Here is a 72,089-nt window from a genome sequence, read left to right on the forward strand (position 1 = left end):
TCCTCAAAAATGATGGAAAACGGCATGCTATAGTATGCCGTTCATGACCATGGGCTATAGCCCATGGTCTCGGAGCGATTTTGATGAAAAACGAGCATTTGAAAAAAAGACGAAATCACTCCGAGACCATGGACTATAGCCCATCGTCTCGGAGTCATTTTCGTCTTTTTTTTTAATCCTCAACAATTATGGAAAACGGCATGCTATAGTATGCCGTTCATGACCAAGGGCTATAGCCCATGGTCTCTGAGCGATTTTGATGAAAAACGAGCATTTGAAAAAAAGACGAAATCACTCCGAGACCATGGCTATAGCCCATCGTCTCGGAGTCATTTTTGTCTTTTTTTTTAATCCTCAACAATTATGGAAAACGGCATGCTATAGTATGCCGTTCATGACCATGGGCTATAGCCCAAGGTCTCTGAGCGATTTTGATGAAAAACGAGCATTTGAAAAAAAGACGAAATCACTCCGAGACCATGGGCTATAGCCCATCGTCTCGGAGTCATTTTTGTCTTTTTTAAAAATCCTCAAAAATGATGGAAAACGGCATGCTATAGTATGCCGTTCATGACCATGGGCTATAGCCCATGGTCTCGGAGCGATTTTGATGAAAAACGAGCATTTGAAAAAAAGACGAAATCACTCCGAGACCATGGGCTATAGCCCATCGTCTCGGAGTCATTTTCGTCTTTTTTTTAAATCCTCAACAATTATGGAAAACGGCATGCTATAGTATGCCGTTCATGACCATGGGCTATAGCCCAAGGTCTCTGAGCGATTTTGATGAAAAACGAGCATTTGAAAAAAAGACGAAATCACTCCGAGACCATGGGCTATAGCCCATCGTCTCGGAGTCATTTTTGTCTTTTTTTAAAATCCTCAAAAATGATGGAAAACGGCATGCTATAGTATGCCGTTCATGACCATGGGCTATAGCCCATGGTCTCGGAGCGATTTTGATGAAAAACGAGCATTTAAAAAAAAGACGAAATCACTCCGAGACCATGGGCTATTGCCCATCGTCTCGGAGTCATTTTCGTCTTTTTTTAAAATCCTCAAAAATTATGGAAAACGGCATGCTATAGTATGCCGTTCATGACCATGGGCTATAGCCCATGGTCTCGGAGCGATTTTGATAAAAAACAAGCATTTGAAAAAAAAGACGAAATCACTCCGAGACCATGGGCTATAGCCCATCGTCTCGGAGTCATTTTTGTCTTTCTTTAAAATCCTCAAAAATGATGGAAAACGGCATGCTATAGTATGCCGTTCATGACCATGGGCTATAGCCCATGGTCTCGGAGCGATTTTGATGAAAAACGAGCATTTGAAAAAAAGACGAAATCACTCCGAGACCATGGACTATAGCCCATCGTCTCGGAGTCATTTTCGTCTTTTTTTTTAATCCTCAACAATTATGGAAAACGGCATGCTATAGTATGCCGTTCATGACCATGGGCTATAGCCCATGGTCTCTGAGCGATTTTGATGAAAAACGAGCATTTGAAAAAAAGACGAAATCACTCCGAGACCATGGGCTATAGCCCATCGTCTCGGAGTCATTTTTGTCTTTTTTTAAAATCCTCAAAAATGATGGAAAACGGCATGCTATAGTATGCCGTTCATGACCATGGGCTATAGCCCATGGTCTCGGAGCGATTTTGATGAAAAACGAGCATTTAAAAAAAAGACGAAATCACTCCGAGACCATGGGCTATTGCCCATCGTCTCGGAGTCATTTTTGTCTTTTTTTAAAATCCTCAAAAATGATGGAAAACGGCATGCTATAGTATGCCGTTCATGACCATGGGCTATAGCCCATGGTCTCGGAGCGATTTTGATGAAAAACGAGCATTTTAAAAAAAGACGAAATCACTCCGAGACCATGGGCTATTGCCCATCGTCTCGGAGTCATTTTCGTCTTTTTTTAAAATCCTCAAAAATGATGGAAAACGGCATGCTATAGTATGCCGTTCGAGACCATGGGCTATAGCCCATGGTCTCGGAGCGATTTTGATGAAAAACGAGCATTTGAAAAAAAGACGAAATCACTCCGAGACCATGGGCTATAGCCCATCGTCTCGGAGTCATTTTCGTCTTTTTTTTTAATCCTCAAAAATGATGGAAAACGGCATGCTATAGTATGCCGTTAATGACCATGGGCTATAGCCCATGGTCTCGGAGCGATTTTGATGAAAAACTAGCATTTGAAAAAAAAGACGAAATCACTCCGAGACCATGGGCTATAGCCCATCGTCTCGGAGTCATTTTCGTCTTTTTTTTTAATCCTCAAAAATTATGGAAAACGGCATGCTATAGTATGCCGTTCATGACCATGGGCTATAGCCCATGGTCTCGGAGCGATTTTGATGAAAAACGAGCATTTAAAAAAAAGACGAAATCACTCCGAGACCATGGGCTATTGCCCATCGTCTCGGAGTCATTTTTGTCTTTTTTTAAAATCCTCAAAAATGATGGAAAACGGCATGCTATAGTATGCCGTTCATGACCATGGGCTATAGCCCATGGTCTCGGAGCGATTTTGATGAAAAACGAGCATTTTAAAAAAAGACGAAATCACTCCGAGACCATGGGCTATTGCCCATCGTCTCGGAGTCATTTTCGTCTTTTTTTAAAATCCTCAAAAATGATGGAAAACGGCATGCTATAGTATGCCGTTCGAGACCATGGGCTATAGCCCATGGTCTCGGAGCGATTTTGATGAAAAACGAGCATTTGAAAAAAAGACGAAATCACTCCGAGACCATGGGCTATAGCCCATCGTCTCGGAGTCATTTTCGTCTTTTTTTTTAATCCTCAAAAATTATGGAAAACGGCATGCTATAGTATGCCGTTCATGACCATGGGCTATAGCCCATGGTCTCGGAGCGATTTTGATGAAAAACGAGCATTTAAAAAAAAGACGAAATCACTCCGAGACCATGGGCTATTGCCCATCGTCTCGGAGTCATTTTTGTCTTTTTTTAAAATCCTCAAAAATGATGGAAAACGGCATGCTATAGTATGCCGTTCATGACCATGGGCTATAGCCCATGGTCTCGGAGCGATTTTGATGAAAAACGAGCATTTTAAAAAAAGACGAAATCACTCCGAGACCATGGGCTATTGCCCATCGTCTCGGAGTCATTTTCGTCTTTTTTTAAAATCCTCAAAAATGATGGAAAACGGCATGCTATAGTATGCCGTTCGAGACCATGGGCTATAGCCCATGGTCTCGGAGCGATTTTGATGAAAAACGAGCATTTGAAAAAAATACGAAATCACTCCGAGACCATGGGCTATAGCCCATCGTCTCGGAGTCATTTTCGTATTTTTTTTTAATCCTCAAAAATGATGGAAAACGGCATGCTATAGTATGCCGTTAATGACCATGGGCTATAGCCCATGGTCTCGGAGCGATTTTGATGAAAAACTAGCATTTGAAAAAAAAGACGAAATCACTCCGAGACCATCGGCTATAGCCCATCGTCTCAGAGTCATTTTCGTCTTTTTTTTTAATCCTCAAAAATTATGGAAAACGGCATGCTATAGTATGCCGTTCATGACCATGGGCTATAGCCCATGGTCTCGGAGCGATTTTGATGAAAAACTAGCATTTGAAAAAAAGACGAAATCACTCCGAGACCATGGGCTATAGCCCATCGTCTCGGAGTCATTTTCGTCTTTTTTTTTAATCCTCAAAAATGATGGAAAACGGCATGCTATAGTATGCCGTTAATGACCATGGGCTATAGCCCATGGTCTCGGAGCGATTTTGATGAAAAACTAGCATTTGAAAAAAAAGACGAAATCACTCCGAGACCATGGGCTATAGCCCATCGTCTCGGAGTCATTTTCGTCTTTTTTTTTAATCCTCAAAAATTATGGAAAACGGCATGCTATAGTATGCCGTTCGAGACCATGGGCTATAGCCCATGGTCTCGGAGCGATTTTGATGAAAAACGAGCATTTGAAAAAAAGACGAAATCACTCCGAGACCATGGGCTATAGCCCATTGTCTCGGAGTCATTTTTGTCTTTTTTTAAAATCCTCAAAAATTATGGAAAACGGCATGCTATAGTATGCCGTTCATGACCATGGGCTATAGCCCATGGTCTCGGACCGATTTTGATGAAAAACGAGCATTTGAAAAAAAGACGAAATCACTCCGAGACCATGGGCTATAGCCCATTGTCTCGGAGTCATTTTTGTCTTTTTTTAAAATCCTCAAAAATTATGGAAAACGGCATGCTATAGTATGCCGTTCATGACCATGGGCTATAGCCCATGGTCTCGGACCGATTTTGATGAAAAACGAGCATTTGAAAAAAAGACGAAATCACTCCGAGACCATGGACTATAGCCCATCGTCTCGGAGTCATTTTCGTCTTTTTTTCAAATCCTCAAAAATTATGGAAAACGGCATGCTATAGTATGCCGTTCGAGACCATGGGCTATAGCCCATGGTCTCGGAGCGATTTTGATGAAAAACGAGCATTTGAAAAAAAGACAAAATCACTCCGAGACCATGGGCTATAGCCCATCGTCTCGGAGTCATTTTCGTCTTTTTTTTTAATCCTCAAAAATTATGGAAAACGGCATGCTATAGTATGCCGTTCGAGACCATGGGCTATAGCCCATGGTCTCGGGGCGATTTTGATGAAAAACAAGCATTTGAAAAAAAAGACGAAATCACTCCGAGACCATGGACTATAGCCCATCGTCTCGGAGTCATTTTCGTCTTTTTTTTTAATCCTCAACAATTATGGAAAACGGCATGCTATAGTATGCCGTTCATGACCATGGGCTATAGCCCAAGGTCTCTGAGCGATTTTGATGAAAAACGAGCATTTGAAAAAAAGACGAAATCACTCCGAGACCATGGGCTATAGCCCATCGTCTCGGAGTCATTTTTGTCTTTTTTTTAAATCCTCAAAAATGATGGAAAACGGCATGCTATAGTATGCCGTTCATGACCATGGGCTATAGCCCATGGTCTCGGAGCGATTTTGATGAAAAACGAGCATTTGAAAAAAAGACGAAATCACTCCGAGACCATGGGCTATTGCCCATCGTCTCGGAGTCATTTTCGTCTTTTTTTAAAATCCTCAAAAATTATGGAAAACGGCATGCTATAGTATGCCGTTCATGACCATGGGCTATAGCCCATGGTCTCGGAGCGATTTTGATGAAAAACAAGCATTTGAAAAAAAAGACGAAATCACTCCGAGACCATGGGCTATAGCCCATCGTCTCGGAGTCATTTTTGTCTTTCTTTAAAATCCTCAAAAATGATGGAAAACGGCATGCTATAGTATGCCGTTCATGACCATGGGCTATAGCCCATGGTCTCGGAGCGATTTTGATGAAAAACGAGCATTTGAAAAAAAGACGAAATCACTCCGAGACCATGGACTATAGCCCATCGTCTCGGAGTCATTTTCGTCTTTTTTTTTAATCCTCAACAATTATGGAAAACGGCATGCTATAGTATGCCGTTCATGACCATGGGCTATAGCCCATGGTCTCTGAGCGATTTTGATGAAAAACGAGCATTTGAAAAAAAGACGAAATCACTCCGAGACCATGGCTATAGCCCATCGTCTCGGAGTCATTTTTGTCTTTTTTTTAAATCTTCAAAAATGATGGAAAACGGCATGCTATAGTATGCCGTTCATGACCATGGGCTATAGCCCATGGTCTCGGAGCGATTTTGATGAAAAACTAGCATTTGAAAAAAAGACGAAATCACTCCGAGACCATGGGCTATAGCCCATCGTCTCGGAGTCATTTTTGTCTTTTTTAAAAATCCTCAAAAATGATGGAAAACGGCATGCTATAGTATGCCGTTCATGACCATGGGCTATAGCCCATGGTCTCGGAGCGATTTTGATGAAAAACGAGCATTTGAAAAAAAGACGAAATCACTCCGAGACCATGGGCTATAGCCCATCGTCTCGGAGTCATTTTCGTCTTTTTTTTTAATCCTCAACAATTATGGAAAACGGCATGCTATAGTATGCCGTTCATGACCATGGGCTATAGCCCAAGGTCTCTGAGCGATTTTGATGAAAAACGAGCATTTGAAAAAAAGACGAAATCACTCCGAGACCATGGGCTATAGCCCATCGTCTCGGAGTCATTTTCGTCTTTTTTTTAAATCCTCAACAATTATGGAAAACGGCATGCTATAGTATGCCGTTCATGACCATGGGCTATAGCCCAAGGTCTCTGAGCGATTTTGATGAAAAACGAGCATTTGAAAAAAAGACGAAATCACTCCGAGACCATGGGCTATAGCCCATCGTCTCGGAGTCATTTTTGTCTTTTTTTAAAATCCTCAAAAATGATGGAAAACGGCATGCTATAGTATGCCGTTCATGACCATGGGCTATAGCCCATGGTCTCGGAGCGATTTTGATGAAAAACGAGCATTTAAAAAAAAGACGAAATCACTCCGAGACCATGGGCTATTGCCCATCGTCTCGGAGTCATTTTTGTCTTTTTTTAAAATCCTCAAAAATTATGGAAAACGGCATGCTATAGTATGCCGTTCATGACCATGGGCTATAGCCCATGGTCTCGGAGCGATTTTGATGAAAAACAAGCATTTGAAAAAAAAGACGAAATCACTCCGAGACCATGGGCTATTGCCCATCGTCTCGGAGTCATTTTTGTCTTTCTTTAAAATCCTCAAAAATGATGGAAAACGGCATGCTATAGTATGCCGTTCATGACCATGGGCTATAGCCCATGGTCTCGGAGCGATTTTGATGAAAAACGAGCATTTTAAAAAAAGACGAAATCACTCCGAGACCATGGACTATAGCCCATCGTCTCGGAGTCATTTTCGTCTTTTTTTAAAATCCTCAAAAATGATGGAAAACGGCATGCTATAGTATGCCGTTCGAGACCATGGGCTATAGCCCATGGTCTCGGAGCGATTTTGATGAAAAACGAGCATTTGAAAAAAAGACGAAATCACTCCGAGACCATGGGCTATAGCCCATCGTCTCGGAGTCATTTTCGTCTTTTTTTTTAATCCTCAAAAATGATGGAAAACGGCATGCTATAGTATGCCGTTAATGACCATGGGCTATAGCCCATGGTCTCGGAGCGATTTTGATGAAAAACTAGCATTTGAAAAAAAAGACGAAATCACTCCGAGACCATGGGCTATAGCCCATCGTCTCGGAGTAATTTTCGTCTTTTTTTTTAATCCTCAAAAATTATGGAAAACGGCATGCTATAGTATGCCGTTCATGACCATGGGCTATAGCCCATGGTCTCGGAGCGATTTTGATGAAAAACGAGCATTTAAAAAAAAGACGAAATCACTCCGAGACCATGGGCTATTGCCCATCGTCTCGGAGTCATTTTTGTCTTTTTTTAAAATCCTCAAAAATGATGGAAAACGGCATGCTATAGTATGCCGTTCATGACCATGGGCTATAGCCCATGGTCTCGGAGCGATTTTGATGAAAAACGAGCATTTTAAAAAAAGACGAAATCACTCCGAGACCATGGGCTATTGCCCATCGTCTCGGAGTCATTTTTGTCTTTCTTTAAAATCCTCAAAAATGATGGAAAACGGCATGCTATAGTATGCCGTTCATGACCATGGGCTATAGCCCATGGTCTCGGAGCGATTTTGATGAAAAACGAGCATTTTAAAAAAAGACGAAATCACTCCGAGACCATGGACTATAGCCCATCGTCTCGGAGTCATTTTCGTCTTTTTTTAAAATCCTCAAAAATGATGGAAAACGGCATGCTATAGTATGCCGTTCGAGACCATGGGCTATAGCCCATGGTCTCGGAGCGATTTTGATGAAAAACGAGCATTTGAAAAAAAGACGAAATCACTCCGAGACCATGGGCTATAGCCCATCGTCTCGGAGTCATTTTCGTCTTTTTTTTTAATCCTCAAAAATGATGGAAAACGGCATGCTATAGTATGCCGTTAATGACCATGGGCTATAGCCCATGGTCTCGGAGCGATTTTGATGAAAAACTAGCATTTGAAAAAAAAGACGAAATCACTCCGAGACCATGGGCTATAGCCCATCGTCTCGGAGTAATTTTCGTCTTTTTTTTTAATCCTCAAAAATTATGGAAAACGGCATGCTATAGTATGCCGTTCATGACCATGGGCTATAGCCCATGGTCTCGGAGCGATTTTGATGAAAAACGAGCATTTAAAAAAAAGACGAAATCACTCCGAGACCATGGGCTATTGCCCATCGTCTCGGAGTCATTTTTGTCTTTTTTTAAAATCCTCAAAAATGATGGAAAACGGCATGCTATAGTATGCCGTTCATGACCATGGGCTATAGCCCATGGTCTCGGAGCGATTTTGATGAAAAACGAGCATTTTAAAAAAAGACGAAATCACTCCGAGACCATGGGCTATTGCCCATCGTCTCGGAGTCATTTTCGTCTTTTTTTAAAATCCTCAAAAATGATGGAAAACGGCATGCTATAGTATGCCGTTCGAGACCATGGGCTATAGCCCATGGTCTCGGAGCGATTTTGATGAAAAACGAGCATTTGAAAAAAAGACGAAATCACTCCGAGACCATGGGCTATAGCCCATCGTCTCGGAGTCATTTTCGTATTTTTTTTTAATCCTCAAAAATGATGGAAAACGGCATGCTATAGTATGCCGTTAATGACCATGGGCTATAGCCCATGGTCTCGGAGCGATTTTGATGAAAAACTAGCATTTGAAAAAAAAGACGAAATCACTCCGAGACCATGGGCTATAGCCCATCGTCTCAGAGTCATTTTCGTCTTTTTTTTTAATCCTCAAAAATTATGGAAAACGGCATGCTATAGTATGCCGTTCATGACCATGGGCTATAGCCCATGGTCTCGGAGCGATTTTGATGAAAAACTAGCATTTGAAAAAAAGACGAAATCACTCCGAGACCATGGGCTATAGCCCATCGTCTCGGAGTCATTTTCGTCTTTTTTTTTAATCCTCAAAAATGATGGAAAACGGCATGCTATAGTATGCCGTTAATGACCATGGGCTATAGCCCATGGTCTCGGAGCGATTTTGATGAAAAACTAGCATTTGAAAAAAAAGACGAAATCACTCCGAGACCATGGGCTATAGCCCATCGTCTCGGAGTCATTTTCGTCTTTTTTTTTAATCCTCAAAAATGATGGAAAACGGCATGCTATAGTATGCCGTTCATGACCATGGGCTATAGCCCATGGTCTCGGAGCGATTTTGATGAAAAACGAGCATTTGAAAAAAAGACGAAATCACTCCGAGACCATGGGCTTTAGCCCATGGTCTCGGAGTCATTTTCGTCTTTTTTTAAAATCCTCAAAAATGATGGAAAACGGCATGCTATAGTATGCCGTTCGAGACCATGGGCTATAGCCCATGGTCTCGGAGCGATTTTGATGAAAAACGAGCATTTGAAAAAAAGACGAAATCACTCCGAGACCATGGGCTATAGCCCATCGTCTCGGAGTCATTTTCGTCTTTTTTTTTAATCCTCAAAAATGATGGAAAACGGCATGCTATAGTATGCCGTTCGAGACCATGGGCTATAGCCCATGGTCTCGGAGCGATTTTGATGAAAAACAAGCATTTGAAAAAAAAGACGAAATCACTCCGAGACCATGGACTATAGCCCATCGTCTCGGAGTCATTTTCGTCTTCTTTTTTTATCCTCAAAAATGATGGAAAACGGCATGCTATAGTATGCCGTTCGGAGCGATTTTGATGAAAAACAAGCATTTGAAAAAAAAGACGAAATCACTCCGAGACCATGGGCTATAGCCCATCGTCTCGGAGTCATTTTTGTCTTTCTTTAAAATCCTCAAAAATGATGGAAAACGGCATGCTATAGTATGCCGTTCATGACCATGGGCTATAGCCCATGGTCTCGGAGCGATTTTGATGAAAAACGAGCATTTGAAAAAAAGACGAAATCACTCCGAGACCATGGACTATAGCCCATCGTCTCGGAGTCATTTTCGTCTTTTTTTTAAATCCTCAACAATTATGGAAAACGGCATGCTATAGTATGCCGTTCATGACCATGGGCTATAGCCCATGGTCTCTGAGCGATTTTGATGAAAAACGAGCATTTGAAAAAAAGACGAAATCACTCCGAGACCATGGGCTATAGCCCATCGTCTCGGAGTCATTTTTGTCTTTTTTTTTAATCCTCAAAAATGATGGAAAACGGCATGCTATAGTATGCCGTTCATGACCATGGGCTATAGCCCATGGTCTCGGAGCGATTTTGATGAAAAACGAGCATTTGAAAAAAAGACGAAATCACTCCGAGACCATGGGCTATAGCCCATCGTCTCGGAGTCATTTTCGTCTTTTTTTTTAAATCCTCAAAAATTATGGAAAACGGCATGCTATAGTATGCCGTTCATGACCATGGGCTATAGCCCATGGTCTCGGAGCGATTTTGATGAAAAACTAGCATTTGAAAAAAAAGACGAAATCACTCCGAGACCATGGGCTATAGCCCATCGTCTCGGAGTCATTTTCGTCTTTTTTTTTAATCCTCAAAAATGATGGAAAACGGCATGCTATAGTATGCCGTTCATGACCATGGGCTATAGCCCATGGTCTCGGAGCGATTTTGATGAAAAACGAGCATTTGAAAAAAAGACGAAATCACTCCGAGACCATGGGCTATTGCCCATCGTCTCGGAGTCATTTTCGTCTTTTTTTAAAATCCTCAAAAATGATGGAAAACGGCATGCTATAGTATGCCGTTCGAGACCATGGGCTATAGCCCATGGTCTCGGAGCGATTTTGATGAAAAACGAGCATTTGAAAAAAAGACGAAATCACTCCGAGACCATGGGCTATAGCCCATCGTCTCGGAGTCATTTTCGTCTTTTTTTTTAATCCTAAAAAATTATGGAAAACGGCATGCTATAGTATGCCGTTCGAGACCATGGGCTATAGCCCATGGTCTCGGAGCGATTTTGATGAAAAACAAGCATTTGAAAAAAAAGACGAAATCACTCCGAGACCATGGACTATAGCCCATCGTCTCGGAGTCATTTTCGTCTTTTTTTTTTATCGTCAAAAATGATGGAAAACGGCATGCTATAGTATGCCGTTCATGACCATGGGCTATAGCCCATGGTCTCGGAGCGATTTTGATGAAAAACAAGCATTTGAAAAAAAAGACGAAATCACTCCGAGACCATGGGCTATAGCCCATCGTCTCGGAGTCATTTTTGTCTTTCTTTAAAATCCTCAAAAATGATGGAAAACGGCATGCTATAGTATGCCGTTCATGACCATGGGCTATAGCCCATGGTCTCTGAGCGATTTTGATGAAAAACGAGCATTTGAAAAAAAGACGAAATCACTCCGAGACCATGGGCTATAGCCCATCGTCTCGGAGTCATTTTTGTCTTTTTTTAAAATCCTCAAAAATGATGGAAAACGGCATGCTATAGTATGCCGTTCATGACCATGGGCTATAGCCCATGGTCTCGGAGCGATTTTGATGAAAAACGAGCATTTGAAAAAAAGACGAAATCACTCCGAGACCATGGGCTATTGCACATCGTCTCGGAGTCATTTTCGTCTTTTTTTAAAATCCTCAAAAATGATGGAAAACGGCATGCTATAGTATGCCGTTCGAGACCATGGGCTATAGCCCATGGTCTCGGAGCGATTTTGATGAAAAACAAGCATTTGAAAAAAAAGACGAAATCACTCCGAGACCATGGACTATAGCCCATCGTCTCGGAGTCATTTTCGTCTTTTTTTTTTATCCTCAAAAATGATGGAAAACGGCATGCTATAGTATGCCGTTCGAGACCATGGGCTATAGCCCATGGTCTCGGAGCGATTTTGATGAAAAACAAGCATTTGAAAAAAAAGACGAAATCACTCCGAGACCATGGACTATAGCCCATCGTCTCGGAGTCATTTTCGTCTTTTTTTTTTATCCTCAAAAATGATGGAAAACGGCATGCTATAGTATGCCGTTCATGACCATGGGCTATAGCCCATGGTCTCGGAGCGATTTTGATGAAAAACAAGCATTTGAAAAAAAAGACGAAATCACTCCGAGACCATGGGCTATAGCCCATCGTCTCGGAGTCATTTTTGTCTTTCTTTAAAATCCTCAAAAATGATGGAAAACGGCATGCTATAGTATGCCGTTCATGACCATGGGCTATAGCCCATGGTCTCTGAGCGATTTTGATGAAAAACGAGCATTTGAAAAAAAGACGAAATCACTCCGAGACCATGGGCTATAGCCCATCGTCTCGGAGTCATTTTTGTCTTTTTTTTTAATCCTCAAAAATGATGGAAAACGGCATGCTATAGTATGCCGTCCATGACCATGGGCTATAGCCCATGGTCTCGGAGCGATTTTGATGAAAAACTAGCATTTGAAAAAAAAGACGAAATCACTCCGAGACCATGGGCTATAGCCCATCGTCTCGGAGTCATTTTCGTCTTTTTTTTTAATCCTCAAAAATGATGGAAAACGGCATGCTATAGTATGCCGTTCATGACCATGGGCTATAGCCCATGGTCTCGGAGCGATTTTGATGAAAAACGAGCATTTGAAAAAAAGACGAAATCACTCCGAGACCATGGGCTATAGCCCATCGTCTCGGAGTCATTTTCGTCTTTTTTTTTAATCCTAAAAAATTATGGAAAACGGCATGCTATAGTATGCCGTTCGAGACCATGGGCTATAGCCCATGGTCTCGGAGCGATTTTGATGAAAAACGAGCATTTGAAAAAAAGACGAAATCACTCCGAGACCATGGCTATAGCCCATCGTCTCGGAGTCATTTTTGTCTTTTTTTTAAATCCTCAAAAATGATGGAAAACGGCATGCTATAGTATGCCGTTCATGACCATGGGCTATAGCCCATGGTCTCGGAGCGATTTTGATGAAAAACGAGCATTTGAAAAAAAGACGAAATCACTCCGAGACCATGGGCTATAGCCCATCGTCTCGGAGTCATTTTCGTCTTTTTTTTTAATCCTCAAAAATGATGGAAAACGGCATGCTATAGTATGCCGTTCGAGACCATGGGCTATAGCCCATGGTCTCGGAGCGATTTTGATGAAAAACAAGCATTTGAAAAAAAAGACGAAATCACTCCGAGACCATGGACTATAGCCCATCGTCTCGGAGTCATTTTCGTCTTTTTTTTTTATCCTCAAAAATTATGGAAAACGGCATGCTATAGTATGCCGTTCATGACCATGGGCTATAGCCCATGGTCTCGGAGCGATTTTGATGAAAAACAAGCATTTGAAAAAAAAGACGAAATCACTCCGAGACCATGGGCTATAGCCCATCGTCTCGGAGTCATTTTTGTCTTTCTTTAAAATCCTCAAAAATGATGGAAAACGGCATGCTATAGTATGCCGTTCATGACCATGGGCTATAGCCCATGGTCTCTGAGCGATTTTGATGAAAAACGAGCATTTGAAAAAAAGACGAAATCACTCCGAGACCATGGGCTATAGCCCATCGTCTCGGAGTCATTTTTGTCTTTTTTTTTAATCCTCAAAAATGATGGAAAACGGCATGCTATAGTATGCCGTTCATGACCATGGGCTATAGCCCATGGTCTCGGAGCGATTTTGATGAAAAACTAGCATTTGAAAAAAGACGAAATCACTCCGAGACCATGGGCTATAGCCCATCGTCTCGGAGTCATTTTCGTCTTTTTTTTTTAATCCTCAAAAATGATGGAAAACGGCATGCTATAGTATGCCGTTCATGACCATGGGCTATAGCCCATGGTCTCGGAGCGATTTTGATGAAAAACGAGCATTTGAAAAAAAGACGAAATCACTCCGAGACCATGGGCTATAGCCCATCGTCTCGGAGTCATTTTCGTCTTTTTTTTTAATCCTAAAAAATTATGGAAAACGGCATGCTATAGTATGCCGTTCGAGACCATGGGCTATAGCCCATGGTCTCGGAGCGATTTTGATGAAAAACGAGCATTTGAAAAAAAGACGAAATCACTCCGAGACCATGGGCTATAGCCCATCGTCTCGGAGTCATTTTTGTCTTTTTTAAAAATCCTCAAAAATGATGGAAAACGGCATGCTATAGTATGCCGTTCATGACCATGGGCTATAGCCCAAGGTCTCTGAGCGATTTTGATGAAAAACGAGCATTTGAAAAAAAGACGAAATCACTCCGAGACCATGGGCTATAGCCCATCGTCTCGGAGTCATTTTTGTCTTTTTTTAAAATCCTCAAAAATGATGGAAAACGGCATGCTATAGTATGCCGTTCATGACCATGGGCTATAGCCCATGGTCTCAGAGCGATTTTGATGAAAAACGAGCATTTGAAAAAAAGACGAAATCACTCCGAGACCATGGGCTATTGCCCATCGTCTCGGAGTCATTTTCGTCTTTTTTTTTAATCCTCAAAAATGATGGAAAACGGCATGCTATAGTATGCCGTTCGAGACCATGGGCTATAGCCCATGGTCTCGGAGCGATTTTGATGAAAAACAAGCATTTGAAAAAAAAGACGAAATCACTCCGAGACCATGGACTATAGCCCATCGTCTCGGAGTCATTTTCGTCTTCTTTTTTTATCCTCAAAAATGATGGAAAACGGCATGCTATAGTATGCCGTTCATGACCATGGGCTATAGCCCATGGTCTCGGAGCGATTTTGATGAAAAACAAGCATTTGAAAAAAAAGACGAAATCACTCCGAGACCATGGGCTATAGCCCATCGTCTCGGAGTCATTTTTGTCTTCTTTAAAATCCTCAAAAATGATGGAAAACGGCATGCTATAGTATGCCGTTCATGACCATGGGCTATAGCCCATGGTCTCGGAGCGATTTTGATGAAAAACGAGCATTTGAAAAAAAGACGAAATCACTCCGAGACCATGGACTATAGCCCATCGTCTCGGAGTCATTTTCGTCTTTTTTTTTAATCCTCAACAATTATGGAAAACGGCATGCTATAGTATGCCGTTCATGACCATGGGCTATAGCCCATGGTCTCTGAGCGATTTTGATGAAAAACGAGCATTTGAAAAAAAGACGAAATCACTCCGAGACCATGGGCTATAGCCCATCGTCTCGGAGTCATTTTTGTCTTTTTTTTAAATCCTCAAAAATGATGGAAAACGGCATGCTATAGTATGCCGTTCATGACCATGGGCTATAGCCCATGGTCTCGGAGCGATTTTGATGAAAAACGAGCATTTGAAAAAAAGACGAAATCACTCCGAGACCATGGGCTATTGCCCATCGTCTCGGAGTCATTTTCGTCTTTTTTTAAAATCCTCAAAAATGATGGAAAACGGCATGCTATAGTATGCCGTTCGAGACCATGGGCTATAGCCCATGGTCTCGGAGCGATTTTGATGAAAAACGAGCATTTGAAAAAAAGACGAAATCACTCCGAGACCATGGGCTATAGCCCATCGTCTCGGAGTCATTTTCGTCTTTTTTTTTAATCCTCAAAAATGATGGAAAACGGCATGCTATAGTATGCCGTTCGAGACCATGGGCTATAGCCCATGGTCTCGGAGCGATTTTGATGAAAAACAAGCATTTGAAAAAAAAGACGAAATCACTCCGAGACCATGGACTATAGCCCATCGTCTCGGAGTCATTTTCGTCTTTTTTTTTTATCCTCAAAAATGATGGAAAACGGCATGCTATAGTATGCCGTTCATGACCATGGGCTATAGCCCATGGTCTCGGAGCGATTTTGATGAAAAACAAGCATTTGAAAAAAAAGACGAAATCACTCCGAGACCATGGGCTATAGCCCATCGTCTCGGAGTCATTTTTGTCTTTCTTTAAAATCCTCAAAAATGATGGAAAACGGCATGCTATAGTATGCCGTTCATGACCATGGGCTATAGCCCATGGTCTCTGAGCGATTTTGAGGAAAAACGAGCATTTGAAAAAAAGACGAAATCACTCCGAGACCATGGGCTATAGCCCATCGTCTCGGAGTCATTTTCGTCTTTTTTTTTAAATCCTCAAAAATGATGGAAAACGGCATGCTATAGTATGCCGTTCATGACCATGGGCTATAGCCCATGGTCTCGGAGCGATTTTGATGAAAAACTAGCATTTGAAAAAAAAGACGAAATCACTCCGAGACCATGGGCTATAGCCCATCGTCTTGGAGTCATTTTCGTCTTTTTTTTTAATCCTCAAAAATGATGGAAAACGGCATGCTATAGTATGCCGTTCATGACCATGGGCTATAGCCCATGGTCTCGGAGCGATTTTGATGAAAAACGAGCATTTGAAAAAAAGACGAAATCACTCCGAGACCATGGGCTATAGCCCATCGTCTCGGAGTCATTTTCGTCTTTTTTTTTAATCCTCAAAAATTATGGAAAACGGCATGCTATAGTATGCCGTTCGAGACCATGGGCTATAGCCCATGGTCTCTGAGCGATTTTGATGAAAAACGAGCATTTGAAAAAAAGACGAAATCACTCCGAGACCATGGGCTATAGCCCATTGTCTCGGAGTCATTTTTGTCTTTTTTTAAAATCCTCAACAATTATGGAAAACGGCATGCTATAGTATGCCGTTCATGACCATGGGCTATAGCCCAAGGTCTCTGAGCGATTTTGATGAAAAACGAGCATTTGAAAAAAAGACGAAATCACTCCGAGACCATGGGCTATAGCCCATCGTCTCGGAGTCATTTTTGTCTTTTTTTAAAATCCACAAAAATGATGGAAAACGGCATGCTATAGTATGCCGTTCATGACCATGGGCTATAGCCCATGGTCTCAGAGCGATTTTGATGAAAAACGAGCATTTTAAAAAAAGACGAAATCACTCCGAGACCATGGGCTATTGCCCATCGTCTCGGAGTCATTTTCGTCTTTTTTTAAAATCCTCAAAAATGATGGAAAACGGCATGCTATAGTATGCCGTTCGAGACCATGGGCTATAGCCCATGGTCTCGGAGCGATTTTGATGAAAAACGAGCATTTGAAAAAAAGACGAAATCACTCCGAGACCATGGGCTATAGCCCATCGTCTCGGAGTCATTTTCGTCTTTTTTTTTAATCCTCAAAAATGATGGAAAACGGCATGCTATAGTATGCCGTTCGAGACCATGGGCTATAGCCCATGGTCTCGGAGCGATTTTGATGAAAAACAAGCATTTGAAAAAAAAGACGAAATCACTCCGAGACCATGGACTATAGCCCATCGTCTCGGAGTCATTTTCGTCTTCTTTTTTTATCCTCAAAAATGATGGAAAACGGCATGCTATAGTATGCCGTTCATGACCATGGGCTATAGCCCATGGTCTCGGAGCGATTTTGATGAAAAACAAGCATTTGAAAAAAAAGACGAAATCACTCCGAGACCATGGGCTATAGCCCATCGTCTCGGAGTCATTTTTGTCTTTCTTTAAAATCCTCAAAAATGATGGAAAACGGCATGCTATAGTATGCCGTTCATGACCATGGGCTATAGCCCATGGTCTCGGAGCGATTTTGATGAAAAACGAGCATTTGAAAAAAAGACGAAATCACTCCGAGACCATGGACTATAGCCCATCGTCTCGGAGTCATTTTCGTCTTTTTTTTTAATCCTCAACAATTATGGAAAACGGCATGCTATAGTATGCCGTTCATGACCATGGGCTATAGCCCATGGTCTCTGAGCGATTTTGATGAAAAACGAGCATTTGAAAAAAAGACGAAATCACTCCGAGACCATGGACTATAGCCCATCGTCTCGGAGTCATTTTCGTCTTCTTTTTTTATCCTCAAAAATGATGGAAAACGGCATGCTATAGTATGCCGTTCATGACCATGGGCTATAGCCCATGGTCTCGGAGCGATTTTGATGAAAAACAAGCATTTGAAAAAAAAGACGAAATCACTCCGAGACCATGGGCTATAGCCCATCGTCTCGGAGTCATTTTTGTCTTTCTTTAAAATCCTCAAAAATGATGGAAAACGGCATGCTATAGTATGCCGTTCATGACCATGGGCTATAGCCCATGGTCTCGGAGCGATTTTGATGAAAAACGAGCATTTGAAAAAAAGACGAAATCACTCCGAGACCATGGACTATAGCCCATCGTCTCGGAGTCATTTTCGTCTTTTTTTTTAATCCTCAACAATTATGGAAAACGGCATGCTATAGTATGCCGTTCATGACCATGGGCTATAGCCCATGGTCTCTGAGCGATTTTGATGAAAAACGAGCATTTGAAAAAAAGACGAAATCACTCCGAGACCATGGGCTATAGCCCATCGTCTCGGAGTCATTTTTGTCTTTTTTTTAAATCCTCAAAAATGATGGAAAACGGCATGCTATAGTATGCCGTTCATGACCATGGGCTATAGCCCATGGTCTCGGAGCGATTTTGATGAAAAACGAGCATTTGAAAAAAAGACGAAATCACTCCGAGACCATGGGCTATTGCCCATCGTCTCGGAGTCATTTTCGTCTTTTTTTAAAATCCTCAAAAATGATGGAAAACGGCATGCTATAGTATGCCGTTCGAGACCATGGGCTATAGCCCATGGTCTCGGAGCGATTTTGATGAAAAACGAGCATTTGAAAAAAAGACGAAATCACTCCGAGACCATGGGCTATAGCCCATCGTCTCGGAGTCATTTTCGTCTTTTTTTTTAATCCTCAAAAATGATGGAAAACGGCATGCTATAGTATGCCGTTCGAGCCGCTCGGAGCGATTTTGATGAAAAACAAGCATTTGAAAAAAAAGACGAAATCACTCCGAGACCATGGACTATAGCCCATCGTCTCGGAGTCATTTTCGTCTTTTTTTTTTATCCTCAAAAATGATGGAAAACGGCATGCTATAGTATGCCGTTCATGACCATGGGCTATAGCCCATGGTCTCGGAGCGATTTTGATGAAAAACAAGCATTTGAAAAAAAAGACGAAATCACTCCGAGACCATGGGCTATAGCCCAACGTCTCGGAGTCATTTTTGTCTTTCTTTAAAATCCTCAAAAATGATGGAAAACGGCATGCTATAGTATGCCGTTCATGACCATGGGCTATAGCCCATGGTCTCTGAGCGATTTTGATGAAAAACGAGCATTTGAAAAAAAGACGAAATCACTCCGAGACCATGGGCTATAGCCCATCGTCTCGGAGTCATTTTTGTCTTTTTTTTAAATCCTCAAAAATGATGGAAAACGGCATGCTATAGTATGCCGTTCATGACCATGGGCTATAGCCCATGGTCTCGGAGCGATTTTGATGAAAAACGAGCATTTGAAAAAAAGACGAAATCACTCCGAGACCATGGGCTATAGCCCATCGTCTCGGAGTCATTTTCGTCTTTTTTTTTTAATCCTCAAAAATTATGGAAAACGGCATGCTATAGTATGCCGTTCATGACCATGGGCTATAGCCCATGGTCTCGGAGCGATTTTGATGAAAAACTAGCATTTGAAAAAAAAGACGAAATCACTCCGAGACCATGGGCTATAGCCCATCGTCTCGGAGTCATTTTCGTCTTTTTTTTTAATCCTCAAAAATGATGGAAAACGGCATGCTATAGTATGCCGTTCATGACCATGGGCTATAGCCCATGGTCTCGGAGCGATTTTGATGAAAAACTAGCATTTGAAAAAAAGACGAAATCACTCCGAGACCATGGGCTATAGCCCATCGTCTCGGAGTCATTTTCGTCTTTTTTTTTAATCCTCAAAAATGATGGAAAACGGCATGCTATAGTATGCCGTTCATGACCATGGGCTATAGCCCATGGTCTTTGAGCGATTTTGATGAAAAACGAGCATTTGAAAAAAAGACGAAATCACTCCGAGACCATGGGCTATAGCCCATCGTCTCGGAGTCATTTTCGTCTTTTTTTTTAATCCTCAAAAATTATGGAAAACGGCATGCTATAGTATGCCGTTCGAGACCATGGGCTATAGCCCATGGTCTCGGGGCGATTTTGATGAAAAACAAGCATTTGAAAAAAATGCTCGGCTATAGCCCATCGTCTCGGAGTCATTTTTGTCTTTTTTTTAAATCCTCAAAAATGATGGAAAACGGCATGCTATAGTATGCCGTTCATGACCATGGGCTATAGCCCATGGTCTCGGAGCGATTTTGATGAAAAACGAGCATTTGAAAAAAAGACGAAATCACTCCGAGACCATGGGCTATAGCCCATCGTCTCGGAGTCATTTTCGTCTTTTTTTTTAAATCCTCAAAAATTATGGAAAACGGCATGCTATAGTATGCCGTTCATGACCATGGGCTATAGCCCATGGTCTCGGAGTGATTTTGATGAAAAACTAGCATTTAAAAAAAAAGACGAAATCACTCCGAGACCATGGGCTATAGCCCATCGTCTCGGAGTCATTTTCGTCTTTTTTTTTAATCCTCAAAAATGATGGAAAACGGCATGCTATAGTATGCCGTTCATGACCATGGGCTATAGCCCATGGTCTCGGAGCGATTTTGATGAAAAACTAGCATTTGAAAAAAAGACGAAATCACTCCGAGACCATGGGCTATAGCCCATCGTCTCGGAGTCATTTTTGTCTTTTTTAAAAATCCTCAAAAATTATGGAAAACGGCATGCTATAGTATGCCGTTCATGACCATGGGCTATAGCCCATGGTCTCGGAGCGATTTTGATGAAAAACGAGCATTTGAAAAAAAGACGAAATCACTCCGAGACCATGGGCTATAGCCCATCGTCTCGGAGTCATTTTCGTCTTTTTTTTTAATCCTCAAAAATGATGGAAAACGGCATGCTATAGTATGCCGTTCATGACCATGGGCTATAGCCCATGGTCTCGGAGCGATTTTGATGAAAAACGAGCATTTGAAAAAAAGACGAAATCACTCCGAGACCATGGGCTATAGCCCATCGTCTCGGAGTCATTTTCGTCTTTTTTTTTAATCCTCAAAAATTATGGAAAACGGCATGCTATAGTATGCCGTTCGAGACCATGGGCTATAGCCCATGGTCTCGGGGCGATTTTGATGAAAAACAAGCATTTGAAAAAAAAGACGAAATCACTCCGAGACCATGGACTATAGCCCATCGTCTCGGAGTCATTTTCGTCTTTTTTTAAAATCCTCAACAATTATGGAAAACGGCATGCTATAGTATGCCGTTCATGACCATGGGCTATAGCCCATGGTCTCGGAGCGATTTTGATGAAAAACGAGCATTTGAAAAAAAGACGAAATCACTCCGAGACCATGGGCTATTGCCCATCGTCTCGGAGTCATTTTCGTCTTTTTTTAAAATCCTCAAAAATGATGGAAAACGGCATGCTATAGTATGCCGTTCGAGACCATGGGCTATAGCCCATGGTCTCGGAGCGATTTTGATGAAAAACGAGCATTTGAAAAAAAGACGAAATCACTCCGAGACCATGGGCTATAGCCCATCGCCTCGGAGTCATTTTCGTCTTTTTTTTTAATCCTCAAAAATGATGGAAAACGGCATGCTATAGTATGCCGTTCGAGACCATGGGCTATAGCCCATGGTCTCGGAGCGATTTTGATGAAAAACAAGCATTTGAAAAAAAAGACGAAATCACTCCGAGACCATGGACTATAGCCCATCGTCTCGGAGTCATTTTCGTCTTTTTTTTTTATCCTCAAAAATGATGGAAAACGGCATGCTATAGTATGCCGTTCATGACCATGGGCTATAGCCCATGGTCTCGGAGCGATTTTGATGAAAAACAAGCATTTGAAAAAAAAGACGAAATCACTCCGAGACCATGGGCTATAGCCCATCGTCTCGGAGTCATTTTTGTCTTTCTTTAAAATCCTCAAAAATGATGGAAAACGGCATGCTATAGTATGCCGTTCATGACCATGGGCTATAGCCCATGGTCTCTGAGCGATTTTGAGGAAAAACGAGCATTTGAAAAAAAGACGAAATCACTCCGAGACCATGGGCTATAGCCCATCGTCTCGGAGTCATTTTCGTCTTTTTTTTTAAATCCTCAAAAATGATGGAAAACGGCATGCTATAGTATGCCGTTCATGACCATGGGCTATAGCCCATGGTCTCGGAGCGATTTTGATGAAAAACTAGCATTTGAAAAAAAAGACGAAATCACTCCGAGACCATGGGCTATAGCCCATCGTCTTGGAGTCATTTTCGTCTTTTTTTTTAATCCTCAAAAATGATGGAAAACGGCATGCTATAGTATGCCGTTCATGACCATGGGCTATAGCCCATGGTCTCGGAGCGATTTTGATGAAAAACGAGCATTTGAAAAAAAGACGAAATCACTCCGAGACCATGGGCTATAGCCCATCGTCTCGGAGTCATTTTCGTCTTTTTTTTTAATCCTCAAAAATTATGGAAAACGGCATGCTATAGTATGCCGTTCGAGACCATGGGCTATAGCCCATGGTCTCTGAGCGATTTTGATGAAAAACGAGCATTTGAAAAAAAGACGAAATCACTCCGAGACCATGGGCTATAGCCCATTGTCTCGGAGTCATTTTTGTCTTTTTTTAAAATCCTCAACAATTATGGAAAACGGCATGCTATAGTATGCCGTTCATGACCATGGGCTATAGCCCAAGGTCTCTGAGCGATTTTGATGAAAAACGAGCATTTGAAAAAAAGACGAAATCACTCCGAGACCATGGGCTATAGCCCATCGTCTCGGAGTCATTTTTGTCTTTTTTTAAAATCCTCAAAAATGATGGAAAACGGCATGCTATAGTATGCCGTTCATGACCATGGGCTATAGCCCATGGTCTCAGAGCGATTTTGATGAAAAACGAGCATTTGAAAAAAAGACGAAATCACTCCGAGACCATGGGCTATTGCCCATCGTCTCGGAGTCATTTTCGTCTTTTTTTAAAATCCTCAAAAATGATGGAAAACGGCATGCTATAGTATGCCGTTCGAGACCATGGGCTATAGCCCATGGTCTCGGAGCGATTTTGATGAAAAACGAGCATTTGAAAAAAAGACGAAATCACTCCGAGACCATGGGCTATAGCCCATCGTCTCGGAGTCATTTTCGTCTTTTTTTTTAATCCTCAAAAATGATGGAAAACGGCATGCTATAGTATGCCGTTCGAGACCATGGGCTATAGCCCATGGTCTCGGAGCGATTTTGATGAAAAACAAGCATTTGAAAAAAAAGACGAAATCACTCCGAGACCATGGACTATAGCCCATCGTCTCGGAGTCATTTTCGTCTTCTTTTTTTATCCTCAAAAATGATGGAAAACGGCATGCTATAGTATGCCGTTCATGACCATGGGCTATAGCCCATGGTCTCGGAGCGATTTTGATGAAAAACAAGCATTTGAAAAAAAAGACGAAATCACTCCGAGACCATGGGCTATAGCCCATCGTCTCGGAGTCATTTTTGTCTTTCTTTAAAATCCTCAAAAATGATGGAAAACGGCATGCTATAGTATGCCGTTCATGACCATGGGCTATAGCCCATGGTCTCGGAGCGATTTTGATGAAAAACGAGCATTTGAAAAAAAGACGAAATCACTCCGAGACCATGGACTATAGCCCATCGTCTCGGAGTCATTTTCGTCTTTTTTTTTAATCCTCAACAATTATGGAAAACGGCATGCTATAGTATGCCGTTCATGACCATGGGCTATAGCCCATGGTCTCTGAGCGATTTTGATGAAAAACGAGCATTTGAAAAAAAGACGAAATCACTCCGAGACCATGGACTATAGCCCATCGTCTCAGAGTCATTTTCGTCTTCTTTTTTTATCCTCAAAAATGATGGAAAACGGCATGCTATAGTATGCCGTTCATGACCATGGGCTATAGCCCATGGTCTCGGAGCGATTTTGATGAAAAACAAGCATTTGAAAAAAAAGACGAAATCACTCCGAGACCATGGGCTATAGCCCATCGTCTCGGAGTCATTTTTGTCTTTCTTTAAAATCCTCAAAAATGATGGAAAACGGCATGCTATAGTATGCCGTTCATGACCATGGGCTATAGCCCATGGTCTCGGAGCGATTTTGATGAAAAACGAGCATTTGAAAAAAAGACGAAATCACTCCGAGACCATGGACTATAGCCCATCGTCTCGGAGTCATTTTCGTCTTTTTTTTTAATCCTCAACAATTATGGAAAACGGCATGCTATAGTATGCCGTTCATGACCATGGGCTATAGCCCATGGTCTCTGAGCGATTTTGATGAAAAACGAGCATTTGAAAAAAAGACGAAATCACTCCGAGACCATGGGCTATAGCCCATCGTCTCGGAGTCATTTTTGTCTTTTTTTTAAATCCTCAAAAATGATGGAAAACGGCATGCTATAGTATGCCGTTCATGACCATGGGCTATAGCCCATGGTCTCGGAGCGATTTTGATGAAAAACGAGCATTTGAAAAAAAGACGAAATCACTCCGAGACCATGGGCTATAGCCCATCGTCTCGGAGTCATTTTCGTCTTTTTTTTTAATCCTCAAAAATGATGGAAAACGGCATGCTATAGTATGCCGTTCGAGACCATGGGCTATAGCCCATGGTCTCGGAGCGATTTTGATGAAAAACAAGCATTTGAAAAAAAAGACGAAATCACTCCGAGACCATGGACTATAGCCCATCGTCTCGGAGTCATTTTCGTCTTTTTTTTTTATCCTCAAAAATGATGGAAAACGGCATGCTATAGTATGCCGTTCATGACCATGGGCTATAGCCCATGGTCTCGGAGCGATTTTGATGAAAAACAAGCATTTGAAAAAAAAGACGAAATCACTCCGAGACCATGGGCTATAGCCCATCGTCTCGGAGTCATTTTTGTCTTTCTTTAAAATCCTCAAAAATGATGGAAAACGGCATGCTATAGTATGCCGTTCATGACCATGGGCTATAGCCCATGGTCTCTGAGCGATTTTGATGAAAAACGAGCATTTGAAAAAAAGACGAAATCACTCCGAGACCATGGGCTATAGCCCATCGTCTCGGAGTCATTTTTGTCTTTTTTTTAAATCCTCAAAAATGATGGAAAACGGCATGCTATAGTATGCCGTTCATGACCATGGGCTATAGCCCATGGTCTCGGAGCGATTTTGAGGAAAAACGAGCATTTGAAAAAAAGACGAAATCACTCCGAGACCATGGGCTATAGCCCATCGTCTCGGAGTCATTTTCGTCTTTTTTTTTAAATCCTCAAAAATTATGGAAAACGGCATGCTATAGTATGCCGTTCATGACCATGGGCTATAGCCCATGGTCTCGGAGCGATTTTGATGAAAAACTAGCATTTGAAAAAAAAGACGAAATCACTCCGAGACCATGGGCTATAGCCCATCGTCTCGGAGTCATTTTCGTCTTTTTTTTTAATCCTCAAAAATGATGGAAAACGGCATGCTATAGTATGCCGTTCATGACCATGGGCTATAGCCCATGGTCTCGGAGCGATTTTGATGAAAAACGAGCATTTGAAAAAAAGACGAAATCACTCCGAGACCATGGGCTATAGCCCATCGTCTCGGAGTCATTTTCGTCTTTTTTTTTAATCCTCAAAAATTATGGAAAACGGCATGCTATAGTATGCCGTTCATGACCATGGGCTATAGCCCATGGTCTCGGAGCGATTTTGATGAAAAACAAGCATTTGAAAAAAAGACGAAATCACTCCGAGACCATGGACTATAGCCCATCGTCTCGGAGTCATTTTCGTCTTTTTTTTTAATCCTCAACAATTATGGAAAACGGCATGCTATAGTATGCCGTTCATGACCATGGGCTATAGCCCATGGTCTCTGAGCGATTTTGATGAAAAACGAGCATTTGAAAAAAAGACGAAATCACTCCGAGACCATGGACTATAGCCCATCGTCTCAGAGTCATTTTCGTCTTCTTTTTTTATCCTCAAAAATGATGGAAAACGGCATGCTATAGTATGCCGTTCATGACCATGGGCTATAGCCCATGGTCTCGGAGCGATTTTGATGAAAAACAAGCATTTGAAAAAAAAGACGAAATCACTCCGAGACCATGGGCTATAGCCCATCGTCTCGGAGTCATTTTTGTCTTTCTTTAAAATCCTCAAAAATGATGGAAAACGGCATGCTATAGTATGCCGTTCATGACCATGGGCTATAGCCCATGGTCTCGGAGCGATTTTGATGAAAAACGAGCATTTGAAAAAAAGACGAAATCACTCCGAGACCATGGACTATAGCCCATCGTCTCGGAGTCATTTTCGTCTTTTTTTTTAATCCTCAACAATTATGGAAAACGGCATGCTATAGTATGCCGTTCATGACCATGGGCTATAGCCCATGGTCTCTGAGCGATTTTGATGAAAAACGAGCATTTGAAAAAAAGACGAAATCACTCCGAGACCATGGGCTATAGCCCATCGTCTCGGAGTCATTTTTGTCTTTTTTTTAAATCCTCAAAAATGATGGAAAACGGCATGCTATAGTATGCCGTTCATGACCATGGGCTATAGCCCATGGTCTCGGAGCGATTTTGATGAAAAACGAGCATTTGAAAAAAAGACGAAATCACTCCGAGACCATGGGCTATTGCCCATCGTCTCGGAGTCATTTTCGTCTTTTTTTAAAATCCTCAAAAATGATGGAAAACGGCATGCTATAGTATGCCGTTCGAGACCATGGGCTATAGCCCATGGTCTCGGAGCGATTTTGATGAAAAACGAGCATTTGAAAAAAAGACGAAATCACTCCGAGACCATGGGCTATAGCCCATCGTCTCGGAGTCATTTTCGTCTTTTTTTTTAATCCTCAAAAATGATGGAAAACGGCATGCTATAGTATGCCGTTCGAGACCATGGGCTATAGCCCATGGTCTCGGAGCGATTTTGATGAAAAACAAGCATTTGAAAAAAAAGACGAAATCACTCCGAGACCATGGACTATAGCCCATCGTCTCGGAGTCATTTTCGTCTTTTTTTTTTATCCTCAAAAATGATGGAAAACGGCATGCTATAGTATGCCGTTCATGACCATGGGCTATAGCCCATGGTCTCGGAGCGATTTTGATGAAAAACAAGCATTTGAAAAAAAAGACGAAATCACTCCGAGACCATGGGCTATAGCCCATCGTCTCGGAGTCATTTTTGTCTTTCTTTAAAATCCTCAAAAATGATGGAAAACGGCATGCTATAGTATGCCGTTCATGACCATGGGCTATAGCCCATGGTCTCTGAGCGATTTTGATGAAAAACGAGCATTTGAAAAAAAGACGAAATCACTCCGAGACCATGGGCTATAGCCCATCGTCTCGGAGTCATTTTTGTCTTTTTTTTAAATCCTCAAAAATGATGGAAAACGGCATGCTATAGTATGCCGTTCATGACCATGGGCTATAGCCCATGGTCTCGGAGCGATTTTGAGGAAAAACGAGCATTTGAAAAAAAGACGAAATCACTCCGAGACCATGGGCTATAGCCCATCGTCTCGGAGTCATTTTCGTCTTTTTTTTTAAATCCTCAAAAATTATGGAAAACGGCATGCTATAGTATGCCGTTCATGACCATGGGCTATAGCCCATGGTCTCGGAGCGATTTTGATGAAAAACTAGCATTTGAAAAAAAAGACGAAATCACTCCGAGACCATGGGCTATAGCCCATCGTCTCGGAGTCATTTTCGTCTTTTTTTTTAATCCTCAAAAATGATGGAAAACGGCATGCTATAGTATGCCGTTCATGACCATGGGCTATAGCCCATGGTCTCGGAGCGATTTTGATGAAAAACGAGCATTTGAAAAAAAGACGAAATCACTCCGAGACCATGGGCTATAGCCCATCGTCTCGGAGTCATTTTCGTCTTTTTTTTTAATCCTCAAAAATTATGGAAAACGGCATGCTATAGTATGCCGTTCGAGACCATGGGCTATAGCCCATGGTCTCGGAGCGATTTTGATGAAAAACGAGCATTTGAAAAAAAGACGAAATCACTCCGAGACCATGGGCTATAGCCCATTGTCTCGGAGTCATTTTTGTCTTTTTTTAAAATCCTCAACAATTATGGAAAACGGCATGCTATAGTATGCCGTTCATGACCATGGGCTATAGCCCAAGGTCTCTGAGCGATTTTGATGAAAAACGAGCATTTGAAAAAAAGACGAAATCACTCCGAGACCATGGGCTATAGCCCATCGTCTCGGAGTCATTTTCGTCTTTTTTTTTAAATCCTCAAAAATTATGGAAAACGGCATGCTATAGTATGCCGTTCATGACCATGGGCTATAGCCCATGGTCTCGGAGCGATTTTGATGAAAAACTAGCATTTGAAAAAAAAGACGAAATCACTCCGAGACCATGGGCTATAGCCCATCGTCTCGGAGTCATTTTCGTCTTTTTTTTTAATCCTCAAAAATGATGGAAAACGGCATGCTATAGTATGCCGTTCATGACCATGGGCTATAGCCCATGGTCTCGGAGCGATTTTGATGAAAAACGAGCATTTGAAAAAAAGACGAAATCACTCCGAGACCATGGGCTATAGTCCATCGTCTCGGAGTCATTTTCGTCTTTTTTTTTAATCCTCAAAAATTATGGAAAACGGCATGCTATAGTATGCCGTTCGAGACCATGGGCTATAGCCCATGGTCTCGGAGCGATTTTGATGAAAAACGAGCATTTGAAAAAAAGACGAAATCACTCCGAGACCATGGGCTATAGCCCATTGTCTCGGAGTCATTTTTGTCTTTTTTTAAAATCCTCAACAATTATGGAAAACGGCATGCTATAGTATGCCGTTCATGACCATGGGCTATAGCCCAAGGTCTCTGAGCGATTTTGATGAAAAACGAGCATTTGAAAAAAAGACGAAATCACTCCGAGACCATGGGCTATAGCCCATCGTCTCGGAGTCATTTTTGTCTTTTTTTAAAATCCTCAAAAATGATGGAAAACGGCATGCTATAGTATGCCGTTCGAGACCATGGGCTATAGCCCATGGTCTCGGAGCGATTTTGATGAAAAACGAGCATTTGAAAAAAAGACGAAATCACTCCGAGACCATGGGCTATAGCCCATCGTCTCGGAGTCATTTTCGTCTTTTTTTTTTATCCTCAAAAATGATGGAAAACGGCATGCTATAGTATGCCGTTCGAGACCATGGGCTATAGCCCATGGTCTCGGAGCGATTTTGATGAAAAACAAGCATTTGAAAAAAAAGACGAAATCACTCCGAGACCATGGACTATAGCCCATCGTCTCGGAGTCATTTTCGTCTTCTTTTTTTATCCTCAAAAATGATGGAAAACGGCATGCTATAGTATGCCGTTCATGACCATGGGCTATAGCCCATGGTCTCGGAGTCATTTTTGTCTTTCTTTAAAATCCTCAAAAATGATGGAAAACGGCATGCTATAGTATGCCGTTCATGACCATGGGCTATAGCCCATGGTCTCGGAGCGATTTTGATGAAAAACGAGCATTTGAAAAAAAGACGAAATCACTCCGAGACCATGGACTATAGCCCATCGTCTCGGAGTCATTTTCGTCTTTTTTTTTAATCCTCAACAATTATGGAAAACGGCATGCTATAGTATGCCGTTCATGACCATGGGCTATAGCCCATGGTCTCTGAGCGATTTTGATGAAAAACGAGCATTTGAAAAAAAGACGAAATCACTCCGAGACCATGGGCTATAGCCCATCGTCTCGGAGTCATTTTTGTCTTTTTTTTAAATCCTCAAAAATGATGGAAAACGGCATGCTATAGTATGCCGTTCATGACCATGGGCTATAGCCCATGGTCTCGGAGCGATTTTGATGAAAAACGAGCATTTGAAAAAAAGACGAAATCACTCCGAGACCATGGGCTATAGCCCATCGTCTCGGAGTCATTTTCGTCTTTTTTTTTTAATCCTCAAAAATTATGGAAAACGGCATGCTATAGTATGCCGTTCATGACCATGGGCTATAGCCCATGGTCTCGGAGCGATTTTGATGAAAAACTAGCATTTGAAAAAAAAGACGAAATCACTCCGAGACCATGGGCTATAGCCCATCGTCTCGGAGTCATTTTCGTCTTTTTTTTTAATCCTCAAAAATGATGGAAAACGGCATGCTATAGTATGCCGTTCATGACCATGGGCTATAGCCCATGGTCTCGGAGCGATTTTGATGAAAAACGAGCATTTGAAAAAAAGTCGAAATCACTCCGAGACCATGGGCTATAGCCCATCGTCTCGGAGTCATTTTTGTCTTTTTTTAAAATCCTCAAAAATGATGGAAAACGGCATGCTATAGTATGCCGTTCATGACCATGGGCTGGAGCGATTTTGATGAAAAACTAGCATTTGAAAAAAAAGACGAAATCACTCCGAGACCATGGGCTATAGCCCATCGTCTCGGAGTCATTTTCGTCTTTTTTTTTAAATCCTCAAAAATTATGGAAAACGGCATGCTATAGTATGCCGTTCATGACCATGGGCTATAGCCCATGGTCTCGGAGCGATTTTGATGAAAAACGAGCATTTGAAAAAAAGACGAAATCACTCCGAGACCATGGGCTATAGCCCATCGTCTCGGAGTCATTTTCGTCTTTTTTTTTAAATCCTCAAAAATTATGGAAAACGGCATGCTATAGTATGCCGTTCATGACCATGGGCTATAGCCCATGGTCTCGGAGCGATTTTGATGAAAAACTAGCATTTGAAAAAAAAAGACGAAATCACTCCGAGACCATGGGCTATAGCCCATCGTCTCGGAGTCATTTTCGTCTTTTTTTTTAATCCTCAAAAATGATGGAAAACGGCATGCTATAGTATGCCGTTCATGACCATGGGCTATAGCCCAAGGTCTCTGAGCGATTTTGATGAAAAACGAGCATTTGAAAAAAAGACGAAATCACTCCGAGACCATGGGCTATAGCCCATCGTCTCGGAGTCATTTTTTTTTTTTTTTTTAATCCTCAAAAATGATGGAAAACGGCATGCTATAGTATGCCGTTCATGACCATGGGCTATAGCCCATGGTCTCGGAGCGATTTTGATGAAAAACGAGCATTTGAAAAAAAGACGAAATCACTCCGAGACCATGGGCTATTGCGCATCGTCTCGGAGTCATTTTCGTCTTTTTTTAAAATCCTCAAAAATGATGGAAAACGGCATGCTATAGTATGCCGTTCATGACCATGGGCTATAGCCCATGGTCTCGGAGCGATTTTGATGAAAAACGAGCATTTGAAAAAAAGACGAAATCACTCCGAGACCATGGACTATAGCCCATCGTCTCGGAGTCAATTTCGTCTTTTTTTCAAATCCTCAAAAATTATGTAAAACGGCATACTATAGTATGCCGTTCGAGACCATGGGCTATAGCCCATGGTCTCGGAGCGATTTTGATGAAAAACGAGCATTTGAAAAAAAGACGAAATCACTCCGAGACCATGGACTATAGCCCATCGTCTCGGAGTCATTTTTGTCTTTTTTTAAAATCCTCAAAAATGATGGAAAACGGCATGCTATAGTATGCCGTTCATGACCATGGGCTATAGCCCATGGTCTCGGAGCGATTTTGATGAAAAACGAGCATTTGAAAAAAAGACGAAATCACTCCGAGACCATGGGCTATTGCCCATCGTCTCGGAGTCATTTTCGTCTTTTTTTAAAATCCTCAAAAATGATGGAAAACGGCATGCTATAGTATGCCGTTCGAGACCATGGGCTATAGCCCATGGTCTCGGAGCGATTTTGATGAAAAACGAGCATTTGAAAAAAAGACGAAATCACTCCGAGACCATGGGCTATAGCCCATCGTCTCGGAGTCATTTTCGTCTTTTTTTTTAATCCTCAAAAATGATGGAAAACGGCATGCTATAGTATGCCGTTAATGACCATGGGCTATAGCCCATGGTCTCGGAGCGATTTTGATGAAAAACTAGCATTTGAAAAAAAAGACGAAATCACTCCGAGACCATGGGCTATAGCCCATCGTCTCGGAGTCATTTTCGTCTTTTTTTTTAATCCTCAAAAATTATGGAAAACGGCATGCTATAGTATGCCGTTCGAGACCATGGGCTATAGCCCATGGTCTCGGAGCGATTTTGATGAAAAACGAGCATTTGAAAAAAAGACGAAATCACTCCGAGACCATGGGCTATAGCCCATGGTCTCGGAGTCATTTTTGTCTTTTTTTAAAATCCTCAAAAATTATGGAAAACGGCATGCTATAGTATGCCGTTCATGACCATGGGCTATAGCCCATGGTCTCGGAGCGATTTTGATGAAAAACGAGCATTTGAAAAAAAGACGAAATCACTCCGAGACCATGGGCTATAGCCCATTGTCTCGGAGTCATTTTCGTCTTTTTTTTTAATCCTCAAAAATTATGGAAAACGGCATGCTATAGTATGCCGTTCGAGACCATGGGCTATAGCCCATGGTCTCGGGGCGATTTTGATGAAAAACAAGCATTTGAAAAAAAAGACGAAATCACTCCGAGACCATGGACTATAGCCCATCGTCTCGGAGTCATTTTCGTCTTTTTTTTTAATCCTCAAAAATTATGGAAAACGTTATGCTATAGTATGCCGTTCATGACCATGGGCTATAGCCCATGGTCTCGGAGCGATTTTGATGAAAAACAAGCATTTGAAAAAAAAGACGAAATCACTCCGAGACCATGGGCTATAGCCCATCGTCTCGGAGTCATTTTTGTCTTTTTTTAAAATCCTCAAAAATGATGGAAAACGGCATGCTATAGTATGCCGTTCATGACCATGGGCTATAGCCCATGGTCTCGGGGCGATTTTGATGAAAAACGAGCATTTGAAAAAAAGACGAAATCACTCCGAGACCATGGGCTATAGCCCATCGTCTCGGAGTCATTTTCGTCTTTTTTTAAAATCCTCAAAAATGATGGAAAACGGCATGCTATAGTATGCCGTTCGAGACCATGGGCTATAGCCCATGGTCTCGGAGCGATTTTGATGAAAAACGAGCATTTGAAAAAAAAGACGAAATCACTCCGAGACCATGGGCTATAGCCCATCGTCTCGAGGTCATTTTCGTCTTTTTTTTTAATCCTCAAAAATTATGGAAAACGGCATGCTATAGTATGCCGTTCGAGACCATGGGCTATAGCCCATGGTCTCGGGGCGATTTTGATGAAAAACAAGCATTTGAAAAAAAAGACGAAATCACTCCGAGACCATGGACTATAGCCCATCGTCTCGGAGTCATTTTCTCCTTTTTTTTAAATCCTCAACAATTATGGAAAACGGCATGCTATAGTATGCCGTTCATGACCATGGGCTATAGCCCATGGTCTCTGAGCGATTTTGATGAAAAACGAGCATTTGAAAAAAAGACGAAATCACTCCGAGACCATGGGCTATAGCCCATCGTCTCGGAGTCATTTTTGTCTTTTTTTAAAATCCTCAAAAATGATGGAAAACGGCATGCTATAGTATGCCGTTCATGACCATGGGCTATAGCCCATGGTCTCGGAGCGATTTTGATGAAAAACGAGCATTTGAAAAAAAGACGAAATCACTCCGAGACCATGGGCTATTGCCCATCGTCTCGGAGTCATTTTCGTCTTTTTTTAAAATCCTCAAAAATGATGGAAAACGGCATGCTATAGTATGCCGTTCGAGACCATGGGCTATAGCCCATGGTCTCGGAGCGATTTTGATGAAAAACGAGCATTTGAAAAAAAAGACGAAATCACTCCGAGACCATGGGCTATAGCCCATCGTCTCGAGGTCATTTTCGTCTTTTTTTTTAATCCTCAAAAATGATGGAAAACGGCATGCTATAGTATGCCGTTCATGACCATGGGCTATAGCCCATGGTCTCGGAGCGATTTTGATGAAAAACTAGCATTTGAAAAAAAAAGACGAAATCACTCCGAGACCATGGGCTATAGCCCATTGTCTCTGAGTCATTTTTGTCTTTTTTTAAAATCCTCAAAAATTATGGAAAACGGCATGCTATAGTATGCCGTTCATGACCATGGGCTATAGCCCATGGTCTCGGACCGATTTTGATGAAAAACGAGCATTTGAAAAAAAGACGAAATCACTCCGAGACCATGGGCTATAGCCCATGGTCTCGGAGTCATTTTTGTCTTTTTTTAAAATCCTCAAAAATTATGGAAAACGGCATGCTATAGTATGCCGTTCGAGACCATGGGCTATAGCCCATGGTCTCGGGGCGATTTTGATGAAAAACAAGCATTTGAAAAAAAAGACGAAATCACTCCGAGACCATGGACTATAGCCCATCGTCTCGGAGTCATTTTCGTCTTTTTTTTTAATCCTCAAAAATTATGGAAAACGGCATGCTATAGTATGCCGTTCATGACCATGGGCTATAGCCCATGGTCTCGGAGCGATTTTGATGAAAAACGAGCATTTGAAAAAAAGACGAAATCACTCCGAGACCATGGGCTATAGCCCATCGTCTCGGAGTCATTTTTGTCTTTTTTTTAAATCCTCAAAAATGATGGAAAACGGCATGCTATAGTATGCCGTTCATGACCATGGGCTATAGCCCATGGTATTGGAGCGATTTTGATGAAAAACGAGCATTTGAAAAAAAGACGAAATCACTCCGAGACCATGGGCTATAGCCCATCGTCTCGGAGTCAATTTCGTCTTTTTTTCAAATCCTCAAAAATTTTGGAAAACGGCATGCTATAGTATGCCGTTCGAGACCATGGGCTATAGCCCATGGTCTCGGAGCGATTTTGATGAAAAACGAGCATTTGAAAAAAAGACAAAATCACTCCGAGACCATGGGCTATAGCCCATCGTCTCGGAGTCATTTTCGTCTTTTTTTTAATCCTCAAAAATTATGGAAAACGGCATGCTATAGTATGCCGTTCATGACCATGGGCTATAGCCCATGGTCTCGGACCGATTTTGATGAAAAACGAGCATTTGAAAAAAAGACGAAATCACTCCGAGACCATGGGCTATAGCCCATTGACTCGGAGTCATTTTTGTCTTTTTTTAAAATCCTCAAAAATTATGGAAAACGGCATGCTATAGTATGCCGTTCGAGACCATGGGCTATAGCCCATGGTCTCGGGGCGATTTTGATGAAAAACAAGCATTTGAAAAAAAAGACGAAATCACTCCGAGACCATGGACTATAGCCCATCGTCTCGGAGTCATTTTCGTCTTTTTTTTTAATCCTCAAAAATTATGGAAAACGGCATGCTATAGTATGCCGTTCATGACCATGGGCTATAGCCCATGGTCTCGGAGCGATTTTGATGAAAAACGAGCATTTGAAAAAAAGACGAAATCACTCCGAGACCATGGGCTATAGCCCATCGTCTCGGAGTCATTTTTGTCTTTTTTTTAAATCCTCAAAAATGATGGAAAACGGCATGCTATAGTATGCCGTTCATGACCATGGGCTATAGCCCATGGTATTGGAGCGATTTTGATGAAAAACGAGCATTTGAAAAAAAGACGAAATCACTCCGAGACCATGGGCTATAGCCCATCGTCTCGGAGTCAATTTCGTCTTTTTTTCAAATCCTCAAAAATTTTGGAAAACGGCATGCTATAGTATGCCGTTCGAGACCATGGGCTATAGCCCATGGTCTCGGAGCGATTTTGATGAAAAACGAGCATTTGAAAAAAAGACAAAATCACTCCGAGACCATGGGCTATAGCCCATCGTCTCGGAGTCATTTTCGTCTTTTTTTTTAATCCTCAACAATTATGGAAAACGGCATGCTATAGTATGCCGTTCATGACCATGGGCTATAGCCCAAGGTCTCTGAGCGATTTTGATGAAAAACGAGCATTTGAAAAAAAGACGAAATCACTCCGAGACCATGGGCTATAGCCCATCGTCTCGGAGTCATTTTTGTCTTTTTTTAAAATCCTCAAAAATGATGGAAAACGGCATGCTATAGTATGCCGTTCATGACCATGGGCTATAGCCCATGGTCTCGGAGCGATTTTGATGAAAAACGAGCATTTGAAAAAAAGACGAAATCACTCCGAGACCATGGGCTATTGCCCATCGTCTCGGAGTCATTTTCGTCTTTTTTTTAAATCCTCAAAAATGATGGAAAACGGCATGCTATAGTATGCCGGGAGCGATTTTGATGAAAAACGAGCATTTGAAAAAAAGACGAAATCACTCCGAGACCATGGGTTATAGCCCATCGTCTCGGAGTCATTTTCGTATTTTTTTTTAATCCTCAAAAATGATGGAAAACGGCATGCTATAGTATGCCGTTCGAGACCATGGGCTATAGCCCATGGTCTCGGAGCGATTTTGATGAAAAACAAGCATTTGAAAAAAAAGACGAAATCACTCCGAGACCATGGGCTATAGCCCATCGTCTCGGAGTCATTTTTGTCTTTCTTTAAAATCCTCAAAAATGATGGAAAACGGCATGCTATAGTATGCCGTTCATGACCATGGGCTATAGCCCATGGTCTCTGAGTGATTTTGATGAAAAACGAGCATTTGAAAAAAAGACGAAATCACTCCGAGACCATGGGCTATAGCCCATCGTCTCGGAGTCATTTTTGTCTTTTTTTTAAATCCTCAAAAATGATGGAAAACGGCATGCTATAGTATGCCGTTCATGACCATGGGCTATAGCCCATGGTCTCGGAGCGATTTTGATGAAAAACGAACATTTGAAAAAAAGACGAAATCACTCCGAGACCATGGGCTATAGCCCATCGTCTCGGAGTCATTTTTGTCTTTTTTTTAAATCCTCAAAAATGATGGAAAACGGCATGCTATAGTATGCCGTTCATGACCATGGGCTATAGCCCATGGTCTCGGAGCGATTTTGATGAAAAACGAACATTTGAAAAAAAGACGAAATCACTCCGAGACCATGGGCTATAGCCCATCGTCTCGGAGTCATTTTTGTCTTTTTTAAAAATCCTCAAAAATTATGGAAAACGGCATGCTATAGTATGCCGTTCATGACCATGGGCTATAGCCCATGGTCTCGGAGCGATTTTGATGAAAAACGAGCATTTGAAAAAAAAGACGAAATCACTCCGAGACCATGGGCTATAGCCCATCGTCTCGGAGTCATTTTCGTCTTTTTTTTTAATCCTCAAAAATGATGGAAAACGGCATGCTATAGTATGCCGTTCGAGACCATGGGCTATAGCCCATGGTCTCTGAGCGATTTTGATGAAAAACGAGCATTTGAAAAAAAGACGAAATCACTCCGAGACCATGGGCTATAGCCCATCGTCTCGGAGTAATTTTTGTCTTTTTTAAAAATCCTCAAAAATGATGGAAAACGGCATGCTATAGTATGCCGTTCATGACCATGGGCTATAGCCCATGGTCTCGGAGCGATTTTGATGAAAAACGAGCATTTTAAAAAAAGACGAAATCACTCCGAGACCATGGGCTATTGCCCATCGTCTCGGAGTCATTTTTGTCTTTTTTTAAAATCCTCAAAAATGATGGAAAACGGCATGCTATAGTATGCCGTTCATGACCATGGGCTATAGCCCGCCCATGGTCTCGGAGCGATTTTGATGAAAAACGAGCATTTGAAAAAAAGACGAAATCACTCCGAGACCATGGGCTATAGCCCATCGTCTCGGAGTCATTTTCGTCTTTTTTTTTAATCCTCAAAAATTATGGAAAACGGCATGCTATAGTATGCCGTTCGAGACCATGGGCTATAGCCCATGGTCTCGGAGCGATTTTGATGAAAAACGAGCATTTGAAAAAAAGACGAAATCACTCCGAGACCATGGGCTATAGCCCATTGTCTCGGAGTCATTTTTGTCTTTTTTTAAAATCCTCAAAAATGATGGAAAACGGCATGCTATAGTATGCCGTTCATGACCATGGGCTATAGCCCATGGTCTCGGAGCGATTTTGATGAAAAACGAGCATTTGAAAAAAAGACGAAATCACTCCGAGACCATGGGCTATTGCCCATCGTCTCGGAGTCATTTTCGTCTTTTTTTAAAATCCTCAAAAATGATGGAAAACGGCATGCTATAGTATGCCGTTCGAGACCATGGGCTATAGCCCATGGTCTCGGAGCGATTTTGATGAAAAACGAGCATTTGAAAAAAAGACGAAATCACTCCGAGACCATGGGCTATAGCCCATCGTCTCGGAGTCATTTTCGTCTTTTTTTTTAATCCTCAAAAATGATGGAAAACGGCATGCTATAGTATGCCGTTCGAGACCATGGGCTATAGCCCATGGTCTCGGAGCGATTTTGATGAAAAACAAGCATTTGAAAAAAAAGACGAAATCACTCCGAGACCATGGACTATAGCCCATCGTCTCGGAGTCATTTTCGTCTTTTTTTAAAATCCTCAAAAATGATGGAAAACGGCATGCTATAGTATGCCGTTCATGACCATGGGCTATAGCCCATGGTCTCGGAGCGATTTTGATGAAAAACGAGCATTTAAAAAAAAAGACGAAATCACTCCGAGACCATGGGCTATTGCCCATCGTCTCGGAGTCATTTTTGTCTTTTTTTTAAATCCTCAAAAATGATGGAAAACGGCATGCTATAGTATGCCGTTCATGACCATGGGCTATAGCCCATGGTCTCGGAGCGATTTTGATGAAAAACGAGCATTTGAAAAAAAGACGAAATCACTCCGAGACCATGGGCTATAGCCCATCGTCTCGGAGTCATTTTCGTCTTTTTTTTTAATCCTCAAAAATGATGGAAAACGGCATGCTATAGTATGCCGTTAATGACCATGGGCTATAGCCCATGGTCTCGGAGCGATTTTGATGAAAAACTAGCATTTGAAAAAAAAGACGAAATCACTCCGAGACCATGGGCTATAGCCCATCGTCTCGGAGTCATTTTCGTCTTTTTTTTTAATCCTCAAAAATTATGGAAAACGGCATGCTATAGTATGCCGTTCGAGACCATGGGCTATAGCCCATGGTCTCGGAGCGATTTTGATGAAAAACGAGCATTTGAAAAAAAGACGAAATCACTCCGAGACCATGGGCTATAGCCCATTGTCTCGGAGTCATTTTTGTCTTTTTTTAAAATCCTCAAAAATGATGGAAAACGGCATGCTATAGTATGCCGTTCATGACCATGGGCTATAGCCCATGGTCTCGGAGCGATTTTGATGAAAAACGAGCATTTGAAAAAAAGACGAAATCACTCCGAGACCATGGGCTATTGCCCATCGTCTCGGAGTCATTTTCGTCTTTTTTTAAAATCCTCAAAAATGATGGAAAACGGCATGCTATAGTATGCCGTTCGAGACCATGGGCTATAGCCCATGGTCTCGGAGCGATTTTGATGAAAAACGAGCATTTGAAAAAAAGACGAAATCACTCCGAGACCATGGGCTATAGCCCATCGTCTCGGAGTCATTTTCGTCTTTTTTTTTAATCCTCAAAAATGATGGAAAACGGCATGCTATAGTATGCCGTTCGAGACCATGGGCTATAGCCCATGGTCTCGGAGCGATTTTGATGAAAAACAAGCATTTGAAAAAAAAGACGAAATCACTCCGAGACCATGGACTATAGCCCATCGTCTCGGAGTCATTTTCGTCTTTTTTTAAAATCCTCAAAAATGATGGAAAACGGCATGCTATAGTATGCCGTTCATGACCATGGGCTATAGCCCATGGTCTCGGAGCGATTTTGATGAAAAACGAGCATTTAAAAAAAAAGACGAAATCACTCCGAGACCATGGGCTATTGCCCATCGTCTCGGAGTCATTTTTGTCTTTTTTTTAAATCCTCAAAAATGATGGAAAACGGCATGCTATAGTATGCCGTTCATGACCATGGGCTATAGCCCATGGTCTCGGAGCGATTTTGATGAAAAACGAGCATTTTAAAAAAAGACGAAATCACTCCGAGACCATGGGCTATTGCCCATCGTCTCGGAGTCATTTTCGTCTTTTTTTAAAATCCTCAAAAATGATGGAAAACGGCATGCTATAGTATGCCGTTCGAGACCATGGGCTATAGCCCATGGTCTCGGAGCGATTTTGATGAAAAACGAGCATTTGAAAAAAAGACGAAATCACTCCGAGACCATGGGCTATAGCCCATCGTCTCGGAGTCATTTTCGTCTTTTTTTTTAATCCTCAAAAATGATGGAAAACGGCATGCTATAGTATGCCGTTCATGACCATGGGCTATAGCCCATGGTCTCGGAGCGATTTTGATGAAAAACGAGCATTTTAAAAAAAGACGAAATCACTCCGAGACCATGGGCTATTGCCCATCGTCTCGGAGTCATTTTCGTCTTTTTTTAAAATCCTCAAAAATGATGGAAAACGGCATGCTATAGTATGCCGTTCGAGACCATGGGCTATAGCCCATGGTCTCGGAGCGATTTTGATGAAAAACGAGCATTTGAAAAAAAGACGAAATCACTCCGAGACCATGGGCTATAGCCCATCGTCTCGGAGTCATTTTTGTCTTTTTTTTAAATCCTCAAAAATGATGGAAAACGGCATGCTATAGTATGCCGTTCATGACCATGGGCTATAGCCCATGGTCTCGGAGCGATTTTGATGAAAAACGAGCATTTTAAAAAAAGACGAAATCACTCCGAGACCATGGGCTATTGCCCATCGTCTCGGAGTCATTTTCGTCTTTTTTTAAAATCCTCAAAAATGATGGAAAACGGCATGCTATAGTATGCCGTTCGAGACCATGGGCTATAGCCCATGGTCTCGGAGCGATTTTGATGAAAAACGAGCATTTGAAAAAAAGACGAAATCACTCCGAGACCATGGGCTATAGCCCATCGTCTCGGAGTCATTTTCGTCTTTTTTTTTAATCCTCAAAAATGATGGAAAACGGCATGCTATAGTATGCCGTTCATGACCATGGGCTATAGCCCATGGTCTCGGAGCGATTTTGATGAAAAACGAGCATTTTAAAAAAAGACGAAATCACTCCGAGACCATGGGCTATTGCCCATCGTCTCGGAGTCATTTTCGTCTTTTTTTAAAATCCTCAAAAATGATGGAAAACGGCATGCTATAGTATGCCGTTCGAGACCATGGGCTATAGCCCATGGTCTCGGAGCGATTTTGATGAAAAACGAGCATTTGAAAAAAAGACGAAATCACTCCGAGACCATGGGCTATAGCCCATCGTCTCGGAGTCATTTTCGTCTTTTTTTTTAATCCTCAAAAATGATGGAAAACGGCATGCTATAGTATGCCGTTAATGACCATGGGCTATAGCCCATGGTCTCGGAGCGATTTTGATGAAAAACTAGCATTTGAAAAAAAAGACGAAATCACTCCGAGACCATGGGCTATAGCCCATCGTCTCGGAGTCATTTTCGTCTTTTTTTTTAATCCTCAAAAATTATGGAAAACGGCATGCTATAGTATGCCGTTCATGACCATGGGCTATAGCCCATGGTCTCGGAGCGATTTTGATGAAAAACTAGCATTTGAAAAAAAAGACGAAATCACTCCGAGACCATGGGCTATAGCCCATCGTCTCGGAGTCATTTTCGTCTTTTTTTTTAATCCTCAAAAATTATGGAAAACGGCATGCTATAGTATGCCGTTCGAGACCATGGGCTATAGCCCATGGTCTCGGAGCGATTTTGATGAAAAACGAGCATTTGAAAAAAAGACGAAATCACTCCGAGACCATGGACTATAGCCCATCGTCTCGGAGTCATTTTCGTCTTTTTTTTTAATCCTCAAAAATTATGGAAAACGGCATGCTATAGTATGCCGTTCATGACCATGGGCTATAGCCCATGGTCTCGGAGCGATTTTGATGAAAAACGAGCATTTGAAAAAAAAGACGAAATCACTCCGAGACCATGGGCTATAGCCCATCGTCTCGGAGTCATTTTTGTCTTTTTTTAAAATCCTCAAAAATGATGGAAAACGGCATGCTATAGTATGCCGTTCATGACCATGGGCTATAGCCCATGGTATTGGAGCGATTTTGATGAAAAACGAGCATTTGAAAAAAAGACGAAATCACTCCGAGACCATGGGCTATATAGCCCATCGTCTCGGAGTCAATTTCGTCTTTTTTTCAAATCCTCACAAATTATGGAAAACGGCATGCTATAGTATGCCGTTCGAGACCATGGGCTATAGCCCATGGTCTCGGAGCGATTTTGATGAAAAACGAGCATTTGAAAAAAAAGACGAAATCACTCCGAGACCATGGGCTATAGCCCATCGTCTCGGAGTCATTTTTGTCTTTTTTTAAAATCCTCAAAAATGATGGAAAACGGCATGCTATAGTATGCCGTTCATGACCATGGGCTATAGCCCATGGTATTGGAGCGATTTTGATGAAAAACGAGCATTTGAAAAAAAGACGAAATCACTCCGAGACCATGGGCTATAGCCCATCGTCTCGGAGTCAATTTCGTCTTTTTTTCAAATCCTCAAAAATTATGGAAAACGGCATGCTATAGTATGCCGTTCGAGACCATGGGCTATAGCCCATGGTCTCGGAGCGATTTTGATGAAAAACGAGCATTTGAAAAAAAGACAAAATCACTCCGAGACCATGGGCTATAGCCCATCGTCTCGGAGTCATTTTCGTCTTTTTTTTTAATCCTCAAAAATTATGGAAAACGGCATGCTATAGTATGCCGTTCGAGACCATGGGCTATAGCCCATGGTCTCGGGGCGATTTTGATGAAAAACAAGCATTTGAAAAAAAAGACGAAATCACTCCGAGACCATGGACTATAGCCCATCGTCTCGGAGTCATTTTCGTCTTTTTTTTTAATCCTCAACAATTATGGAAAACGGCATGCTATAGTATGCCGTTCATGACCATGGGCTATAGCCCAAGGTCTCTGAGCGATTTTGATGAAAAACGAGCATTTGAAAAAAAGACGAAATCACTCCGAGACCATGGGCTATAGCCCATCGTCTCGGAGTCATTTTTGTCTTTTTTTAAAATCCTCAAAAATGATGGAAAACGGCATGCTATAGTATGCCGTTCATGACCATGGGCTATAGCCCATGGTCTCGGAGCGATTTTGATGAAAAACGAGCATTTGAAAAAAAGACGAAATCACTCCGAGACCATGGGCTATTGCCCATCGTCTCGGAGTCATTTTCGTCTTTTTTTAAAATCCTCAAAAATGATGGAAAACGGCATGCTATAGTATGCCGTTCGAGACCATGGGCTATAGCCCATGGTCTCGGAGCGATTTTGATGAAAAACGAGCATTTGAAAAAAAGACGAAATCACTCCGAGACCATGGGCTATAGCCCATCGTCTCGGAGTCATTTTCGTCTTTTTTTTTAATCCTCAAAAATTATGGAAAACGGCATGCTATAGTATGCCGTTCGAGACCATGGGCTATAGCCCATGGTCTCGGAGCGATTTTGATGAAAAACAAGCATTTGAAAAAAAAGACGAAATCACTCCGAGACCATGGACTATAGCCCATCGTCTCGGAGTCATTTTCGTCTTTTTTTTTTATCCTCAAAAATGATGGAAAACGGAATGCTATAGTATGCCATTCATGACCATGGGCTATAGCCCATGGTCTCGGAGCAATTTTGATGAAAAACAAGCATTTGAAAAAAAAGACGAAATCACTCCGAGACCATGGGCTATAGCCCATCGTCTCGGAGTCATTTTTGTCTTTCTTTAAAATCCTCAAAAATGATGGAAAACGGCATGCTATAGTATGCCGTTCATGACCATGGGCTATAGCCCATGGTCTCGGAGCGATTTTGATGAAAAACGAGCATTTGAAAAAAAGACGAAATCACTCCGAGACCATGGACTATAGCCCATCGTCTCGGAGTCATTTTCGTCTTTTTTTTTAATCCTCAACAATTATGGAAAACGGCATGCTATAGTATGCCGTTCATGACCATGGGCTATAGCCCATGGTCTCTGAGCGATTTTGATGAAAAACGAGCATTTGAAAAAAAGACGAAATCACTCCGAGACCATGGGCTATAGCCCATCGTCTCGGAGTCATTTTTGTCTTTTTTTTTAATCCTCAAAAATGATGGAAAACGGCATGCTATAGTATGCCGTTCATGACCATGGGCTATAGCCCATGGTCTCGGAGCGATTTTGATGAAAAACGAGCATTTGAAAAAAAGACGAAATCACTCCGAGACCATGGGCTATAGCCCATCGTCTCGGAGTCATTTTCGTCTTTTTTTTTAAATCCTCAAAAATTATGGAAAACGGCATGCTATAGTATGCCGTTCATGACCATGGGCTATAGCCCATGGTCTCGGAGCGATTTTGATGAAAAACTAGCATTTGAAAAAAAAGACGAAATCACTCCGAGACCATGGGCTATAGCCCATCGTCTCGGAGTCATTTTCGTCTTTTTTTTTAATCCTCAAAAATGATGGAAAACGGCATGCTATAGTATGCCGTTCATGACCATGGGCTATAGCCCATGGTCTCGGAGCGATTTTGATGAAAAACTAGCATTTGAAAAAAAGACGAAATCACTCCGAGACCATGGGCTATAGCCCATCGTCTCGGAGTCATTTTTGTCTTTTTTAAAAATCCTCAAAAATGATGGAAAACGGCATGCTATAGTATGCCGTTCATGACCATGGGCTATAGCCCATGGTCTCGGAGCGATTTTGATGAAAAACGAGCATTTGAAAAAAAGACGAAATCACTCCGAGACCATGGGCTATAGCCCATCGTCTCGGAGTCATTTTCGTCTTTTTTTTTAATCCTCAACAATTATGGAAAACGGCATGCTATAGTATGCCGTTCATGACCATGGGCTATAGCCCATGGTCTCTGAGCGATTTTGATGAAAAACGAGCATTTGAAAAAAAGACGAAATCACTCCGAGACCATGGGCTATAGCCCATCGTCTCGGAGTCATTTTTGTCTTTTTTTAAAATCCTCAAAAATGATGGAAAACGGCATGCTATAGTATGCCGTTCATGACCATGGGCTATAGCCCATGGTCTCGGAGCGATTTTGATGAAAAACGAGCATTTTAAAAAAAGACGAAATCACTCCGAGACCATGGGCTATTGCCCATCGTCTCGGAGTCATTTTTGTCTTTTTTTAAAATCCTCAAAAATGATGGAAAACGGCATGCTATAGTATGCCGTTCATGACCATGGGCTATAGCCCATGGTCTCGGAGCGATTTTGATGAAAAACGAGCATTTAAAAAAAAGACGAAATCACTCCGAGACCATGGGCTATTGCCCATCGTCTCGGAGTAATTTTCGTCTTTTTTTAAAATCCTCAAAAATGATGGAAAACGGCATGCTATAGTATGCCGTTCGAGACCATGGGCTATAGCCCATGGTCTCGGAGCGATTTTGATGAAAAACGAGCATTTGAAAAAAAGACTAAATCACTCCGAGACCATGGGCTATAGCCCATCGTCTCGGAGTCATTTTCGTCTTTTTTTTTAATCCTCAAAAATGATGGAAAACGGCATGCTATAGTATGCCGTTAATGACCATGGGCTATAGCCCATGGTCTCGGAGCGATTTTGATGAAAAACTAGCATTTGAAAAAAAAGACGAAATCACTCCGAGACCATGGGCTATAGCCCATCGTCTCGGAGTCATTTTCGTCTTTTTTTTTTATCCTCAAAAATTATGGAAAACGGCATGCTATAGTATGCCGTTCATGACCATGGGCTATAGCCCATGGTCTCGGAGCGATTTTGATGAAAAACGAGCATTTGAAAAAAAGACGAAATCACTCCGAGACCATGGGCTATAGCCCATCGTCTCGGAGTCATTTTCGTCTTTTTTTTTAATCCTCAACAATTATGGAAAACGGCATGCTATAGTATGCCGTTCATGACCATGGGCTATAGCCCATGGTCTCTGAGCGATTTTGATGAAAAACGAGCATTTGAAAAAAAGACGAAATCACTCCGAGACCATGGGCTATAGCCCATCGTCTCGGAGTCATTTTTGTCTTTTTTTAAAATCCTCAAAAATGATGGAAAACGGCATGCTATAGTATGCCGTTCATGACCATGGGCTATAGCCCATGGTCTCGGAGCGATTTTGATGAAAAACGAGCATTTTAAAAAAAGACGAAATCACTCCGAGACCATGGGCTATTGCCCATCGTCTCGGAGTCATTTTTGTCTTTTTTTAAAATCCTCAAAAATGATGGAAAACGGCATGCTATAGTATGCCGTTCATGACCATGGGCTATAGCCCATGGTCTCGGAGCGATTTTGATGAAAAACGAGCATTTAAAAAAAAGACGAAATCACTCCGAGACCATGGGCTATTGCCCATCGTCTCGGAGTAATTTTCGTCTTTTTTTAAAATCCTCAAAAATGATGGAAAATGGCATGCTATAGTATGCCGTTCGAGACCATGGGCTATAGCCCATGGTCTCGGAGCGATTTTGATGAAAAACGAGCATTTGAAAAAAAGACTAAATCACTCCGAGACCATGGGCTATAGCCCATCGTCTCGGAGTCATTTTCGTCTTTTTTTTTAATCCTCAAAAATGATGGAAAACGGCATGCTATAGTATGCCGTTAATGACCATGGGCTATAGCCCATGGTCTCGGAGCGATTTTGATGAAAAACTAGCATTTGAAAAAAAAGACGAAATCACTCCGAGACCATGGGCTATAGCCCATCGTCTCGGAGTCATTTTCGTCTTTTTTTTTTATCCTCAAAAATTATGGAAAACGGCATGCTATAGTATGCCGTTCATGACCATGGGCTATAGCCCATGGTCTCGGAGCGATTTTGATGAAAAACTAGCATTTGAAAAAAAAGACGAAATCACTCCGAGACCATGGGCTATAGCCCATCGTCTCGGAGTCATTTTCGTCTTTTTTTTTAATCCTCAAAAATTATGGAAAACGGCATGCTATAGTATGCCGTTCGAGACCATGGGCTATAGCCCATGGTCTCGGAGCGATTTTGATGAAAAACGAGCATTTGAAAAAAAGACGAAATCACTCCGAGACCATGGGCTATAGCCCATTGTCTCGGAGTCATCTTTGTCTTTTTTTAAAATCCTCAAAAATGATGGAAAACGGCATGCTATAGTATGCCGTTCGAGACCATGGGCTATAGCCCATGGTCTCGGAGCAATTTTGATGAAAAACGAGCATTTGAAAAAAAGACGAAATCACTCCGAGACCATGGGCTATAGCCCATTGTCTCAGGGGCATTTTTGTCTTTTTTTTTAATCCTCAAAAATGATGGAAAACGGCATGCTATAGTATGCCGTTAATGACCATGGGCTATAGAGCGTCGCAGTCCCGCCCCCTACCATGGACCAGGAAATGAAACCCAATGCATTTTTCCCATAGACATTTCTTAAGGTATTTATTTAAAGACGGTTACGCCACGGACAAAGCCAACTCGAGTCGTGACAACTCATGACAACACAAACAATATTTTGGACCAAACAAATAATTACAAAGAAGAAAAACAACAAAAAAATTGTTGTAACCTGCCGTTTTTTTCTTCTTTCTAATTATTTGTTCGGCCCAAAAAATTGTGTTTGTTGTCATGATTTGTCACGACTCGAGTTGGCTTTGTCCGCGGCGTAAACGTCTTTAAATAAATACTTTCTGAAATGTCTATGAGGAAAATGAACGGAGAATCATTTCCTGGTCCAGGGTAGGAGGCGGGACTGCGACGCTCAATAGCCCATGGTCTCGGAGCGATTTTGATGAAAAACTAGCATTTGAAAAAAAAGACGAAATCACTCCGAGACCATGGGCTATAGCCCATCGTCTCGGAGTCATTTTCGTCTTTTTTTTTAATCCTCAAAAATTATGGAAAACGGCATGCTATAGTATGCCGTTCATGTATAGCCCATGGTCTCGGAGCGATTTTGATGAAAAACTAGCATTTGAAAAAAAAGACGAAATCACTCCGAGACCATGGGCTATAGCCCATCGTCTCGGAGTCATTTTCGTCTTTTTTTTTAATCCTCAAAAATTATGGAAAACGGCATGCTATAGTATGCCGTTCGAGACCATGGGCTATAGCCCATGGTCTCGGAGCGATTTTGATGAAAAACGAGCATTTGAAAAAAAGACGAAATCACTCCGAGACCATGGGCTATAGCCCATTGTCTCGGAGTCATTTTTGTCTTTTTTTAAAATCCTCAAAAATGATGGAAAACGGCATGCTATAGTATGCCGTTCGAGACCATGGGCTATAGCCCATGGTCTCGGAGCAATTTTGATGAAAAACGAGCATTTGAAAAAAAGACGAAATCACTCCGAGACCATGGGCTATAGCCCATGGTCTCGGAGTCATTTTTGTCTTTTTTTTAAATCCTCAAAAATTATGGAAAACGGCATGCTATAGTATGCCGTTCGAGACCATGGGCTATAGCCCATGGTCTCGGGGCGATTTTGATGAAAAACAAGCATTTGAAAAAAAAGACGAAATCACTCCGAGACCATGGACTATAGCCCATCGTCTCGGAGTCATTTTCGTCTTTTTTAAAAATCCTCAAAAATGATGGAAAACGGCATGCTATAGTATGCCGTTCGAGACCATGGGCTATAGCCCATGGTCTCGGGGCGATTTTGATGAAATACAAGCATTTGAAAAAAAAGACGAAATCACTCCGAGACCATGGACTATAGCCCATCGCCTCGGAGTCATTTTCGTCTTTTTTTTTAATCCTCAACAATTATGGAAAACGGCATGCTATAGTATGCCGTTCATGACCATGGGCTATAGCCCATGGTCTCTGAGCGATTTTGATGAAAAACGAGCATTTGAAAAAAAGACGAAATCACTCCGAGACCATGGGCTATAGCCCATCGTCTCTGAGTCATTTTTGTCTTTTTTTAAAATCCTCAAAAATGATGGAAAACGGCATGCTATAGTATGCCGTTCATGACCATGGGCTATAGCCCATGGTCTCTGAGCGATTTTGATGAAAAACGAGCATTTGAAAAAAAGACGAAATCACTCCGAGACCATGGGCTATTGCCCATCGTCTCGGAGTCATTTTCGTCTTTTTTTAAAATCCTCAAAAATGATGGAAAACGGCATGGTATAGTATGCCGTTCGAGACCATGGGCTATAGCCCATGGTCTCGGAGCGATTTTGATGAAAAACGAGCATTTGAAAAAAAGACGAAATCACTCCGAGACCATGGGCTATAGCCCATCGTCTCGGAGTCATTTTCGTCTTTTTTTTTAATCCTCAAAAATGATGGAAAACGGCATGCTATAGTATGCCGTTAATGACCATGGGCTATAGCCCATGGTCTCGGAGCGATTTTGATGAAAAACTAGCATTTGAAAAAAAAGACGAAATCACTCCGAGACCATGGGCTATAGCCCATCGTCTCGGAGTCATTTTCGTCTTTTTTTTTAATCCTCAAAAATTATGGAAAACGGCATGCTATAGTATTCCGTTCATGACCATGGGCTATAGCCCATGGTCTCGGAGCGATTTTGATGAAAAACGAGCATTTGAAAAAAAGACGAAATCACTCCGAGACCATGGGCTATAGCCCATTGTCTCGGAGTCATTTTTGACTTTTTTTAAAATCCTCAAAAATTATGGAAAACGGCATGCTATAGTATGCCGTTCGAGACCATGGGCTATAGCCCATGGTCTCGGGGCGATTTTGATGAAAAACAAGCATTTGAAAAAAAAGACGAAATCACTCCGAGACCATGGACTATAGCCCATCGTCTCGGAGTCATTTTCGTCTTTTTTTTTAATCCTCAAAAATTATGGATAACGGCATGCTATAGTATGCCGTTCATGACCATGGGCTATAGCCCATGGTCTCGGAGCGATTTTGATGAAAAACGAGCATTTGAAAAAAAGACGAAATCACTCCGAGACCATGGGCTATAGCCCATTGTCTCGGAGTCATTTTTGTCTTTTTTTAAAATCCTCAAAAATTATGGAAAACGGCATGCTATAGTATGCCGTTCGAGACCATGGGCTATAGCCCATGGTCTCGGGGCGATTTTGATGAAAAACAAGCATTTGAAAAAAAAAGACGAAATCACTCCGAGACCATGGACTATAGCCCATCGTCTCGGAGTCATTTTCGTCTTTTTTTTTAATCCTCAAAAATTATGGAAAACGGCATGCTATAGTATGCCGTTCATGACCATGGGCTATAGCCCATGGTCTCGGAGCGATTTTGATGAAAAACTAGCATTTGAAAAAAAGACGAAATCACTCCGAGACAATGGGCTATAGCCCATCGTCTCGGAGTCATTTTCGTCTTTTTTTTTAATCCTCAAAAATGATGGAAAACGGCATGCTATAGTATGCCGTTCGAGACCATGGGCTATAGCCCATGGTCTCGGAGCGATTTTGATGAAAAACGAGCATTTGAAAAAAAGACGAAATCACTCCGAGACCATGGGCTATAGCCCATTGTCTCGGAGTCATTTTTGTCTTTTTTTCAAATCCTCAAAAATGATGGAAAACGGCATGCTATAGTATGCCGTTCATGACCATGGGCTATAGCCCATGGTCTCGGAGCAATTTTGATGAAAAACGAGCATTTGAAAAAAAGACGAAATCACTCCGAGACCATGGGCTATAGCCCATTGTCTCGGAGTCATTTTTGACTTTTTTTAAAATCCTCAAAAATTATGGAAAACGGCATGCTATAGTATGCCGTTCGAGACCATGGGCTATAGCCCATGATCTCGGGGCGATTTTGATGAAAAACAAGCATTTGAAAAAAAAGACGAAATCACTCCGAGACCATGGACTATAGCCCATCGTCTCGGAGTCATTTTCGTCTTTTTTTTTAATCCTCAAAAATTATGGATAACGGCATGCTATAGTATGCCGTTCATGACCATGGGCTATAGCCCATGGTCTCGGAGCGATTTTGATGAAAAACGAGCATTTGAAAAAAAGACGAAATCACTCCGAGACCATGGGCTATAGCCCATTGTCTCGGAGTCATTTTTGTCTTTTTTTAAAATCCTCAAAAATTATGGAAAACGGCATGCTATAGTATGCCGTTCGAGACCATGGGCTATAGCCCATGGTCTCGGGGCGATTTTGATGAAAAACAAGCATTTGAAAAAAAAAGACGAAATCACTCCGAGACCATGGACTATAGCCCATCGTCTCGGAGTCATTTTCGTCTTTTTTTTTAATCCTCAAAAATTATGGAAAACGGCATGCTATAGTATGCCGTTCATGACCATGGGCTATAGCCCATGGTCTCGGAGCGATTTTGATGAAAAACTAGCATTTGAAAAAAAGACGAAATCACTCCGAGACAATGGGCTATAGCCCATCGTCTCGGAGTCATTTTCGTCTTTTTTTTTAATCCTCAAAAATGATGGAAAACGGCATGCTATAGTATGCCGTTCGAGACCATGGGCTATAGCCCATGGTCTCGGAGCGATTTTGATGAAAAACGAGCATTTGAAAAAAAGACGAAATCACTCCGAGACCATGGGCTATAGCCCATTGTCTCGGAGTCATTTTTGTCTTTTTTTCAAATCCTCAAAAATGATGGAAAACGGCATGCTATAGTATGCCGTTCATGACCATGGGCTATAGCCCATGGTCTCGGAGCAATTTTGATGAAAAACGAGCATTTGAAAAAAAGACGAAATCACTCCGAGACCATGGGCTATAGCCCATTGTCTCGGAGTCATTTTTGACTTTTTTTAAAATCCTCAAAAATTATGGAAAACGGCATGCTATAGTATGCCGTTCGAGACCATGGGCTATAGCCCATGATCTCGGGGCGATTTTGATGAAAAACAAGCATTTGAAAAAAAAGACGAAATCACTCCGAGACCATGGACTATAGCCCATCGTCTCGGAGTCATTTTCGTCTTTTTTTTTAATCCTCAAAAATTATGGATAACGGCATGCTATAGTATGCCGTTCATGACCATGGGCTATAGCCCATGGTCTCGGAGCGATTTTGATGAAAAACGAGCATTTGAAAAAAAGACGAAATCACTCCGAGACCATGGGCTATAGCCCATTGTCTCGGAGTCATTTTTGTCTTTTTTTAAAATCCTCAAAAATTATGGAAAACGGCATGCTATAGTATGCCGTTCGAGACCATGGGCTATAGCCCATGGTCTCGGGGCGATTTTGATGAAAAACAAGCATTTGAAAAAAAAAGACGAAATCACTCCGAGACCATGGACTATAGCCCATCGTCTCGGAGTCATTTTCGTCTTTTTTTTTAATCCTCAAAAATTATGGAAAACGGCATGCTATAGTATGCCGTTCATGACCATGGGCTATAGCCCATGGTCTCGGAGCGATTTTGATGAAAAACTAGCATTTGAAAAAAAGACGAAATCACTCCGAGACAATGGGCTATAGCCCATCGTCTCGGAGTCATTTTCGTCTTTTTTTTTAATCCTCAAGAATGATGGAAAACGGCATGCTATAGTATGCCGTTCGAGACCATGGGCTATAGCCCATGGTCTCGGAGCGATTTTGATGAAAAAAGAGCATTTGAAAAAAAGACGAAATTACTCCGAGACCATGGGCTATAGCCCATCGTCTCGGAGTCATTTTCGTCTTTTTTTTTTAAATCCTCAAAAATGATGGAAAACGGCATGCTATAGTATGCCGTTCGAGACCATGGGCTGTATAGCCCATGGTCTCGGAGCGATTTTGATGAAAAACGAGCATTTGAAAAAAAGACGAAATCACTCCGAGACCATGGGCTATTGCCCATCGTCTCGGAGTCATTTTTGTCTTTTTTTTTAAATCCTCAAAAATGATGGAAAACGGCATGCTATAGTATGCCGTTCGAGACCATGGGCTATAGCCCATGGTCTCTGAGCGATTTTGATGAAAAACGAGCATTTAAAAAAAAGACGAAATCACTCCGAGACCATGGGCTATATATAGCCCATCGTCTCGGAGTCATTTTCGTCTTTTTTTTGAATCCTCAAAAATGATGGAAAACGGCATGCTATAGTATGCCGTTCATGACCATGGGCTATAGCCCATGGTCTCGGAGCGATTTTGATGAAAAACGAGCATTTGAAAAAAAGACGAAATCACTCCGAGACCATGGGCTATAGCCCATCGTCTCGGAGTCATTTTCGTCTTTTTTTTTAATCCTCAAAAATGATGGAAAACGGCATGCTATAGTATGCCGTTCATGACCATGGGCTATAGCCCATGGTCTCGGAGCGATTTTGATGAAAAACGAGCATTTGAAAAAAAGACAAAATCACTCCGAGACCATGGGCTATAGCCCATCTCTCGGAGTCATTTTTGTCTTTTTTTAAAATCCTCAAAAATGATGGAAAACGGCATGCTATAGTATGCCGTTCATGACCATGGGCTATAGCCCATGGTCTCGGAGCGATTTTGATGAAAAAAGAGCATTTGAAAAAAAGACGAAATTACTCCGAGACCATGGGCTATAGCCCATCGTCTCGGAGTCATTTTCGTCTTTTTTTTTTAAATCCTCAAAAATGATGGAAAACGGCATGCTATAGTATGCCGTTCGAGACCATGGGCTGTATAGCCCATGGTCTCGGAGCGATTTTGATGAAAAACGAGCATTTGAAAAAAAGACGAAATCACTCCGAGACCATGGGCTATTGCCCATCGTCTCGGAGTCATTTTTGTCTTTTTTTTTAAATCCTCAAAAATGATGGAAAACGGCATGCTATAGTATGCCGTTCGAGACCATGGGCTATAGCCCATGGTCTCTGAGCGATTTTGATGAAAAACGAGCATTTAAAAAAAAGACGAAATCACTCCGAGACCATGGGCTATAGCCCATCGTCTCGGAGTCATTTTCGTCTTTTTTTTGAATCCTCAAAAATGATGGAAAACGGCATGCTATAGTATGCCGTTCATGACCATGGGCTATAGCCCATGGTCTCGGAGCGATTTTGATGAAAAACGAGCATTTGAAAAAAAGACGAAATCACTCCGAGACCATGGGCTATAGCCCATCGTCTCGGAGTCATTTTCGTCTTTTTTTTTAATCCTCAAAAATGATGGAAAACGGCATGCTATAGTATGCCGTTCATGACCATGGGCTATAGCCCATGGTCTCGGAGCGATTTTGATGAAAAACGAGCATTTGAAAAAAAGACAAAATCACTCCGAGACCATGGGCTATAGCCCATCTCTCGGAGTCATTTTTGTCTTTTTTTAAAATCCTCAAAAATGATGGAAAACGGCATGCTATAGTATGCCGTTCATGACCATGGGCTATAGCCCATGGTCTCGGAGCGATTTTGATGAAAAACGAGCATTTGAAAAAAAGACGAAATCACTCCGAGACCATGGGCTATAGCCCATCGTCTCGGAGTCATTTTCGTATTTTTTTTTAATCCTCAAAAATTATGGAAACGGCATGCTATAGTATGAAGTTCGAGACCATGGGCTATAGCCCATGGTCTCGGAGCGATTTTGATGAAAAACGAGCATTTGAAAAAAAGACGAAATCACTCCGAGACCATGGGCTATAGCCCATCGTCTCGGAGTCATTTTTGTCTTTTTTTAAAATCCTCAAAAATGATGGAAAACGGCATGCTATAGTATGCCGTTCGAGACCATGGGCTATAGCCCATGGTCTCTGAGCTATTTTGATGAAAAACGAGCATTTGAAAAAAAGACGAAATCACTCCGAGACCATGGACTATAGCCCATCGTCTCGGAGTCATTTTCGTCTTTTTTTTTAATCCTCAAAAATGATGGATAACGGCATGCTATAGTATGCCGTTCATGACCATGGGCTATAGCCCATGGTCTCGGAGCGATTTTGATGAAAAACGAGCATTTGAAAAAAAGACGAAATCACTCGGAGACCATGGGCTATAGCCCATTGTCTCGGAGTCATTTTTGTCTTTTTTTAAAATCCTCAAAAATGATGGAAAACGGCATGCTATAGTATGCCGTTCGGCGATTTTGATGAAAAACAAGCATTTGAAAAAAAAAGACGAAATCACTCCGAGACCATGGACTATAGCCCATCGTCTCGGAGTCATTTTCGTCTTTTTTTTTAATCCTCAAAAATTATGGAAAACGGCATGCTATAGTATGCCGTTCATGACCATGGGCTATAGCCCATGGTCTCGGAGCGATTTTGATGAAAAACGAGCATTTGAAAAAAAGACGAAATCACTCCGAGACCATGGGCTATTGCCCATCGTCTCGGAGTCATTTTTGTCTTTTTTTTTAAATCCTCAAAAATGATGGAAAACGGCATGCTATAGTATGCCGTTCGAGACCATGGGCTATAGCCCATGGTCTCTGAGCGATTTTGATGAAAAACGAGCATTTGAAAAAAAGACGAAATCACTCCGAGACCATGGGCTATAGCCCATCGTCTCGGAGTCATTTTCGTCTTTTTTTTGAATCCTCAAAAATGATGGAAAACGGCATGCTATAGTATGCCGTTCATGACCATGGGCTATAGCCCATGGTCTCGGAGCGATTTTGATGAAAAACGAGCATTTGAAAAAAAGACGAAATCACTCCGAGACCATGGGCTATAGCCCATCGTCTCGGAGTCATTTTCGTCTTTTTTTTGAATCCTCAAAAATGATGGAAAACGGCATGCTATAGTATGCCGTTCATGACCATGGGCTATAGCCCATGGTCTCGGAGCGATTTTGATGAAAAACGAGCATTTGAAAAAAAGACAAAATCACTCCGAGACCATGGGCTATAGCCCATCTCTCGGAGTCATTTTTGTCTTTTTTTAAAATCCTCAAAAATGATGGAAAACGGCATGCTATAGTATGCCGTTCATGACCATGGGCTATAGCCCATGGTCTCGGAGCGATTTTGATGAAAAACGAGCATTTGAAAAAAAGACAAAATCACTCCGAGACCATGGGCTATAGCCCATCGTCTCGGAGTCATTTTCGTATTTTTTTTTAATCCTCAAAAATTATGGAAACGGCATGCTATAGTATGAAGTTCGAGACCATGGGCTATAGCCCATGGTCTCGGAGCGATTTTGATGAAAAACGAGCATTTGAAAAAAAGACGAAATCACTCCGAGACCATGGGCTATAGCCCATCGTCTCGGAGTCATTTTCGTCTTTTTTTTTAAATCCTCAAAAATTATGGAAAACGGCATGCTATAGTATGCCGTTCATGACCATGGGCTATAGCCCATGGTCTCGGAGCGATTTTGGTGAAAAACTAGCATTTGAAAAAAAGACGAAATCACTCCGAGACAATGGGCTATAGCCCATCGTCTCGGAGTCATTTTCGTCTTTTTTTTTAATCCTCAAAAATGATGGAAAACGGCATGCTATAGTATGCCGTTCGAGACCATGGGCTATAGCCCATGGTCTCGGAGCGATTTTGATGAAAAACGAGCATTTGAAAAAAAGACGAAATCACTCCGAGACCACGGGCTATAGCCCATTGTCTCGGAGTCATTTTTGTCTTTTTTTCAAATCCTCAAAAATGATGGAAAACGGCATGCTATAGTATGCCGTTCATGACCATGGGCTATAGCCCATGGTCTCGGAGCAATTTTGATGAAAAACGAGCATTTGAAAAAAAGACGAAATCACTCCGAGACCATGGGCTATAGCCCATTGTCTCGGAGTCATTTTTGACTTTTTTTAAAATCCTCAAAAATTATGGAAAACGGCATGCTATAGTATGCCGTTCGAGACCATGGGCTATAGCCCATGGTCTCGGGGCGATTTTGATGAAAAACAAGCATTTGAAAAAAAAGACGAAATCACTCCGAGACCATGGACTATAGCCCATCGTCTCGGAGTCATTTTCGTCTTTTTTTTTAATCCTCAAAAATTATGGATAACGGCATGCTATAGTATGCCGTTCATGACCATGGGCTATAGCCCATGGTCTCGGAGCGATTTTGATGAAAAACGAGCATTTGAAAAAAAGACGAAATCACTCCGAGACCATGGGCTATAGCCCATTGTCTCGGAGTCATTTTTGTCTTTTTTTAAAATCCTCAAAAATTATGGAAAACGGCATGCTATAGTATGCCGTTCGAGACCATGGGCTATAGCCCATGGTCTCGGGGCGATTTTGATGAAAAACAAGCATTTGAAAAAAAAAGACGAAATCACTCCGAGACCATGGACTATAGCCCATCGTCTCGGAGTCATTTTCGTCTTTTTTTTTAATCCTCAAAAATTATGGAAAACGGCATGCTATAGTATGCCGTTCATGACCATGGGCTATAGCCCATGGTCTCGGAGCGATTTTGATGAAAAACTAGCATTTGAAAAAAAGACGAAATCACTCCGAGACAATGGGCTATAGCCCATCGTCTCGGAGTCATTTTCGTCTTTTTTTTTAATCCTCAAGAATGATGGAAAACTGCATGCTATAGTATGCCGTTCGAGACCATGGGCTATAGCCCATGGTCTCGGAGCGATTTTGATGAAAAAAGAGCATTTGAAAAAAAGACGAAATTACTCCGAGACCATGGGCTATAGCCCATCGTCTCGGAGTCATTTTCGTCTTTTTTTTTTAAATCCTCAAAAATGATGGAAAACGGCATGCTATAGTATGCCGTTCGAGACCATGGGCTGTATAGCCCATGGTCTCGGAGCGATTTTGATGAAAAACGAGCATTTGAAAAAAAGACGAAATCACTCCGAGACCATGGGCTATTGCCCATCGTCTCGGAGTCATTTTTGTCTTTTTTTTTAAATCCTCAAAAATGATGGAAAACGGCATGCTATAGTATGCCGTTCGAGACCATGCGATTTTGATGAAAAACGAGCATTTGAAAAAAAGACGAAATCACTCCGAGACCATGGGCTATAGCCCATCGTCTCGGAGTCATTTTCGTCTTTTTTTTGAATCCTCAAAAATGATGGAAAACGGCATGCTATAGTATGCCGTTCATGACCATGGGCTATAGCCCATGGTCTCGGAGCGATTTTGATGAAAAACGAGCATTTGAAAAAAAGACGAAATCACTCCGAGACCATGGGCTATAGCCCATCGTCTCGGAGTCATTTTCGTCTTTTTTTTTAATCCTCAAAAATGATGGAAAACGGCATGCTATAGTATGCCGTTCATGACCATGGGCTATAGCCCATGGTCTCGGAGCGATTTTGATGAAAAACGAGCATTTGAAAAAAAGACGAAATCACTCCGAGACCATGGGCTATTGCCCATCGTCTCGGAGTCATTTTCGTCTTTTTTTTAAAATCCTCAAAAATTATGGAAAACGGCATGCTATAGTATGCCGTTCATGACCATGGGCTATAGCCCATGGTCTCGGAGCGATTTTGATGAAAAACTAGCATTTGAAAAAAAAGACGAAATCACTCCGAGACCATGGGCTATAGCCCATCGTCTCGGAGTCATTTTCGTCTTTTTTTTTAATCCTCAAAAATGATGGAAAACGGCATGCTATAGTATGCCGTTCATGACCATGGGCTATAGCCCATGGTCTCGGAGCGATTTTGATGAAAAACAAGCATTTGAAAAAAAAGACGAAATCACTCCGAGACCATGGACTATAGCCCATCGTCTCGGAGTCATTTACGTCTTTTTTTTTAATCCTCAAAAATGATGGAAAACGGCATGCTATAGTATGCCGTTCATGACCATGGGCTATAGCCCATGGTCTCGGAGCGATTTTGATGAAAAACAAGCATTTGAAAAAAAAGACGAATCAACCCGGAGACCATGGGCTATAGCCCATCGTCTCGGAGTCATTTTCGTCTTTTTTTTTAATCCTCAAAAATTATGGAAAACGGCATGCTATAGTATGCCGTTCATGACCATGGGCTATAGCCCATGGTCTCGGAGCGATTTTGATGAAAAACGAGCATTTGAAAAAAAGACAAAATCACTCCGAGACCATGGGCTATAGCCCATCGTCTCGGAGTCATTTTTGTCTTTTTTTAAAATCCTCAAAAATTATGGAAAACGGCATGCTATAGTATGCCGTTCGAGACCATGGGCTATAGCCCATGGTCTCGGGGCGATTTTGATGAAAAACAAGCATTTGAAAAAAAAAGACGAAATCACTCCGAGACCATGGACTATAGCCCATCGTCTCGGAGTCATTTTCGTCTTTTTTTTTAATCCTCAAAAATTATGGAAAACGGCATGCTATAGTATGCCGTTCATGACCATGGGCTATAGCCCATGGTCTCGGAGCGATTTTGATGAAAAACTAGCATTTGAAAAAAAGACGAAATCACTCCGAGACAATGGGCTATAGCCCATTGTCTCGGAGTCATTTTCGTCTTTTTTTTTAATCCTCAAGAATGATGGAAAACGGCATGCTATAGTATGCCGTTCGAGACCATGGGCTATAGCCCATGGTCTCGGAGCGATTTTGATGAAAAAAGAGCATTTGAAAAAAAGACGAAATTACTCCGAGACCATGGGCTATAGCCCATCGTCTCGGAGTCATTTTCGTCTTTTTTTTTTAAAATCCTCAAAAATGATGGAAAACGGCATGCTATAGTATGCCGTTCGAGACCATGGGCTGTATAGCCCATGGTCTCGGAGCGATTTTGATGAAAAACGAGCATTTGAAAAAAAGACGAAATCACTCCGAGACCATGGGCTATTGCCCATCGTCTCGGAGTCATTTTTGTCTTTTTTTTTAAATCCTCAAAAATGATGGAAAACGGCATGCTATAGTATGCCGTTCGAGACCATGGGCTATAGCCCATGGTCTCTGAGCGATTTTGATGAAAAACGAGCATTTGAAAAAAAGACGAAATCACTCCGAGACCATGGGCTATAGCCCATCGTCTCGGAGTCATTTTCGTCTTTTTTTTGAATCCTCAAAAATGATGGAAAACGGCATGCTATAGTATGCCGTTCATGACCATGGGCTATAGCCCATGGTCTCGGAGCGATTTTGATGAAAAACGAGCATTTGAAAAAAAGACGAAATCACTCCGAGACCATGGGCTATAGCCCATCGTCTCGGAGTCATTTTCGTCTTTTTTTTTAATCCACAAAAATGATGGAAAACGGCATGCTATAGTATGCCGTTCATGACCATGGGCTATAGCCCATGGTCTCGGAGCGATTTTGATGAAAAACGAGCATTTGAAAAAAAGACGAAATCACTCCGAGACCATGGGCTATTGCCCATCGTCTCGGAGTCATTTTCGTCTTTTTTTTTAAATCCTCAAAAATTATGGAAAACGGCATGCTATAGTATGCCGTTCATGACCATGGGCTATAGCCCATGGTCTCGGAGCGATTTTGATGAAAAACTAGCATTTGAAAAAAAAGACGAAATCACTCCGAGACCATGGGCTATAGCCCATCGTCTCGGAGTCATTTTCGTCTTTTTTTTTAATCCTCAAAAATGATGGAAAACGGCATGCTATAGTATGCCGTTCATGACCATGGGCTATAGCCCATGGTCTCGGAGCGATTTTGATGAAAAACAAGCATTTGAAAAAAAAGACGAAATCACTCCGAGACCATGGACTATAGCCCATCGTCTCGGAGTCATTTACGTCTTTTTTTTTAATCCTCAAAAATGATGGAAAACGGCATGCTATAGTATGCCGTTCATGACCATGGGCTATAGCCCATGGTCTCGGAGCGATTTTGATGAAAAACAAGCATTTGAAAAAAAAGACGAAATCACTCCGAGACCATGGGCTATAGCCCATCGTCTCGGAGTCATTTTCGTCTTTTTTTTTAATCCTCAAAAATTATGGAAAACGGCATGCTATAGTATGCCGTTCATGACCATGGGCTATAGCCCATGGTCTCGGAGCGATTTTGATGAAAAACGAGCATTTGAAAAAAAGACAAAATCACTCCGAGACCATGGGCTATAGCCCATCGTCTCGGAGTCATTTTTGTCTTTTTTTAAAATCTTCAAAAATGATGGAAAACGGCATGCTATAGTATGCCGTTCATGACCATGGGCTATAGCCCATGGTCTCGGAGCGATTTTGATGAAAAACGAGCATTTGAAAAAAAGACGAAATCACTCTGAGACCATGGGCTATAGCCCATCGTCTCGGAGTCATTTTCGTCTTTTTTTTTAATCCTCAAAAATTATGGAAACGGCATGCTATAGTATGCCGTTCGAGACCATGGGCTATAGCCCATGGTCTCGGAGCGATTTTGATGAAAAACGAGCATTTGAAAAAAAGACGAAATCACTCCGAGACCATGGGCTATAGCCCATCGTCTCGGAGTCAATTTCGTCTTTTTTTCAAATCCTCAAAAATTATGGAAAACGGCATGCTATAGTATGCATTTTTGTCTTTTTTTTTAATCCTCAAAAATGATGGAAAACGGCATGCTATAGTATGCCGTTCGAGACCATGGGCTATAGCCCATGGTCTCGGAGCGATTTTGATGAAAAACGAGCATTTGAAAAAAAGACGAAATCACTCCGAGACCATGGGCTATAGCCCATCGTCTCGGAGTCATTTTTGTCTTTTTTTAAAATCCTCAAAAATGATGGAAAACGGCATGCTATAGTATGCCGTTCATGACCATGGGCTATAGCCCATGGTCTCGGAGCGATTTTGATGAAAAACTAGCATTTGAAAAAAAAGACGAAATCACTCCGAGACCATGGGCTATAGCCCATCGTCTCGGAGTCATTTTCGTCTTTTTTTTTAATCCTCAAAAATGATGGAAAACGGCATGCTATAGTATGCCGTTCATGACCATGGGCTATAGCCCATGGTCTCGGAGCGATTTTGATGAAAAACAAGCATTTGAAAAAAAAGACGAAATCACTCCGAGACCATGGACTATAGCCCATCGTCTCGGAGTCATTTACGTCTTTTTTTTTAATCCTCAAAAATGATGGAAAACGGCATGCTATAGTATGCCGTTCATGACCATGGGCTATAGCCCATGGTCTCGGAGCGATTTTGATGAAAAACAAGCATTTGAAAAAAAAGACGAAATCACTCCGAGACCATGGGCTATAGCCCATCGTCTCGGAGTCATTTTCGTCTTTTTTTTTAATCCTCAAAAATTATGGAAAACGGCATGCTATAGTATGCCGTTCATGACCATGGGCTATAGCCCATGGTCTCGGAGCGATTTTGATGAAAAACGAGCATTTGAAAAAAAGACAAAATCACTCCGAGACCATGGGCTATAGCCCATCGTCTCGGAGTCATTTTTGTCTTTTTTTAAAATCCTCAAAAATGATGGAAAACGGCATGCTATAGTATGCCGTTCATGACCATGGGCTATAGCCCATGGTCTCGGAGCGATTTTGATGAAAAACGAGCATTTGAAAAAAAGACGAAATCACTCTGAGACCATGGGCTATAGCCCATCGTCTCGGAGTCATTTTCGTCTTTTTTTTAATCCTCAAAAATTATGGAAACGGCATGCTATAGTATGCCGTTCGAGACCATGGGCTATAGCCCATGGTCTCGGAGCGATTTTGATGAAAAACGAGCATTTGAAAAAAAGACGAAATCACTCCGAGACCATGGGCTATAGCCCATCGTCTCGGAGTCAATTTCGTCTTTTTTTCAAATCCTCAAAAATTATGGAAAACGGCATGCTATAGTATGCATTTTTGTCTTTTTTTTTAATCCTCAAAAATGATGGAAAACGGCATGCTATAGTATGCCGTTCGAGACCATGGGCTATAGCCCATGGTCTCGGAGCGATTTTGATGAAAAACGAGCATTTGAAAAAAAGACGAAATCACTCCGAGACCATGGGCTATAGCCCATCGTCTCGGAGTCATTTTTGTCTTTTTTTAAAATCCTCAAAAATGATGGAAAACGGCATGCTATAGTATGCCGTTCATGACCATGGGCTATAGCCCATGGTCTCGGAGCGATTTTGATGAAAAACGAGCATTTGAAAAAAAGACGAAATCACTCCGAGACCATGGGCTATTGCCCATCGTCTCGGAGTCATTTTTGTCTTTTTTTAAAATCCTCAAAAATGATGGAAAACGGCATGCTATAGTATGCCGTTCATGACCATGGGCTATAGCCCATGGTCTCGGAGCGATTTTGATGAAAAACGAGCATTTGAAAAAAATACAAAATCACTCCGAGACCATGGGCTATAGCCCATCGTCTCGGAGTCATTTTCGTCTTTTTTTCAAATCCTCAAAAATTATGGAAAACGGCATGCTATAGTATGCCGTTCGAGACCATGGGCTATAGCCCATGGTCTCGGGGCGATTTTGATGAAAAACAAGCATTTGAAAAAAAAGACAAAATCACTCCGAGACCATGGGCTATAGCCCATCGTCTCGGAGTCATTTTCGTCTTTTTTTAAAATCCTCAAAAATGATGGAAAACGGCATGCTATAGTATGCCGTTCGAGACCATGGGCTATAGCCCATGGTCTCGGAGCGATTTTGATGAAAAATGAGCATTTGAAAAAAAAGACGAAATCATTCCGAGACCATGGGCTATAGCCCATCGTCTCGGAGTCATTTTCGTCTTTTTTTTTAATCCTCAAAAATTATGGAAAACGGCATGCTATAGTATGCCGTTCATGACCATGGGCTATAGCCCATGGTCTCGGAGCGATTTTGATGAAAAACTAGCATTTGAAAAAAAAGGCGAAATCACTCCGAGACCATGGGCTATAGCCCATCGTCTCGGAGTCATTTTCGTCTTAGTATGCCCTCCGACACCGTGGACTATAGCCTTTCGCTTTTCCGCGATTTTCACCTTTTTTTGAATCCTCCGAAATCGTAAAAAAACGACATACTATAGTATGCCCTCCGACACCGTGGACTATAGCCTGTCGCTTTTCCGCGATTTTTACATTTGTTTTAAAATACTCTGAAATCGTGAAAAATGGCACCCTAGCATGCGCTCCGAGACGATGGACTATAGCCTGTCGCTTTTCCGCGATTTTCACCTTTTTTAAAAATCCTCCGAAATCGTGAAAAATGGCACCCTATAGCATGTGCTCCGAGACCATGGGCTATAGCCTTTCGCTTTTCCGCGATTTTCACCTTTTTTTTTAATCCTCTGAAATCGTGAAAAATGGCACCCTATAGCATGTGCTCCGAGACCATGGGCTATAGCCTTTCGCTTTTCCGCGATTTCACCTTTTTTTAAATCCTCTGAAATCGTGAAAAATGGCACCCTATAGTATGCCCTCCGACACCATGGACTATAGCCTTTCGCTTTTCCGCGATTTTCACCTTTTTTTAAATCCTCCGAAATCGTAAAAAAACGACATACTATAGTATGCCCTCCGACACCGTGGACTATAGCCTTTCGCTTTTCCGCGATTTTCACCTTTTTTTTAATCCTCCGAAATCGTGAAAAATGGCACCCTATAGCATGTGCTCCGAGACCATGGGCTATAGCCTTTCGCTTTTCTGCGATTTTCACTTTTCTTTTTAAATCCTCCGAAATCGTAAAAAAACGACATACTATAGTATGCCCTCCGACACCGTGGACTATAGCCTGTCGCTTTTACGCGATTTTTACATTTTTTTTAAAATACTCTGAAATCTTAAAAAATGGCACCCTATAGCATGTGCTCCGAGACCATGGGCTATAGCCTTTCGCTTTTCCGCGATTTTCACCTTTTTTTAAATCCTCCGAAATCGTAAAAAAACGTCATACTATAGTATGCCCTCCGACACCGTGGACTATATCCTTTCGCTTTTCCGCGATTTTCACCTTTTTTTAAATCCTCCGAAATCGTAAAAAACAACATACTATAGTATGCCCTCCGACACCGTGGACTATAGCCTTTCGCTTTTCCGCGATTTTCACCTTTTTTTTAATCCTCCGAAATCGTAAAAAAACGACATACTATAGTATGCCCTCCGACACCGTGGACTATAGCCTGTCGCTTTTCCGCGATTTTTACATTTTTTTAAAATACTCTGAAATCGTGAAAAATGGCACCCTAGCATGCGCTCCGAGACGATGGACTATAGCCTGTCGCTTTTCCGCGATTTTCACCTTTTTTTAAAATCCTCTGAAATCGTGAAAAATGGCACCCTATAGCATGCGCTCCGAGACGATGGACTATAGCCTGTCGCTTTTCCACGATTTTCACCTTTTTTTTTAATCCTCCGAAATCGTGAAAAATGGCACCCTATAGCATGTGCTCCGAGACCATGGGCTATAGCCTTTCGCTTTTCCGCGATTTTCACTTTTTTTTTTAAATCCTCCGAAATCGTAAAAAAACGACATACTATAGTATGCCCTCCGACACCGTGGACTATAGCCTTTCGCTTTTCCGCGATTTTCACCTTTTTTTAAATCCTCCGAAATTGTAAAAAAACGACATACTATAGTATGCCCTCCGACACCGTGGACTATAGCCTGTCGCTTTTCCGCGATTTTCACCTTTTTTTAAATCCTCCGAAATCGTAAAAAAACGACATACTATAGTATGCCCTCCGACACCGTGGACTATAGCCTTTCGCTTTTCCGCGATTTTCACCTTTTTTTAAATCCTCCGAAATCGTAAAAAAACGACATACTATAGTATGCCCTCCGACACCGTGGACTATAGCCTTTCGCTTTTCCGCGATTTTCACCTTTTTTAAATCCTCCGAAATCGTAAAAAAACGACATACTATAGTATGCCCTCCGACACCGTGGACTATAGCCTTTCGCTTTTCCGCGATTTTCACCTTTTTTTAAATCCTCCGAAATCGTAAAAAAACGACATACTATAGTATGCCCTCCGACACCGTGGACTATAGCCTTTCGCTTTTCCGCGATTTTCACCTTTTTTAAATCCTCCGAAATCGTAAAAGAACGACATACTATAGTATGCCCTCCGACACCATGGACTATAGCCTGTCGCTTTTCCGCGATTTTCACCTTTTTTTTTAATCCTCTGAAATCGTGAAAAATGGCACCCTATAGCATGTGCTCCGAGACCATGGGCTATAGCCTTTCGCTTTTCCGCGATTTCACCTTTTTTTAAATCCTCTGAAATCGTGAAAAATGGCACCCTATAGTATGCCCTCCGACACCATGGACTATAGCCTTTCGCTTTTCCGCGATTTTCACCTTTTTTTAAATCCTCCGAAATCGTAAAAAAACGACATACTATAGTATGCCCTCCGACACCGTGGACTATAGCCTTTCGCTTTTCCGCGATTTTCACCTTTTTTTTAATCCTCCGAAATCGTGAAAAATGGCACCCTATAGCATGTGCTCCGAGACCATGGGCTATAGCCTTTCGCTTTTCTGCGATTTTCACTTTTCTTTTTAAATCCTCCGAAATCGTAAAAAAACGACATACTATAGTATGCCCTCCGACACCGTGGACTATAGCCTGTCGCTTTTACGCGATTTTTACATTTTTTTTAAAATACTCTGAAATCTTAAAAAATGGCACCCTATAGCATGTGCTCCGAGACCATGGGCTATAGCCTTTCGCTTTTCCGCGATTTTCACCTTTTTTTAAATCCTCCGAAATCGTAAAAAAACGTCATACTATAGTATGCCCTCCGACACCGTGGACTATATCCTTTCGCTTTTCCGCGATTTTCACCTTTTTTTAAATCCTCCGAAATCGTAAAAAACAACATACTATAGTATGCCCTCCGACACCGTGGACTATAGCCTTTCGCTTTTCCGCGATTTTCACCTTTTTTTTAATCCTCCGAAATCGTAAAAAAACGACATACTATAGTATGCCCTCCGACACCGTGGACTATAGCCTGTCGCTTTTCCGCGATTTTTACATTTTTTTAAAATACTCTGAAATCGTGAAAAATGGCACCCTAGCATGCGCTCCGAGACGATGGACTATAGCCTGTCGCTTTTCCGCGATTTTCACCTTTTTTTAAAATCCTCTGAAATCGTGAAAAATGGCACCCTATAGCATGCGCTCCGAGACGATGGACTATAGCCTGTCGCTTTTCCACGATTTTCACCTTTTTTTTTAATCCTCCGAAATCGTGAAAAATGGCACCCTATAGCATGTGCTCCGAGACCATGGGCTATAGCCTTTCGCTTTTCCGCGATTTTCACCTTTTTTTAAATCCTCCGAAATCGTAAAAAAACGACATACTATAGTATGCCCTCCGACACCGTGGACTATAGCCTTTCGCTTTTCCGCGATTTTCACCTTTTTTAAATCCTCCGAAATCGTAAAAAAACGACATACTATAGTATGCCCTCCGACACCGTGGACTATAGCCTTTCGCTTTTCCGCGATTTTCACCTTTTTTAAATCCTCCGAAATCGTAAAAAAACGACATACTATAGTATGCCCTCCGACACCGTGGACTATAGCCTTTCGCTTTTCCGCGATTTTCACCTTTTTTAAATCCTCCGAAATCGTAAAAAAACGACATACTATAGTATGCCCTCCGACACCGTGGACTATAGCCTGTCGCTTTTCTGCGATTTTTACCTTTTTTTTAAATCCTCCGAAATTGTGAAAAACGACATACTATAGTATGCCCTCCGACACCATGGCCTTTCGATTTTCACCTTTTTTCAAATCCTCAGCAATGATGAAGAATCGCGCACTATAGCGCGCCGCTCAATGACCTTGACCAATATCAATGACCTTCATAAGACTAGTAAATGACCTTCATAAGACTAGTAAATTACCTTGACCAGTATAAATGACCTTGACAAGTCTAAATGACCATGACCAGTAACAATGACCTTGACCAGTATAAATGACCTTCATAAGACTAGTAAATTAACTTGACCAGTATAAATTACCTTGACCAGTATAAATTACCTTGACCAGTATGCCCTCAGAGACCATGGACTATATAGCCTGTCGCTTTTCCGCGATTTTCACCTTTTTTAAATCCTCCGAAATCGTAAAAAACAACATACTATAGTATGCCCTCCGACACCATGGACTATAGCCTGTCGCTTTTCCGTGATTTTTACCTTTTTTTTTAAATCCTCCGAAATCGTGAAAAATGGCACCCTATAGCATGCGCTCCAAGACGATGGATTTTCAGTATAAATGACCTTGACAAGTATAAATTACCTTGACAAGTATAAATTACCTTGACCAGTATAAATGACCTTCATAAGACTATTAAATTACCTTTATAAGACTAGTAAATGACCTTGACCAGTATAAATGACCTTGACAATTATAAATGACCTTGACCAGTAAAAATGACCTTGACCAGTATAAATGACCTTCATAAGACTAGTAAATGACCTTGACCAGTATAAATGACCTTGACCAGTATAAATGACCTTGACCAGTATAAATTACCTTGACCAGTATGCCCTCCGAGACCATGGACTATAGCCACTGTAGACATGTTATGAGCTACTCTCTGACAAGAAACTCCTTGCAATGATGTTTTTTCCAAGTGTTGGAGTTCGGAAGTGCTCGTTGACTAGGTATCACCTTGCTGGCAAGATGGCAGCCGTGTGCATATCATCAATTGGTTCTAGTTCTAGTGAACAGAAATAATAAATAAATAGACTTGGTAACCTAACTGTAGGGATTGCAAAGGCAACACAATGAGCAGGGGAAAAATTGAACCATGTAAATACAACATATTGAGCAGAGCACTGCAGGGAGTTGAACCCCATTCCGGTAAACCAGAAGTACCACAACCAGTGCCTTAGTTTTTGTTTTGTTTTACAGGTCCATTCGTTGAAATGTAAATTTTGCATTTCAACGGTAAAGTAATTTCACAATTTACATTGTAGGCAATAATTAATAACGGTATAGCACCAGGCCAAAGCCATGGGGAGAGAGTATGTTTTGCACTCTGAGTGTGTGTGCATGTCCGTCAGTTTGTTACCAGCTAATCTCCAGCACCATTAACCCGGTCGATGCCACATTTTGCACACACTCCCTGGATGCCAACGATGAACCTCTGCCCCAAATTTTCCAGAACGGCCTGTACAGCACCACCAGGACTTTTGAAAAACGTTTTTTATATTACTCCTCCAGATTGTGTCCAAAAATCCCGCAAATCGTTACACACTATCTCTATATTCATGTGTTCAAGACGGATCCGTCCCATATTTCTTATTCCATCCTAATTGGCTAACATTGGCTTTCAAAGTTTGCAGGATTTGCCCGTTTTGAACAAAAAGCCTCAAATCATGAACGCAGCGTGCAATATACGTAAAATCTTTCACAGACTTTCCTAATAGGCTGAGGAATATATCCCACCCTTTTCACATCGGCCTGTTATAGTCTGGTGCAACGCACAGGGCCTGACCTGGTGAGAGCAGGAGTGGACCTGGTGAGACGTAGGAGGGGCCCGGACAGGAGTCAACCCACAGAGCCTAGTCCTTCCACGCGCCAGAATGGTACCTCCCAGTCCCGGCAGTGTAGTTCAGGAGGAACGGATTGTGTGGCCCTGGTTTTTCCCTAATGGGACTGATCGAGGGTAGCTACTGGGACATAAGTCGGGACTTGATCACCCCGGCTGGGTCACCTGAGTGAGGGGTATGATGTTGGGAGACCCGAAACCCCGATGACCTTGGGATACATCACTGAGGATACGTCCCAGGTGCATCCATGTATGTATGTATTTTGTTTAGCGCCACCAATAGGTGGATTTTTGCATTTTTCTCTTGTCGACCTCCCACATTTCATTCGATGATTAACAAAAAACAGTGTTGGATTGATGACATACTGGCAGAAATGATACAGCACCTGGGACCTAACGCAAAGACCTGGCTCGTGGGGATGCTGAACACATGCATGGCACAGAAAACCATCCATTCTGTCTGGAGAAAGGCCAACGTGGTTACAAGCCACAAACCTGGCAAAGACCCATCATCCCAAAGAGCTACCGACCCATTTCCCTCCTCTGCATCACCTACAAGCTCTATGAGAGGCTGCTACTCCAACGCCTCATGCCACTCAGACACCAAGCTGACTAAAGACCAAGCTGGTTTCCGTCCCGGCCGCTCCTGTGCTGGACAGAGCTCAACCTCACCCAACACATTGAGGATGGGTTTGAGGGAAAACAAATAACTGGAGCAGCATTCAGAGATCTCTTTGCTGCCTACGACACTGTCCAACACCGCACAATGGTCAGGAAAAGCCTCCTCAACAACAGGCGCTTCTATGTCCAGTTAATTGACCAGAGGAATAAATGGAAAGCCCAAAAGAACGGCCTCCCACAATGTAGCGTGCTCGCCCCCCTCCTTTTCAATATCTACACAAACGACCAGCCACTACCCACAGAATGCCAGCGTTTCATCTACGCCGACAACCTCTGCATTACTACCCAACAAGCAGACTTCCAGAAGATTGAGTCTGTCCTTGAAAGTGCCCTTCAAGAAATGTCAAGCTACTACAATACAACCACCTGAAACCCAACCCATCAAAAACCCAACTATGCAGCTTCCACCTGAGGAACCGAGACGCGAAAAAAGAACTGAGCATCACTTGGGATGGTCACAAACTCTCCAACCATACCCACCCCAATGACCCCATGTAACTTGAAGTTACACTGGACAGCACACAGCACACTCTCCTTCAAAAAACACCTGGAGAACACAAAAGCCAAGGTCAACACCCACACCTGTGAAATAAATGTTTACACACCTCATTCAAGTTGCAGGCAGGCAGGCAGGCAGGACGAGACAGGCAAGCACGCAGGCAAGCAAGCAAGCAGGCCGAGGCAGGCACGTAGGTAGGCCGGCCGAGCAAGCAGGCAGAGGCGGGGCAGACCGGGCCAGGCAGACAGAGAGCCAGGCCGTGAGAGAGGCCTGGCTGAGCTGACTGAGCAAGGCTGGCTGCAATGGCTGACTGCAAGGGCTGATGTGCGCTGGCTTGGCAGCCTGACCTTCTACACTGGCTGACTGGCGGGGCTGGCTGCGTTGGCTGACTGAGCGGGCTTGCTGGCTAGAGCCTTCCAACGGCGTCTACCTTGATCTCCGTCCTAAGAAAGAAAGACAGAAAAAGAAACACACGTAAAACACACAAAAACGACTTAAACCCTCTATAAAACAATTCTGGACAGGAATCCTGTATTGCAGGGGTGCCCAAAAGGTACATTGTGATCTACCAGCAGATCACAAAGGCTGTGCAGGTAGACCACATGGCATGTATATAATCTATCACTTGAATTAAGGTGACTTGATTGATTGACATAAAAAAGGCCTGTCAGCTCAAATGTTGCACACAAACGTTAGTAGCATTACAAAGTTATTGTGACAGTAATGATTGCTATAGAGTGTGTGTTCAGTAACAGTGTTAAATAACTATATTGTGACAGTAATCATTGCTACATAGAGTATGTGTTCATTGTTCAGTAACAGGAATATCCCTGTCTCTCCAGCTCTTTAATAAATAGAAAAGGGTTAAAAAAAATCAGCCAATCAGGGGCAAGTAGCTATTTATGAGCTTAATGTTCCAGTTCTAATTTTGTCTGTTATTACAATTCCACTTGTTTAATCTGTATCCTGACTGGTTCCTGATTGGATGTTTAATCTGTATCCTGACTGGTTCCTGATTGGATAAAATTGCTATTCCAGTTTCAGAAAATGCTTTTTCTGTTTAACAAAAAGCTGGAGACACCGGGAGACCTCTGTTACCGAACAAACACTATAGCAATGATTACTGTCACAATATAGAGCTATTTAACGCTACTGAACACACACTCTATAGCAATGATTACTGTCACAATATAGAGCTATTTAACACTGTTACTGAACACACACTATAGCAATGATTACTGTCACACTAGAGCTTTTTGACACTGTTACTGAACACACACTCTATAGTAATGATTACTGTCACAATATAGAGCTATTTAACACTGTTACTGAACACACTCTATAGCAATGATTACCGTCACAATATAGAGCTATTTAACACTGTTACTGAACACACACTCTATAGTAATGATTACTGTCACAATATAGAGCTATTTAACACTGTTACTGAACACACTCTATAGTAATGATTACCGTCACAATATAGAGCTATTTAACACTGTTACTGAACACACACTCTATAGTAATGATTACTATCACAATATAGAGCTATTTAACGCTACTGAACACACACTCTATAGTAATGATTACTGTCACAATATAGAGCTATTTAACGCTACTGAACACACACTCTATAGTAATGATTACTGTCACAATATAGAGCTATTTAACGCTACTGAACACACACTCTATAGTAATGATTACTGTCACAATATAGAGCTATTTAACGCTACTGAACACACACTCTATAGTAATGATTACTGTCACACTAGAGCTATTTAACACTGTTACTGAACACACACTCTATAGTAATGATTACTGTCACAATATAGAGCTATTTAACGCTACTGAACACACACTCTATAGTAATGATTACTGTCACAATATAGAGCTATTTAACGCTA

Source organism: Electrona antarctica, assembly GCF_951216825.1.
Source record: "Electrona antarctica genome assembly, contig: scaffold_47, whole genome shotgun sequence".
NCBI classification, from domain to species: domain Eukaryota; kingdom Metazoa; phylum Chordata; class Actinopteri; order Myctophiformes; family Myctophidae; genus Electrona; species Electrona antarctica.